A 72,089-nucleotide genomic window follows, 5' to 3' on the forward strand; every position below is an offset into this window, starting at 1 on the left:
GCTTGTCAGGAGCTGAACAAGAAAGAGTCATTTTGCTGAACAAGAAAGTTTGCAATTAAAGATGCCCAAGTTAAGGACATAAGTCACATACTGAGAGTATAAGGATTTGCCTGGATTCTGGAAAGGTCGGAGCGGTCGCAGTGATGTGGTGACTGACAGATGTGAAAACAGTGGAAGGGTTTGTTGGATTCATCAAATATGAAGTGCCAATTTCTAATTAGAGTGACAGTCACGATGCTAGCCAACTTTTCCCATCCCAACTGCTGGTATTATTGGGCAACACAGATCTCAGACTGAACCAAACCCAAAAACTGCTGAAGAAATGCAGTTGGTCTGCAGCATCTGTAGAGCATGAGTACACAATGATTTCGATGTAATAATAATACCGCCTTAGACAAAAGAAATGAAGATGAAACATACTGACAGGAAACACAAATTCAAAAGATTTCAAAACACGGCAAAATAAAATCCTTTCTCTTCTAACATTATTGCTTTATTGTACTTAAATAATAGGGAGAAGAGGTTCATTTCTCTAACGCGTCTTTAGGTTTAACTTAACTGTAGTTTTCATTTCATTGTCTTGAAAGTTTGATTGCCTTTTCCTTGATTAATACTTCACTGGCCACAGGTGAAGTTCCAGAGTGGTGGATTGTCAATGTGGTTTCTTTGTTCAAGAAGGGCAGCAGGGATAGGCCAGGCAATTCCAGACCAGTTAGTCTGATGTCAGTGTGAGGGAAATTATTGGGAAATATCCTGAAATACAGGATTAAGCAATACTTGGAGAGGTAGGGATGCCAGTACTGATTTGTTTGACAAAGACCCCACATGGAAGGCTGGTCCAGATGGTCAGAGCCCATGGGATCCAAGGCAAGTTGACAAGTTGATGGTGAAGGGTTGTCTTAGTAATTGGAAGCCTGTGACCAGTGGTGTATGACAGGCATTGAGGCTGCTACCCTTTCTGTTTGTAAAGTACCTTAATGAATTGACTGTGATTGTATAATTAGAAAGTTTGCAGATGCCATGTAAATTGGTGGTGTTGTTGATAATTGTTTTATTTTATTTTATTGTTACATGGACTCAAGTACAAAAGTATTGGAGTGCAGTGAAAAGTATGTGATGTCACCTTGGAAGGAGCCATCTTAGGCACAAGGACCAAAGTACAGAATCTTAAGAAAAAGGTATAAAGAAAGAATAAATTTAAAAGTTACACATTACAGACTTATTGACCTTTTTAGTTTTAAGAAGAAAATAAATAAATAAGTCTGGAAGTTCAATCATTACAGTCTTTCTTAAGTGCTTAGCTAAAGTGGGATCATACTTTGAGTCACCACTTCGAGACCGGAAGGCAAGCTGAGGCTGTGCTGGGCCGAAAGACCAACTTATACTGCAAAAGACCACCCTGTGGGCCAAGAGACAACCACGCTGGACCACTGAGAGAGTACCATGCTAGGCCGAGAGTCCATCACGCTGGAGTGACAATTGAACATACTGAGCCGAGAGGCCACCACATTAAACTGAGAGCCCAACACGTCAGACCGAGAGTCTGCCTCACCGAGCTGGGAGGTCTCTCTGCCAGGTCAGGACTCTGCCACACCAAGTCAAGAGGCCGCAACACTGGGGCTGCACTTGTCAGAGGCCTGGTGAGTGGGGCTGGGAGTCCGTGGCTGGGAGAGAAAAGAAGAGAGAACGACAAAAGAAAAACACAAAAGAAAATCAAAACCAGTGGAAGAAAAAGCAGAAAAGGAAACAGATGGAGCAGATGAATTTGGTCTGAAGAGTCCTACTCTGCTGCCATCTTGAATTACTGGGTCTCAGGCTACACTCTGATGTTGATCAGCTGGTAATTGGGCAGAACAATTGCAGATAGAATTTAATCCTGACAAGTGTAAGGTGATCCAATTTGGGAGGTCTAATAAGGGAAGGATATACACAATGAAAGGCATGTGCCTTGAGTGTCCTTATGCATGAATCACAGACGGTTGGTCTGCAGGTACAACAAGCAATTCGGAAGGCAAATGGAATTTTGTCCTTCATTGCTAAAGGGATTGAGTTTAAAAAGCAGAGAGGGTATGTTGCAGTGTTACAGGATGCTGGTGAGGCCACACCTGGAGTACTATGTGCAGTTTTGGTCTCCTTACTTGAGAAAGGATGAGGGGTGCAGAGAAGGTTAATTCCAGGGTTGAGGGGGTTGGCTTATGAGGAGAGACTGAGTAGACTGGCATATATTCATTGGAACTTAGAAGACTGATGTGGATCTTATAGAAACATATACAATTATGAAGAGAATAGATAAGACAGAAGTAGAGAGAATAATTCCACTGGCAGGTGAAACTTGGACAAGAGAGCATCGCCTCAAGATTAAGGGGAGCAGATTTAGGATTGAATTGAGAAAGAACTTCTTCACCCAGAGGGTCGTAAATCTATGAAATTCCCTGCCCAGCGAAGTCGTTGACGCTACTTCAGTGAACATTTTTAAACATTTAAAGGAATTAAGAGATAAGATGAGAGCGCAGGTAAGTGGAGGAGATTCACCAGGATGTTGCTTGGGATGGAAAGTGATAGTTATGAGGAGAGAGACTGGATCAACTGGGTTTGTTTCCTGTGGAGCAGAGGAATCATGGCGGGGGTGGGGTGGGGTGGGGTGGGGTGGGGGCGGGGTGGGGGCGGGGTGGAAGGGGGTGATGAATCTGATTAAGGTACACAAAATTCTGAGAGACACAGACAAAGTCAATCGTGATCATCTTTTCCCCACGACAGACATGTCCATGACCGGAGGGAATAAGCTTAATGTGATGAAAAGGTGGTTTAGAGGGGAATTGAGGATTGTTTTCTTTCCCCAGAGGGTGGTAGAAATATGTAATGTGCTGCCTGAGATGGTGGTGGAGGCAGCTCCTCTCACAATATTTAAGACACATCCAGATGAGCACATAAAATGCCAGGACATGGAAGGCTATGGACCATGTGCAAGTAAATGGGATTAGTGCAGTTTGGTGTTTACTGATTGGCATTGACATGATGGGCATAAGGGGCTGTTTGTTTGCTGTATGACTCTATGATTATGAAGAGAAGGAAGTGGAGGCACTTTTGATGTCTTTTGAGAAGATATTTAAACAAGTGAGGTGAGGAACAACACTGGAGCTTGCCCATGCAAAATGAACTTGGGAAGCACAAGATGTTTCTCTATCCCTGCCAGAGGAACATTCTCAGGATCACGAGGAACTTACAAGGTGAAAAGCAGATATGCATTGATCCCAGAAACATACAGACAGATGTTTCAGAACTTACAGAAACAGTCTCCACAAACTTCTACTGAGTTTGAGAGAATTCAACAAAATAATGTTGACAGGTGGATAAGACCATTAAAGGCTGAGAATACTTGCCATGCTGTCAGAGAAATTATTCTTTGAGAAGGATTTAAAACTTCCTTCCATTCTAGAAACAGAATTCATGTAGAACACTGAAGAGGAACAACAGTAAAACAAGCAGCTAGAATGGCTAATGATTATAGACTTTATTAAAGCCAAAACCCTGCAGATGCTGGAATCCGAAGTAGACAAACAGGAGGCTGGAAGAGCACAACAAGCCAAGCAGCATCAGGAGGTGGAGAAGTCACCTGATGGGAGACTGATCCAGAAACCTTATTCCCATCAGGCCCAGAAATGGGAGTAAAATAAAAATTGGGAGAGTGTGTGGAAGGCAGGTAGCCAGGGGAGAGAATGGACAGAAGGGAACAGCCCAAGGACTCCTCCTCAGATTAAGAAAGAAATTGCTGACGGTGGAAGTGATGCTCAGAAACTGAATGTTTCTCTGGGAATAAGGTGGGCCATGTGCCTATGGAATGTTGAAAGCTGTGAGGTAGACCCAGTGGATTTATGGGAGTTAATAAAATTGAGTCAGAGGAGGGAACACAAACAGATAGTCACATGGAGCAGGTTGTAGCTGTAACTATAACAAAAAGGCTGGAGGTGAATTCTGTCATTAGTAAAGGAAGTTGTAAGATAGATGAGAGGTGGACACGACTTTTATCAAAAGGAATGGTGACTCCTTTTTCTTCAGCTAAACCCAGAACCAAACTGAGAGATACAGGGGCAACATAATCACTTTTACTGGAGAAAGAATTGATCTTCCCTCCACAGAGCTCGATGGGAGCTAAGGTATTAATCAATCGGATTGATGGAGAACATATTGCACTTCTACTATATAACGTACAACTGGAATGTGATTTTTTATCAGGAGAAGTAATTGACGGAATGGGGAAAACATTCCCTGTTGAAGGAGTTGATTTCCTTCTGGGGAATGATTTGTCAGGACTAAAGGCAGTAACTTCCCCGATAATTACAGAATGTCGAAAGGAGAGCCAAGAAACAGAACAATGACAGGAACAAGTTCCTGGTCCCTCTCTCTCCTTCGTGTGAGGTAACCAGGGCAATGGTTAAACAATATCCATCAGTAAGGGTTGATGTGACACCATAGCAAGTGAAAGGATCGCTGAAACTTTCCAAAAGGGTGAAGATAATCCAGGTGGAGTGTTTGCTATGATGTCACTAATTACAGCAGATCCAAAAAGCAGATCCTGAGTGAAATAAATGAGCACAGTCAGCTCATACTGAGGTCGAGGCTGGAGGAGTTTCAGAGTGTTATTACCTTCAGAATGGAGCGCTGATGAGGAAGTGGAGACCCCCCCTCATGGGCTCCCAGATGAAGGATGGTCAGTTAGACATTGGCTAGTGGTCCCACCCAGCTATCATAGGGAGATATTGTGAGGAGCACATCAGAGTTCCATGACAGGACCATAGGGATTTGGAAAACACAGGCATCCAGAATCAGGTGTTTTATTGAGCCAAAATTATATAAAGATGTGGCGCAGTTTTATAAATGCATCATACTTGAACTCATCTTTACCAATCTGCCTACTGCAGAAGCATCTGTCCATGACAGTATCAGTAAGGGTGACCACCGCACAGTCCTAGTGAAGACCAACACCCACCTTCACATTGAGAATAGCCTCCATCGTGTTGTGTGGGACTATCACCGTGCTAACTGGGACAGACTTACAACTGATCTCACAACCCATGACTGAGCATCCATGAGGTACTGTGGGCCATCAACAGCAGTAGAATTGTGCGTCAGCCCCGAGTCGACCATTATCATCAAACCAGGGGATCAACACTGGTTCAATGGAGAATTCAGGAGGGCATACCAGGAGCAGCACCAGTCATTCACCAAGATGAGGTATTTACCTGGTGAAACCACCAAACAGAACTACTTGCATGCCAAGCAGCAAGTGACAGACAGTATTCGACAACCCACAACCAATGGATCAGGTCTAAGCTCTGCAGTCCTGTCACGTCCAGTCATGAGTGCTGGTGGATGATTAAACATCTCACTGGATGAGCAGGCTCCACAAATATCCCCATCCTCAATGATGGAAGAGTCCAACACATCAGGGCAAAAGATAAGGCTGAAGCTTTTGCAGAAATCTTCAGCCAAAGTCCTGAGTGGATGATTCATCTTGGCCTCCTCCAGTGGTCCTCAGCATTAAAGACAACCATCTTCACTCAATTTGATTCACTCCACGTGTTATCAAGAAATGGGTGGAGGCACTGGGTACTGCAAAGGCTATCGGCCCTGACAACATTCTGGTAATAATACTGAAGAGTTGAGCCCCAGAACGTGCCACTTCCCTCGTCAAGCTGTTCCAGGAAAGGTATAACACTGGCATCTGCCCGACAATGTGGAAAATTGTCCAACTATGTCCTGTACATAAAAAGCAGGACAAATCCAAGCCAGCCAGTTACCGCCCCATCAGTCTCCTCTCAATCATCAGGAAAGTGATGGAATGTGTCATCAACAGTGCTATCAATCAGCACCTGCTCAGCAATAACCTGCTCAGGTGATGCCCAGTTTGGGTTCCTCCAGGGTCACTCAGCTCCTGGCTTCATTACAGATTGGTTCAAACATGGACAAAAGAGTTGAACTAGGGATTAGCAATAAATGCTGGCCTTGGGCAAATGGGGATAAGCAACAAATGCTGGCAAGCCAGTGATGCTCACATTATTCAAAATGAATAATTTTTTAAAAAACACTTGTCTAGTTATAGGTAAACCTCAACATATGATTGAAACAGCATCCTTAATTCCTCTCCCAGTTTTTGAGGAACCATTAAGTCATGTACAGATGTGTCAAGTCGTGAGTATAATGGAGGAGGGGATGAGAAAAAGCATGAGATCCAAAGACAATTGGACAATTTCCAAAGTGAATTTCCTCCTATGAGGTGAACAAATTCAGAGATATTAGAGAATTCAGACACTGTATTTTTGCATCTGAAGGAAGATCAACCGAGGGGCAGAGTGAGATTGCTCAGAAAATACAAAGAAGTTTATGTGAGGAGTGGTTAGGGCCTGTATTCGGTCTGTACTCGATGGAGTTTGGAAGTATGAGGGGGAATCTCAGTGAAACATACAGTGTCCTGAGAGGCCTGGATAGAGTAGACATGGAGAAGATGTTTCCACTTGGCAGAGAGATTGAGATCTGAGGGCGCAGCCTCAGAGTGAAGGGACCATCCTTTGGAACTGAGATGAGGAGGAGATTTTACATCCAGAGAGTGGTTAATCTGTGGATTAATCATTGCCCCAGAATGCTGTGGAGGCCAAGTCATTGAGTGTATTTAAGACAGAAATCGATGAATTCTTGATTGGTACAGGGATCAAGGGTAATGGAGAAAAGGCAGGAGAATGGGGTTGACAAACAAATCAACTATGATCGAATGGCAGAGCAGAAGTAATGGGCTGAATGGCCTAACTCTGCACTGATACATGGTCTTTAAAAGATACACTTCGGTGTCCCAGATTAATCGAACCTGATGTGGATGTAGGTTATTCAGACACAATACAATAAAATCCATTTTGATTAAGACCAGAGAAACAAGTCAAAGTAACAAATGAAGCTCAATACTTGTTGGAGAATCAATTGATTGAACTGTCAGCGGAATTGGAGTTCTCTTGTGTTGGATTGAGAAAAGTCACTATCATCTAAAACCCTGGATTTTTTGTCAAGAATGGCTGCCTGGAACTATTGTTCTGCCTGGAATTCCAATTCACACCTCAACTCTGAAAGGGACACCAACCAGAACACATTCTCTTGACTGAAACTAACTTTTTACAACCTCGGCCTACTAACACACAGTACCATAAACAGCTTTAGAACAAAGAACCACAGAAGCCGAAGAGAGAAGCTGAATCCAGACATGAAACCAAGAGCATCATCGTAACAAAGGACACCCGAGAGCGGGAACACCAACCAAACGCTCTCTGAACAAGAGCTTCCAGACACGGGCCTGTTCGGAATAAACACAGAGATTCTTTTGCCCTGAAACACCTGTCTATTGCTTTCTTAATTTCACAGTTTTAAATCAGCCCATTTGTGCAACCAGGGAACTGGGGATGATTCAAACCACCTAAAAATCAGCAAATTACAGATCGCAAACAAGAGAGGGTACCCTGATTGAACTGTTAAGAGTAATTGGAGTTCTCTTGTTTGGTGACTCCGCCAGATGTTTCAATTCGATTCTGTGTACACTATAGGAAAGTGAATGTAGTCACAAAGATGGATTTGTATCCTATTCCCAAGTCAGAAGATTGCATTGAAATGTTGGGTGGTGCGTCATTCCTATCAAAGATTGATTTGATGAAAGTTTATTGACAAGTACCGCTGACAAAAACCAAGGAAATTTCTGCCTTTGCTGCATTCTGGATCTTTGTACACAATGGAAAACTCAAATACATTTGAAAAATGTTGGAACGACAGGGTATAGACTGAGAGCAGAAGTGAAGAGAATTAGTTGTATTCGGGAAATGGTTTTGGAAATTTATGTGATTAAAGTTTGATAAATCCGCAGGGACCAATAACCAACATTTCAAATTACTTCAGGAATTGCCCAAAAATTTTGTTAACATTGGTGTTCAAGATTCTATCGATTCTGGAACTTTCCCAGTGCCTGGAGAGTTGCGAATATAACATCACTGTTTAAAATGGGAGGGAGAGAGAAAAGTGGGCAACCTGGACCAGTCAGCCTGACATTGGTATTGGGAAAAATACTCAAGTCCGTTGTGAAAGATTTAATCACTGAGCACGTGTAAAACAGTGACAGGATTAGACAGAGTCAGCATGGTTTGTGAAAGGGAAATCATGCTCAACAAATTGACTGGAATTGTTCGAGGTTATAATGAGTGGATTTTACAAGGGGGAGCCAATGGATGTGTTTTATCTGGAACATTCAGAAGGCTTTTATTCAGTCCCACAGTAGAAATTATTGTATAAAAGTAAGACTCATGTGACTGGGGGCAGTGTACTGACATGAATACAGAACTGGTTGGCAGGCTGGAAACAAAGAGTAAAAAAAAACAGACCTTTTTCTGAAAGGGCACCACAGGCCTGGATCCAGCTAGTCACATATTTGTTCGTGGTCGAGATGAGGGAACTTAAGAGTAATATCTCCAAGTTTGCAGATGACACAAAGCTGGGTGGGAGGGGGAACTGTGAAGAAGATGCAGAGATGCTTGTGTCCGTGTATACCAGTCACTGAAAGTCAGCGTGCAGGTGCAGCAGGCAGTGCAGAAGGTAAATGATATGTTACCTTTATCGTGAGAGGATTTGAGTACAGGATCAGGAATGTCTTGCTGTAATTGTATGGGGCCTTAGTGAGACCACACCTGGAATATTCAAACCAAAACTGGTTCAGTGACAGGGGACAGAGGGTGGAGGCAGAAATTTGTTTATGTGACTGGGCCCAGTGTGCAGTGGGATCCACAGGGATCAGTGCTGGGTCCCTTATTGTTCAGGATGTATTGAAACAATGAAGATGAGAATGTGAGAGGTGAGGGGTGGGGGTGAATGGATGATGACTGAGTTTGGAGATGACACGAGGTTTGGCAGATGGTTGACAGTGAGGAAGAAGTTCTCAGGTTACATTAGGATCTAACTGGATTGGTCAAATGGGCAGATCAGAGTCAGATGGAACTTACCCCTGATAAATGTGAGGTGATGAACTTTGAACGATGTAACAGGTGAAGAAGGTATTTATGAAGGTATATGGGACACTTACCTTTATCATTTCCAGTATAGATGAGAAGAGCAGGGGAGATATGTTAGAGCTGTACAGAACTTTTGTTAGGCCACAGCTGGAGTACTGTGTCCAGTTCTGGTCACCACGCGATCGGAAGGATGGGATTGTACTGGAGGGGGTGCTGAGGATAGTCAACAGGATGTTGCTTTGGATGAAGAGAGGCTGGATAAACTCGGGTTGGTTTCTTTGAAGCAGAGAAGGTTGAGAGGACCTGATAGAGGTGTAAACGGGTATGACGGGAATGGACAGAATGAATAGAAAGCAGTTGTTCCTCTTCTTCGGAGTTGGCACACATTCACTGTGAAAGACAGGAGCTTCAGAGGGGATTTGAAGAGGAGGTTTTCACCCAGAGGGTGGTGGGGGTCTGGTTTGAATTGTCTGGGCTGGTCGTTGAGGAGGACTTTTAAAATTACTTGGATTAACTCTTGAAATATCATAACATTTAAAGCTGTGGGCCTTGTGTTGGAAAGTTGGATGAATGCAGGTTTACTGTAGTTTGGATGGTACAGGTACAATGGGTCGAAGGGCCTCTTCTGTACTGTGTCATGTTATGATTGTATTGTGTGCAGTTTTGGTTTCCTTATCTGAGGAAGGATGTTCTGACTGTAGAGGGAGGGCAATGAAGGTTTACCAGACTGGAGATGACAGCACTTAGATCTGATGAGAAACTGGATCAGTTAGGATAACATTCACTGGAGGTTAGAAGATTGAGGGGAGTCACATAGAAAATTCTAAAATCCTAACTAACAAGGCAGGATGTTCCTGATGACGAGGGAGTCCAGAATCAAGGATTAAAGTTTAAGGCTTTGGGAAAGGACATTTCGGGCTGAGATGGAGAGAAATGTTTTCATTCTACAGGAAGCCTGGAGGAGTTTCTGTCACTGAAAGCAGTTCAGCTCAAACCACTGAATATTTTACAGAAAGGGCACGATACAGTTATTAGAATGAAATGGATCAAAGGTTATGGGGAGGAAGCAGGAACAGGCAACTGAGTTGGATGATCAGCCATGATCATATTGAATGGCAGAACAGGCTCGAAGGGCTGAATGGCCTATTCCTGCTCTGAGTTTCACTGTTTGAGAGACTGTTCATCAATGTGGAAACATATTGAATTAGAGAAAATAACATTTGCCTTGGGTTAGGAATTAGTTTGGAGATAGTAGACAGAGTGAGGGGATAATGTGTGTGTCCTCCAATGAGTAAGAGGTGAATAGTGGAGTGCCCAGGGATCCATCCTGGGACTTTAGCATTTCACAATATTTCTCAATGACTTGGATGAGGGAATAGAGAGCCATATATCCATGATAGCTGACAACACTGAGTGAGGCAGCTCGGAGGAGGTTACAGAGATGGGGAGGGTGGATGGACGAGGAGGGACTTCAGAACAAGGACGAGAATTTGAAAATCGAGGTGTTGTTGGACCGGGAGCCAATGTAGGTCAGTGAGGACAGTGGGGGATGGAGATGGGATTTGTTGCGAGTTCAGATACGACCAGCAGAGTTTGGGATGAGCTGAATAGTACAGAGGGCAGTGGCTGTGATGTGGCCCAGGACAACATTAGAATGATCACGTTTGGAATCCGAAAGAAATGACCGAGATTTTCAGTGAGTGATCTCTGTGATGTGGAGGATTTGGGGCTCAGATCAGCCTCAAAGATGAGGCCAAGTTGTAAGGAATCTTGTACTAAATAAAAGCGGAAAAAGCTGCACATTCTGCAAATGAGAAACAAAAACAGAAATTGCTGGAAAAGCTCAGCAGGTCTGGCACCATCTGTGGAGAGAAAGCAGAGTTAACATTTTGGGACAAGTGAATCTTCTCAGAACTGTTCTGAAGAAGGGTCATTTGACCCAAAAGGTTAACTCTGATTTCTTACCCCAGGTGCGAACACATCTGCTGAGGTATTCTGTTTTTGTCAAGAGTCTGGTTGAGCAGCAGACAGTGCTCGGGGAGAGAGATGGAGTTTGTACCAGGAGCTGAAGAGGATGGTTTTGATCTTCCCAATATGTTTCACAGTGAGCCAGGCTCCTCAGTCCTGACTGCTCTCAGCTGCTGTGATTGTCACTGATTGGACACTTATTATTAGAGATTCTGAACTCAGCAGAAAGCCCCAGTGTAAAAAATAACTGCAAAGACTGTCAGATCGCAAGGTTGAAACTTCACCAAAAGAGGAAGTGAAAGAAGGAGCTCGGAGCAGCTGGACGTTTGTTACTGAGACGGGACAAAACTGTGAACCATCTGCCCTCCCTGGAATCTGACAGCACATAAGAACATTAAAATTAGGAGCGGGAGCAGGCTCTCTGGCCTCTCGGGCTGCTCTGCCATTCAGTAAGATCATGGCTGATCTTTTCATGGCCTCAGCTCCCCCTTACCCACCTTTTCACCAAAACCCTTGATTCATTTACTACTCAAAAAATTACCTGCCTTAGCTTTAGAAACATGTACTGAGGAAACCTCAACCACTTCACTGGGCGGGGAATTCCATCGATTCACAACCCTCTGGGTGAAGAAGTTCCTTCTCAATTCAGTCCTAAATCTGCTCCCCCAGCACAGGAGGAGACCATTTAGCCCATCGTGTCTGTGAGTGATCCAATTAGTCCCACTGCTCCCCTCTCTCCCCATAACCCAGCAAATCTTTCCTTTTCAGCTCGATGTCCAGCTGCCTCTGGTAGACCTGGGTCAGGAGCAGAGACTGCCCCTAACCTGGGCTCCAAACTGGCACCTCATTCATTCATTGGGAGGCAAACTGTCTAGGCTGGGAAATGGCGCTCAGGACCCTGAACATTCTCTCTCCCCTCCTGAGGGACATCTGATGCTGAGGTTTAGTTCTGTGGAGCTGTACAATATATTCCTACCATACACACTTCTCCATTCTGTGTGTAAAAGGCTTGAGCCTGCCAGCAGGATATTCAACTGCAGGAACCGTCATCAATTTGTCCAATTCTGACCACACCCACTCTCCGTAAACTTTCAACTAATTACTAATATCAAATCTGTCCATCTCCTCCTTGGTGTGAGACAGGGAAGGGGCCACTTCATTCCAGTCAATTTGGAATTTATGGAGCACAGATGGAGTTAGCTGAGAGAGGACATCAGAATGATGGAGTTTGGAGGTGGGATGAGCAGGAATAAGAGTTTCTGTGGTCAAGGGGCTGATGCAGAGCAGAGAAGGACAATGTTGTGGAGTTTGAAATAAGAGACCTATGTGATGGAGAGGAAGTGGGATTTGAAGCTCCAATACTGAAGGCTCCGGTGGGAAAGAGGCCCAGGCTTATTGATGTCCATTGGACATTCCAGTGGGATGGAAGCACATGTTTCATGATCTCTGTTGGAGGTTCCAATTGAGTCCCATGGAATTGGAATGTTGGCATTTCTTGCAGCAATTGGAATCTTGGTATTTATTATAAAAGGACTGGATTACAGAAATAAAGAAATATTGTTACAATTCTATGAGGCATTGGTGAGACCACATCTGAAGCATTGTGTTCAGTTGTGGTCTCCTTCCTTAGTGAAGGATATGGTGGCACTGGATGCAGTTCAGAGGATGTTCACCAGATTGATCCCTGGGATGAAAGGGCTGTCATATGAGGAATGGTTGAATAGCTAGCTTTTGTACTCACTGGAATTCAGTCGTATGAAGGGAGAATCTGAGTGAAGTATATAAGATGCTAAAGGGGATTGATAGGGCAGGCATGGAACAGATGTTCCCTCTTGTGGGCCAGTCTTGAACAATAGGTCATAGATATAGAGTGAGAGGAGGTATGTTTAAAACTGGGATGAGGAGAATCTACAGGTGGCACAGTGGTGCCATGGTGAGCACTGCTGCCTCACAGTGCCAGGGACCCAGGTTCGATTCCATCCTCAGCAACTGTATGGAGTTTGTACATTCTTCCTCCGTCTGTGTGGGTTTCATGTGTGTGCTCCGATTTCCTCCCACAGTCTAATGATGTACACATTCGGAGGATTGGCCATGCTAATTTAGCCATAGTGTCCAGGAAAGTGTAGGTTAGATTCATTAGTCATGGGAAATGTAGGGTTACAGGGAAAGGGTTCCGGAATGGCTCTGGGTGGAATGCTCTTTGAAGGTTCAGTGTGGACTTATTGGGCTGAATGGCCTGATTCCATACTGTATGGAATCTGTTCCATTCCAACTAATTTTCTCAGAGGGTTGCGAATCTGTTGAAGTTAGTGCGCAACAGCCACCCCCCAGCTCTCCCATCCCCCTCCCCAATCCACCTCTTCCTCAAGTACAGTTTAGGCAGAATCCATCAACAGATTCAAGAAAGAAACAGATATCTTTCTGATGAAAAACAGGCTAGAGGGCAATTGGGAGCAGTCTGGAAAGTGGAGAGGAGGTTAAGATCAGACATGATCATGTTAAATAGCAAACGTGCTTGAAGTGCTGAATTACCTATTCCTGCTCCTCATTCCGAAGTTCAATCTTGCTAAGGCAATGAGATCCTCCTTGCTTACTGGTCTGTGTTGGAGGATCCAGTCACAAAGAGTCACATGTTTAATGGTCTGTATTGGATGGTCCAATTTGAAGCTGGTCCATATTTACTGATCTGTCCTGGAGAGTTCAAAGAAATGGAGGCCTTTCTCTCCTGGTTTCTATTGGAGGGCCCAACAGGAATAAGGTCTATGTTAACTAGTCTCTTCTGGAGTATTCAGTGGGAAATAGAGCGACTTTTACTGGTCTCCATTGGAGGCTCCAGTGGCAAAGAGGACTATGTTTAATGGTCTCTACTGGAGAGTTCAGTGGGAATAAATTCCATGCTTACTGGTCTCCACTGGACAGTCCAGTGGGACATGATCACCGGAGTGAGTGTGGGGCCCATTTCCTTTCTGAAGTAACTGTGTGATGGTCCAATCCTCATACCAGTACAACTGGAGCTTGACCATGGAAGGGGAAGGAGAGGGGAAAGGATTGGAACATGTTGTGAATGGACAGGATGGGTCAATGGGTCAGAGCCTGTCCTATCCCTCCAGCTCACACTGATGGCCTGAGGATCTCCTGTCTCTGCTGGGCCTTCATGGAATGAGATTTGTGTCTAAACCAGTCCCCAGTAAGAATAGGCCAACAGCACAGAATTGCTCTTCATTTCACAAGAATCTGACCATCTTCCTGAGAGAGGTCAAACCCTGGTCAATGTGGGAAATGGGGCTTTATTCAGGAGTAGACATCCTCCTGGTGTCAAGGGTTAACATCCATTAGTGGGGCAGAGCTGGAGCAGATTTACCGTGTATTTAACTTTTACCATTTGGGACATTGTTAGAAAGGCAGAGAGAGGGAGAGGGAGTGAGTGAGAGGGAGAGAGAGAGATTGTTGGCGAGAGAGACATAGAAGGACAGGGTGTGAAAGTGAGAGAGAGCGGGAAAAAGAGTCTCAGGCAGTGTAAGATGAGTAAAAGGGGGAGAGAGAGTGGTAGAGAGAGGCAGAGATGGTGGGGTTGAAGAATAGAGATAGAGCAAGATAGAGTATGAGACAGTGAGGCTCAGAGAGATGGGACAGAGAGAGAGAGACAGAGAGAGAGAGAGAGTAGGTGTGAGACAAAGAGTAAAGGCAATCCAGTGAAAGAGAGAGACAGACATGCAGACAGGTCCTGGTCACCATATTATGAGAAGGATATGACTGTACTCAAGAGGGTGCAAAGATTTCCCAGGAGGGTGTGAGCTATGAGGAAGGATTGGAAAGGCCAGGATTGTTTTTTCTTGGAGCAGTGAAGGTTGAGAGGGAACCTGCTGAAGGGCAAAAAGATTATGAGGGGCAGGGATAGTGTGGACAGGAAGGCAACTTTTTCAATGAATAGAGGGATCAATATCCAGGGGCAGAGATTAGAGATTACACAGACATACAGAGATAGAAACATAGAGCAGGAGTAGGGTTAGGGTTAGGGTTAGGGTTAGGGCTAGGGATTGGCCCTGTGAGTCTGCTCTGTTATTCAATATGACCATGGCTGATCCTCTCCCTCAATGGCAAGCTGGGATTGATGTTGCTTGAGCATTGATGACCAGTACAGACTTATTAAATGCTGTTCATGTCATTGAACATCTGAATGAGAGAGAGAAAGAATATATATATATATACAGAGAGAGAGAGAGAGAGAGAGATCGCAAGTGTACATTGTGGGACTGAGTGAGAGAGGGCGAGGCATGTAATTGCTGCCACAGGACTCACTGTTCCAATGTCCTGGAATAACGCCTGTTAGCGAGATCAGTTAGAGAGCGACAAAGAGAGAGTGAGGCAATTAGAGATTGAGGGTATAAGGAGAGAATGAGTGAGAAAATAGATAGTAATATAAGTGAAGGAGAAAAATGAATGATAAGAAGAGAGAGAGAGAGAGAGAGAGAGAGAGAGAGAGAGAGAGAGAGAGAGAGAGAGAGACCAACCAACACAGAAGGAAAGGGAGATAAACAGAGTGTCAAACATACATGGAAAAAGGGAAAGATATAAATGGTTATATAACTGGTAGAGGACAGAGTCGGAGACGGAAATAGAAAAAGAGGGAGAAAGCAAACGAATAACAGGAATATATACAAGAGAAAGATGAGAAAGAGAAAAAAGGGAAAAGGGCGAAAGGAAGTATGAAAAGGAAGGACGAGAGAGAGAGAGAGAGAGAGAGAGGTGGTGTGAGGGGCTGACGTGTCTCTCTCTGCCTGATGCCATTTACATACTGGGGAACACCCAGTCAGACTCTCACAGGCTACAGCTTTATAAAGCAGATCCCAGTGAAGGGAGAGTTTATCAGGAACCAGGCCCAGGGACAGGAGCACACACCATGATTTCACACATCCAGATTATTTGGCCCCTGGCATTCTGTGTCGCAGGTACAAAACTCTCTCCTTGTCCTTGAATCTTTAGCTGCTCTCCATTTCACTCCAGTTCCACTGACTTGTGATTGAAGGGAAAATGTTCAAACCAGAGGAATGCTCAGTGTCTCCAACAATCTCTCATTTGACAGGTTCTTTCTGTGACAGTTCTGACTTTACTGTGTTTCTCTCTGACCCCTCAGGTATCAGTGGGGACATCACCCTGACCCAGTCTCCCCCAGTGCTGTCAGTGGGACTGGGCCAGACCGCAACCATCACCTGTACGGCCAGTCAAGACATAAGCAGCTTCCTCAGCTGGTACCAGCAGCGAGAAGGTCAGAAACCCTCTCTCCTGATCTACTATGCAACATCTCGATACACAGGAGTCTCCGACCGATTCACCGGCAGTGGATCAGGGACCAGTTACACCCTGACAATCAATAATGTTCAGAATGAGGATGTCGCTGACTATTATTGTCAGTACAACGACTATAGCAGCGACACTCAACACAGTGATACAAAGCCATACAAAAACCTCAAGACACACAGCACCACCTCGTGCCCTGACACATGAATCAGTTATATAAAATGTATAATAATGGACACACAGTCTGAACTGACACGTCCACAAATAGATACAAATGAAAATGAACAAATTACCCCATGCTGGGATTGTCACTGTCCACGACACACTCCAGTCCCTGTGCTGTCCACCACTCACTTGAAGGCCTCAAGTTTCCCTCTTACACTCCATGGCCACGCGTGAAGATCAGCTTCAAGATTTAATATTGGAAAAACATTTCACAAAGCTCCCAAGCCCAGCTGGACACAGAGAGAGACAGAGACAGAAAGACACATGAATGAGGGAGAGACAGAGAGGTTCAGAAAGAAGCTGAGAGTGAACGAGAGACTGGGAGACAGGGAGAGGTTGAGAGTGACGGGGGGGGAAGCAGAGAGTAGAGGTTTTTGTAAAGCCTCTGCACTGGGAACTCTCACTGTGGTCCACGTTCGGTAAAGGAACCAAGCTCAGACTGAGTAAGTAAACCTCTATCCTCCATTATTACCCTGTCAATACTGAAATACACCTTCTAAAATACAGTTGCTGAATTGTTGAAGGTGTTAGAGGGGAGCTACAGTGAATGAAATGGTTGATTGAGGAGCACTGTGTCTAACAGGGTGTCCAGCTGTATTTCTTTAGTCCCATTGCCCCCTTTGAGCAGCAAGATATAAGTCAGTCAGTTTTACTCACCGTGTGGAGGAGCTCTGTCCATTTGCAGCCTGTGGTCCCATTCCTGCAGCATGGAGTGAAATCAGTGAGTAGCCTCCTGTCAGTCTCAGTGTGACAGACACGGGCAGAGTTTGATGTGAGCTCTGGCTCCCTGTCCCAGTCTCTGATCTCACTGACCTCAGCAGCAGCAGCAGCAGCAGCAGCACAGTGGGACACCGAGCTCCAACCTCCCCCAGCTTTAACTCTGCTCAATCACACAATCACAGAATTGTTACTGTGCACAAGGAGGCCATTCTGCCCATCCTGTCTGTACTGATTCTCTGAATGAGCAATTCACTGAGTGTCATTCTCCTGCCTTCTGTCACCCTGCACATTGTTCCTTTTCAAATAACAGTCTCATTCCCTTTGGAATGTTTCAATTGAAGCTGCCTCCACCACACTCTCAGGCAGTGCATTCCACACCTTAACCACTCACTGGCTGAATATGTTGTTCCCCATCTCACTTTTGTTACTTTCAATAATTACTTCCAATCTGTCGTCTCTCGGTCTCAATCCTTTCTCAATTGGAAACATTTTCCCCCTATTTACTCTGTCCAGGCCCCTCCTGGTTTTAATTCCTCAAACAAATTTCCTCTCAGCCTTCTCCTAAGAAGACAGTTCCAAATTCCCCAATCAATCTGTATAACTGATGTTTCTCATCCCTGGAATGATCTTCAGGAATATTTTTTGCCATTCCTATAAAACCTCACCTCCTTCCTGAGTTATTCACATTTTCTATGGCCCTCATGATTTTATAAACATCTATAAGTTCACTTCTCAGCCTCTTATGAGTCAGCATAAAAAGTCTCAACTTTTTCAGCCTCTCATAGTCATGGAGTCAACAGACCTTTCAGTTCAACTTGTCCATGATAACCAGATATCCTAAACTGACCTCATCCTATTAACCAGCATTTGGCTTACATCCCTCAAAACCCTTCCTATTCATGTACCCATCTCAATGCGTTTTAAATGCTGTAATAGTATCTGCCTCCAAGACTTTCTCTGGCAGCTCGATCCAGACACACACCACCCTCTGTGTGACAAGATACCCCTCAGGTCCCTTTTAAATATTTTGCCTCTCACCGTAAACCTATGCCATTTTTTTTGGAATCCCTTTCCCAAGGAAAAGGCCTTGGATGTAACCCTGTCCATGCCCCTCATGATTGTATAAACATCTATAAAGTCACCCTGAAGCCTTAGATGCTGCAGGAAAAATAGGCCCAGTTTCTTCAGCCTTTCCCTATAGCTCAAACCCTCGAATTCCTGGCCATGTTCTTGTAAGTATTTTCTGCAGCTTTTTAAGTTTAACAGCATCCTTACTATTGCGAGGTGATCAGGATTGTTCACATTATTCCCAAAGTGACCTCACTAATCTCCTGTATAGGTGCAACATGATGTCCAAACTCCTATAGTCAAAGCAATGACCAATAAAGGCAAGTGTACCCAACAACTTCTTCATCACCCTGTCTACCTGTGACCCCACTTTCAAGTCATAATGCATTTGCATCTTCACTCCGAGGTCTCTTTGTTCAGCAACACTCCACAGGGCCCTACCACTGTATAAGTTCTGCCCTGGGTTGCCTTTCCAAAATGCAACATCCCACAGTTATCTAAACTGAACTCCATTTGGCACACCTCTGCCCATTGCCCCATCTGATGAAGGTCCTGCTGTACCCTGAGATGAATTTCTTTACTATCCACGATCTCACCAATTTTGATGTAATCTACAAACTTACTGTAACTCCTATATTCACATCCAAATCATTTCTTTAAATGATAAAAGTAGTGAACCCAGCACCAAAGTTAGTGGCACACAGCTATTCACAGATCTCCAGTCTGAAAAGCAACCTTTTACCACCACTCTCTTTCTCCTCTCTTCGATCTAATATTTTGTATCCCAATGGCTCACTCCCCCTGGATCCCATGTGGTCTAACCTTACTAACCAGTCTATCATGTGGCACCTTGTCAAACACTTTGCTAAAGTCCATATAGACTATGTCTACTGTTCTGTCTTCATCAATCTTCGTTGTCACCTCCTCAATCAAATTCAGGAGACATGATTTCCTATGCATAAAACTACATCGATTATCCAAAGAATGTAAATCCTATCCCACAGAATCCACTCCAACATCTTACCCAGCACTGACATCAGGCTCACTGGTCTATAGTTCCCCTGGCTTTTCCTTACAGTCTTTCTTAAATAATGGCATAACATTAGCCAACCTCTCTGGTTCTCCAGCACCTTACCCATGGTTGTCGGTGATACACATTTCTCAGCAAGGGGCCCAGCAGTCTCTTCCCTAGTTTCCCACAATGTTCTGGGATACACATGATCAGGTCCTAGGGTTTATCTACTACCTTTATGTGTTTTCAGATCTTGAGCATCTCCTCTTTTGTGTGTGATCTCTTTTCAAGACATCACTATTTTTCCAAATTCCCTAGCTTTCTCCACAACAAATACTGACCTGAAATATTTGTTTGGGATCTCACCCATCTCTTGTGTCTTACCAAAATACAGCACTCACATTTATCTGAATTAAACTCCATCTGCCATTCCTCAGCCCACTGGCCCAGTTGGTCAAGATTCCATTGTATTCTTAGACAACCTTCTTCGCTGCCAATAATTAGATTAGAGTCTCTACAGTGTGGAAACAGGCCCTTCGGCCCAACAAGTCCACACCGATCCTCCGAAGAGTAACCCACCCAGACCCAATTCCCTATTAGTAATGCATCTAACACTATGGGCAATTTAACATGGCTAATTCACCTGACCTGCACATCTTTGGACCATGGGAGGAAACCAGAACACCGGAAGGAAACCCATGCAGACACAGGCAGAAAGTGCAAACTCCACACAGAGAGTCATCCAAGGCTGGAATCGAACCTGTGACCCTAGCACTGTGAGACTGCAGTACTAATCACTGAGCCACCGTGCTGCCCCTCCTGAGCCACCACTGAGCCACCGATGCCACCTGAAAATTCACCTGAACACACTCTCCCAACTCTGGGCTCTCCCTGCCCAGTACACTGCTACTATCCCAGTCTACATTCAGAAACTAAAGACCTCCCGCCCATTTATAACAACTCTATCATACTTGCAGGTCTCTGTAAATTCATGCATTTGTATTCCTCCACATCCTTCCCACTGGGAGGTGACTTGTTGACTGCACTGAGGATTCTGTGTTCCTTTGTGTTCCTTTCTGACATTCCCTCCTGGCTCCCACAGCTCTGCCAAGTTAGTTTAAACCCTCTCTAACAGCACTAGTAAACCACCTCACAAGAATCTAATGCACTCCCTCAGGGATCCTCTTTCCAGCCTCACAGTCACCTGTGTTCACCTCCTGATTCTATTCTCACCTGCGTGCGGCACTGGGAGTAATCCGGATATTCCGACTTTTGAGTTCCTGCTGCTTATTCCCTCCAGAGCTCCCGAACATCTGACTGCAGGACCATGTTCCTTTTTCTCCATCCACCACTGGGACCAATGTGGTCTACGACTGCTGCCTGTTCCCCCTCTCCCCTCAGGGTGTTCTGCAGCCGCTCAGTGACATCCTTGACCCTGGCACCAGGGAGACAACACACCATCCTGGATTCCCATCTGCAGCTGCAGAAACACCTATCGATTGTCCTCACTCTCGAATATCCTCTCAGTATCACTCTTCCAGTCTTCCTTGTGCCCTCCTTGACAGCTGAGCACCCCACTGTGTTGCTCGGCACTTGGCTCTGGCTGCACTCCCCAGATGAACCATCATTCTCATCAGGATTTGGAACTGAATCCTGGTTGGAGAGTGGGATACAATCGGGGATTCCGGTATTAGCTGCCTAGTCGTTTTGGACTGTCTGCTGCTCCCCCATTCCCTCTCTCCCTGCATACTCTGAAGCTGCAGAGTGACCACATCTGGAAATGTGCTCTCCACGGAGCTCTCAGCCTCACGGACTCTCCGCACTGACACCAGCTGCTGCTCAAGCTCCGAAACCCGGATCTCCAACTGCTGTCACTGAACACACCTCCTGCTCTCATGGTATTCCAGGAGCTGTGAAGCATTCTGAAGTTCCCACCTAAATGCACACTCTCTCCACTCATTGGTCATCTCTTGGCAATGTTCTGATAGTAAACAGATGCAGCAGGGCTCACAGTCCAGTGGGTTCAATGTTCCAGGGGTTTGGGGAAACTCTCCAGAAGACTTTAAGAAATAGGAGCAGAAATCAGCCATTTAGCCCATTGAATCTGCTCTGCCATTTGATCTTGGCAGATATGCTTCTCACCCCCATTCTACTGCCTGCTCCACAGGAACTTTCCATCCCCTTAACAATCACGAACCTATCTATCTCTGTCTTAAATAAACTCAGTGACTTGGCCTCCACTGTCCTCTGCAGCAATGGGTTCCACAGATTCCCCACCCTCTGGCTGAAGATATTCTTCCTCATCTCAGCTCGAAAGAGTCGGCCTTCATTCTGCGGCTGTGCCTTGGTTACCGAGTCACTCCTGTTTTTGGAAACATCTTCTCCCCATCCACTCTCTCCAGGACTATCAGAATTCAGTAAATTTCAATAAGATCCCTCCTCATCCTTCTAAACTCCATTGATTACGGACCCAGAGTCCTTTCACACGCCTCATATGACAAGCCCTTCATCCCCAGGATCATTCTTGTAAACCCCACCAATGCCAGCACATTGTTTCTTAAAATACGGATCCCAAAAATGCTCACAATATTCCAAATGCAGTTTGACCAGAACCTTACACAGCCTCAGCAGTACATCTCTGCTCTTGTATTCTGGCCATATTCAAATGAATGCTATCTTTTCATTTGCCTTCCCAAGCACAAACTGGACCTGCGAGTTCACCTGAAGAGAAACCTGAATGAGGTTTCTGCTTTAGATTTCCAAAGGCTTTCCTTATTGAGCAAACAGTTTTTGCATTCCTTCTTGTATTCTATCTGCCATTTCTTTGCCCACTCTCAGAGCCTCTCCAGGACCTTTTGCAGCCTTCCCACTTCCTCAACACTACCTGTCCCTCCACCTATCTCATGTCGTCTGCAAACTTAGCAACAATGTCTTCACTTGCTTCATCCAGATTGTTCATGAATAACGTGAATAGTTATGGTCCCAATATTGACACCTGCAGAACTCTACTCGTCACCAGCTGCCATCTTTCCTCACTCTCTGCTTTATAACAACCTGCCAGCCCCAGTCCTCAGTCCATGCCAGTACATTGCCCCTAAAACTATGGGTGCTTATTTTACGTCAAATACCTTCTGGAAATCCAAATACATTACTTCCTCGGACTCTCCTTTGTCTGATTGGCTCATTGCCTCCTCAAAGAATTCTAATAGATTTGCCAGGCATGTCCTCCCCTTGATGAAACCGTGTTGACTCAGCCCTATTTTACCATTGCACTTCCAAGTCCTCTGCAATTTCATCCCTAAATTGAATTCTAAAATCTTACCAACAACTGAATCCAGGCTAATTGGCCTATAATGTACCATCTTCGACCTCCCTCCCTTCTTAAGCAGGGTTGGTATGTGAGCCATTTTTTTATCCCTTACCCCCACCAAATCTCCACCTCCACACCCTGACTCCATTGATTCCTTAAAGATCATCACCAATGCCTCCACACTCTCCTCAGTGATCTCCTTCAGAACACACGGGTGTAGTTCATCCAATCTGGGTGAGTTATCCATATTCAGACCTTTCAGCTTCCTCAGCATCTCCTCCTTAGTAATGGACACTACACTCCCCTCTGCCCCCTGACAGTCTTGAAGTACTGGAACGCGGCTGGTGTTTTTCATGGTGCAGACTGATGCAAAGTACTGATTCAATTCCTCGGCTATTCCATCATTTCCTACTATTCTTTCTCCAACCTCATTTTCCAGTGATCCAATGTCTTTTTATATATCTGCTAAAATTCTTGCAATCTTCTTTTGTATTACTGGCGAGCATACTCCAACATTTCACCTTCTCCACCTGTAATGCTTTTTTAGTTATCCTCTATAGGTTTTTAAAGACTTCCTAATTCTCTGACTTTACTATTCTCCACCACATGGGATGCATTTTCTTTTGCTTTTATGCTGTCCTAGACCTCTCTCATCAGCCGTGGTTGCCTTGTCCTCCCCTGAGTATGTTTTTTTTTCTTTTTTGGGATGAATTCCTACTCTACTTCCTGAATTACTCCAAGAAACTCTGCTGTTTGCTGCCCCACCATCTTACCTGTTCGGCTCCCCTTCCAATCAACTCTGGCCAGCTCCTTCCTCATGTCTTTGTAGTTCCCTTTACTCAATTGAAATACTGTTCCATCTGATTGTAGTTTCTCCCTCTCAAGCGACAGGGAGAATTCAATCATATTATGGTCATTTATCCACAGGGATACTTTCACCTTGAACTCACTAATCAGGTTTGCCTCATTACACATCACTGAATCCAGACCTGCCTGTTCTGTAGTGACTCAACCACAAGCTGCTCCAAAAACCATCTCGTCGATATTCCTTGAAATCCTTTTCTTTAGACGCACTACCCAGTCCACCCATCCATTGAGGTCTACCCTGACATTTACTTTATGCCTTTTCTGTATACTGATTGATTTTATTCCCCACACCCTGATTACTGCTTGGAGACCTGAACATAACCTGCATCAGATTCTTTATTGCGGTTCCTCAACTCTACCCACACAGATTCTACACCTTCTGACTCTCTACCACTTCTTGCTATTGATTGAATTTTATTTCACACTAACAAGGCAACTCTTCCCCCCTGACCATCTGCCTGTCCTTTTGATAGGACATGTATCCTTGGATATTTAGTTCCCAGCAGGGATCCCCTTACAGCCATGTCTCTGTGATACTCACAACATTGTACCTGCCAGTTTCAATCTGCACTACCAGCTCATTGTGTATACTGTGTGTATTTAAGTACAACACCCTCAGCCCTGCATTGACTGCCCTCCTTCCCATCATTGTCCTCTTATCTGCTGTGTTTGATGTTCGACTCTTGTTCCTTTCTGTACACTCTGTCCTCGTACGTCTTCTAGAAACTTGAATAACCTCGCCTGAGCCCTCCTCCACTTTAATTAGTTTAAATTCCTTGTACACTCAATTTACCTTAATTTATGGCATTACTTTATCTACCTTATTCGGAATGATTCTTGCATTTAGATACAAACCCTTTAAGTTTGTTCTGTTATTGATTTTCCCTGCACTTCTTCAGTTCCTTTGATATTGAAAAAATCCGTCCCTATCTTTTATTTTCTGGTAACAATCAATCCCATCACTAACCAGCAATCGTACCTTCTCCTTCACTTTCTGTTTTCTCATTTTCCATCCAAGTGAACCAACTTACTTTATCGTTGTGTTGACTTCAGGCATGGTGGCTCAGTGGGTAGCACTGCTACCTCATAGCACCAAGGACCCGGGTTTAATTCCTGCCTTGGGAAACTGTCTGTGTGGTGTTTGCACATTCTCCCTGTGTCTGTGTGGGTTTCCCCTAACTGCTCTGGTTTACTCCCACTGTCCAAAGATGTGCAGGTCAGGTGAATTGGCCGTTCTCATTTGCCTATAGTGTTCGGTGAAATAGTCAGGAGTAAATGTACGGAAGGTTTCTCATTGGGCTGCTGTTCGGAGGGTTGATGTGGACTTGTCAGGCTGAAATACTATTTCCACACTGTAGGGAATCTAATCAGGCCAATATTTATCATTAATCCAACATCATTAATGCTTTTTGATATCATTGCTTCTCGTTGGATCTTACTGTGTAGAAACTGGCTGCCACGTTCCTGACATTGCAACTGTGACTGCTTTTCAAACAAAACTGTCTGTAAATGTATTTGGAAGACCCTGAAATGTTAAGGGCTGGATTGATGCCCATATCCCTCTAAACTCTTCCTATTTACATATGCATACCTTTTAAATGTTGTAATTGTACCAGCCTTCACCACTTCTTCTGGCAGCTCATTCCACACATTTAACACCCTCTGAATGAAAACGTTGCCCCTTAGGTCCCTTTTAAATCTTTCCCCTGTCACCTTCAGCTTATGCCCTCCAGTTCTGGACTCCCCCACTCTGGAGTAAAAATATTCTCTATTCACCCTATCGATGCCCCTCATGATTTTATAAACCTCTATACGGTCACCCATCAACCTGCAATGATCCAGGGAAAACAGCCTCAGCATATTCAGCCTCTCCCAAGAGCTCAAACCCTCCAACCTTGGCAGCATCCTTGTAAATCTTTTCCAAACCATTTTAAGATTCACAACATTTTCCCTACAGCAGGGAGACCAGAATTGCACACAGTATTCCAAAAGTGCCCTAACCAACGTCCTGTACAGCGGCAACAGCTCCCAACTCCAATACTCAATGCACTGACCAATAAAGGAAAGCAAACCAAATGACTTTGTCACTCCCCGCCAAGTCCCGCACCCCCCTCCTCCCCGCTCCGACCTGCAACTTCACTTTCAGTGAACTATTCTTTTTTTTTGGATGAACTGGGAGTCTTCAGTTGTAAAAGATGCCATTCCATGGCACTGTTGGATGATGAGCAGGCAGTTCCCCCTGGTGTCCCTGATCAATATATATCCCCCAATCAAAATCACTGAAAATCTATTTCTCTGCTATTTATCACACTGTGTTTGGGATCTAGCTGTGCACAGTCTGCTGGAAAGATCCATTTGGACATCTTGAGTTGGGGACAGGTGCGACACAAATGCAAGTCTTTCTTTTAGATTGAAGGCTCCTGATCAGGACATTCACCCATTGTCTGTGCACTCTCACCTTCCAGGGGCATGGGGTCATGAGGAGCAGTGACCCAAAGGACACTGAGACTCTTTGCAGTCTCACCCTTGACCTCAGCCCAGCAGTGTGCAGTAAGGTTTGAAATGTAATCTAGAACATAGAACACAGAATAGAGAAAATAGAAAAATACAGCGCAGTACAGGCTCTTCGGCCCTCGATGTTGCGCCGACCGAAGCCGACCTAACCTACACTAGCCCAATAATCTCCATATGCTTGTCCAATGCCCGCTTAAATGACCATTAAGAGGGAGAGTCCACCACTGCTACTGGCAGGGCATTCCAGGAACTCACAACCCGCTGGGTAAAAGGTCTACCCCTAACATCTGTCCTATACCTAACACCCCTTAATTTAAAGCTGTGTCCCCTAGTAATAGCAGACTCCATATGCGGAAAAAGGTTCTCACTGTCAACCCTATCTAAACCCCTAATCATCTTGTAAACCTCTATCAAATCTCCCCTAAACCTTATTTTCTCCAATGAGAAGAGCCCCAAGTGCCTCAGCCTTTCCTCATACGATCTTCCTACCATGCCAGGCAACATCCTGGTAAACCTCCTCTGCACTCGTTCCAATGCCTCCACATCCTTCCTGTATTATGGCGACCAAACCTGCACACAATACTCCAGATGAGGCTGCACCAGAGTCTCATACAACTGCAACATGACCTCAAGACTCTGGAACTCAATTCCTCTACCAATAAAGCCCAGTATGCCATATGCCTTCTTCACAGCACTATTTACCTGGGTGGCAACTTTCAAAGATCTGTGTTCATGGACACCAAGATCCCTCTGCTCATCCACACTACCAAGTAGTCTACCATTAGCCCAGTAATCCATCTTCTTGTTACTCCTACCAAAGTGAATGACTTCACACTTAGCTACATTGAATTCCATTTGCCACCTTACTGCCCAGCTCTGCAACTTATCTATATCGCGCTGTAACCTACCACATCCTTCTTCACTGTCCACAACTCCACCGACTTTCGTGTCATCCGCAAACTTGCTCACCCAGCCTTCAAGCCCCTCCTCCAGGTCATTTATAAAAATGACAAACAGCAATGGTCCCAAAACAGATCCTTGTGGAACACCGCTAGTAACTGCGCTCCAAGATGAACCTATACCATCAACTACTACCCTCTGTCTCCTTCCAGCCAGCCAATTCCTAATCCAAACCTCTAATGCACCCTCAATGCCATGTCTCCGTACTTTTTCCATTAGCCTGCCATGGGGTACCTTATCGAACGCCTTGCTAAAATCAATATACACCACATCCACTGCTTTACCCTCGTCCACTTCCTTGGTCACCTTCTCAAAGAATTCACTAAGGTTTGTGAGGCACGACCTGCACTTCACAAAACCATGCTGACTATCCTTGATCACATTATTCCTATCTAGATGTTCATAAATCCTATCCCTTACAATTCTCTCTCAGACTATGCCCACAACAGAAGTGAGACTCACTGGCCTATAGTTACTCGGGCTATCCCTGCTCCCCTTCTTGAACAAGGTGACCACATTCGCTATCCTCCAGTCTTCTGGCACTATTCCTGTAGACAACGACGACATAAAAGTCAAGGCCAATGGCTCTGCTATCTCCTCCCTAGCTTCCCAGAGGATCCTAGGATAAATGCCATCAGGCCCAGGGGACTTATCTATTTTCATCCTTTCCAGTATTCCCCAGACCTCTTCTCGACCTACCTCAAGGCCATCCATTCTAATCACTTGTGACTCAATTTTCACATCAGCAACAGTGTCCTGTTCCTGAGTGAATACTGACGAAAAGTATTGATTTAGTGTCTAACCAATCTCCTCCGCCTCCACACACAACTTCCCACTACTATCCTTGACTGGACCGATAACTACCCTAGTCATCCTTTTATTCCTGACATACCTATAGAAAGCCTTTGGCTTTTCCCTAATCCTACAACCCGAGGACTTTTCATGTCCCCTTCTCGCTGACCTTCGACACAGACACCCCAATGTGACTCGTTCCCGAAGTGTGTGGAGCCGATTCTGCTCCAATGTTCTCAGATAAGGCTCTCCTGATCTGTGGGTGATCGGAGGTTTGTTAAAGAGGTATCGAGCTCCATCCCACTTTCCAGCTCTTGCGCCATAACTCCTGAGGTTTCACTGTTTGAAGTGAATATCCAAGTGTTTTCTCAATGTGATGAGTGTTTCTGCCTCTCCCACGCTTTCAGACAGTGAGTCCCATATCCCAGCTTCTGGGTGAAAACAAATACCCTCAACTCCCCTCTAATCCTGCCCCCAACTGATTTCAATCTCTCCCCATGGTTGTTGCCCTCTGTGCTGGTGGAAATCAGTCCTTCCCACCCACTCTGTCCAGGCCCCTCATCATTTTACACACCACAATCAAATCTCCCCTCAGCCACCTCTGTTCCAAAGAAAACACTTCCAGCCAAACCAATCATTCCTCAAAGCTCAAAGTCCCCATTCCAGACAAACTCCTCGCCCGACCCCATCTCTAATGGGATCACATCCTTCCTGTAATGTGGTGACCAGAACCATACACTTTTCCCTCACTGTGCTCTAACTGGCGTTTTATACAGTTCCAGAATAAACAAACTCCTTGGTTTTGCTGTCAACCAATAATGAGATAAGGGAGGTGATGGTCTAATGGTGTTATTGCTGAACTGTTAATCCAGAGATCCAGATAATGTTCTGGGCACCAGGGTAAGAATCCAGCAGATGGTGGCATTCAAATTCAATCAAACAAAATCTGGAATTAAGAGTCTAATGACGACCATGAAACCATCATTGATTGTCAGGAAAAAGCCATCTGATTCCCTGATGTCCTTTAGGGAAGGAAACTGCCATCCTTACCATGTGACTCCAGACCCACAACAATGTGGTTGACTCTAAACTGCCCTCTGGGAGATTTGGGATGGGCAATAAATGCTGCCAATCCAGCAATTGCCTCATTCCATCAAGGGAAAATGAAGAACAGTTTATCCCATGTGTCTCCTTACCACCTTACTGACCCGCATTAATCACCATGGCCACATCTTCCACCTCCACAAACATTTGAGTTGCAGCTTCAAATTGACAAGAGACATTCCTTCATTATCTGAAAAAGAGATAGAAACATCCAAACCTGGAGCAGCATTACGCCATTCGGCCCGTCAAGCATGTTCCACCATTCAATATGATCATGGCTGATCATGCAACACTGTCCCCATTTCCTGCTTTCTCCCCACATTCTTTGATCCCTTTAATCCAAACAAATATATCTAATTCTTTATTGAACACATACTGCATCAAATTCCCTTTTGCTGGTAAAATGGATGAGAATTATTGGGTTGTTGTTTTTTGACCAGTATGAACACAGTGGGCTGATGGGTCTTTTGGGTCTCTCTGACTCGATGATTCTATTATTATACTTTATGAATAACTGAGTACCAAGCACTGACTCCTGTGGCATCCTAAGTTGTAATTACCTGACATTCAGAAAAAGACTCCTTCTTTCTGTCCTGTCTGCCAACCAGTTCCCAATCCATGTCAGTACATGACACCCAATCCTCTTGTTCATTTGGTCTAGATCTGGGAGTCCCACCCTTACTCATTGTGGGAACAGATTCTGAACAATCTCTGTCTCATCCTTCGAGGGCTCCCATTGTCTTGACACTGATTTCCCACAATGCCGCTTGTTCCGATCCACTTTTCCCAAAACACCACACAGTTGAGTAAAATGAAACCTTGAACACTTGCTCCATGGTTCTCTATTTCCATCCCTCCTCTCAATCTCACTGAGTTCTGATCACTGTCACTGAAATGCTCCCCCATTGACAGCCCTTCCAGCTGCCCACATTCATTTTATAAACAATGGTCCAAAACTGTCCATTCTCTCTCTGCTGCTTCACCATCACTTTCTCTGGAGCAGTTAGGGATGGGTCATAAATGCTGGCCCTGCCAGTGACACTCACATCCCAAGAAGCAATTTGAACAATGCCTGGTCGTTTGTTGGGTTTATTCTGTATTGACGACAAATGTTCAAAAAGATTGCATGGACAGTGAAGGGTTGAATTCCCTTCCAGTGGCAGGAATTAAAATTGTTTCTCTTGTCTTTCAGGCCGTGAGAACTCTCAGCCAAAGCTGACCCTGCTGCCCCCCTCCCCGGAGCAGATAGATGCCAAGGGCACTGCCACCCTGGTGTGCCTTGCCAATCACTTCTATCCCGATGAGCTAGAGGTGCAGTGGAAGAAGGACGGTGCAGTCATTTCGGACGGGGTTCAGACCAGCAACTACCTGCGAGCTTCGGACAGCACCTACAGTGTCAGCAGCCTGCTGACCCTCTCTGGGTCTGACTGGGAGTCCAACGCTCGCTTCTCCTGTGCCCTCACCCACGTGACACTCCCCTCTCCCCTCAGCAAGAGCATCAGGAGATCAGAATGTGTGTAGAGTGTTTGAGACAGTCCACAGAGGAGACACAACTTTAAACAGAACAGGGCTGAGCTGGCAGGACAAAGGTCATTGTCAGCACTGAATTTCAACTCTCTTCCTTCTTGGGACTGGCTCAGAGACACTTCTGATGTTTAGATGTTAAAGCAGATCATTGGGGTAGCGGCAAGAGAGCTTTACACTGTGTCAGACCTCATATTGTCCTTGTCCTGGGAGTGTTTGTGGGGACAGGATGGCCTTGTGATGTCAGCCGTACAAACCAATGTGTACCTCAGAAGTCTCTGCTTCAGTAAACCATATCTCCTTCCTGCTCAGCTGCGAGTTACAATTTAAGGTTTTATCACTGATTAAAGGGACAGGATTCTCATGTTATTGAGAAAATCTCTCCAAGTGTTTTCCTCAAGCTCCATTGTGGCTGTGAATTTGAGCAGTTTCCTCTGTCTGGGCTGTTAATTGCAGTTTTTTCTTTCTGTCAATGTGAATGTGGAAAAGGGAATAAAAGTGAAGATTCAGTTTCTGTCTCTGCGTACTTTGGAAATAACTGACCTCCACCTCCACCCCTCCCCCCTCAACTCTGAGTTGATTGGCTGTATTTCAGCAGGTCATTGTCACAATTGGTTACTTGGCCTTTCAATCAATTTCAATTCTCAATCATCAGTCATTTACAAATGATCCCTTTAATCAGGAATTTATGTCGATTTCAAAAAGAACAGAAACTGAAAATTGTTAGGACTCAATAAGTACAATCTGATGTATTCCCTCTTCACTCTGATGGTCCAGGACCAGCTGATGGGATCGAACTGTGCAATCTCCGCTGTATGTCGAATAGCCCCCGAAACAATCTTCAGCCAATCACAGACATTGTTGGCTGAGTGTGTCTCTCTGAGTGTGAGTGTTTAACCTCATACTGCCTGTCGATGTCTCTCTGAGTGTGGGTGTGTTATGCAGAGAGACACCCACAGACAGCATTCAGTAATACACCCACATTCGGCGAGACACCTATCCATAGCATGGAGTGTGAGTGTGTTACTCAGTGAACATAGAACATAGAACATCGAAAAATACAGCGCAGTACAGGCCCTTCGGCCCTCGATGTTGCACCGACCGAAGCCGACCTAACCTACACTAACCCAATAACCTCCATATGCTTGTCCAATGCCCGCTTAAATGACCATAAAGAGGGAGAGTCCACCACTGTTACTGGCAGGGCATTCCATGAACTCACAACCCGCTGAGTAAAAAGTCTACCCCTAACATCTGTCTTATACCGACCACCCCTTAATTTAAAGCTGTGTCCCCTAGTAACAGCTGACTCCATACGCGGAAAAAGATTCTCACTGACAACCCTATCTAAACCCCTAATCATCTTGTACACCTCTATCAAATCTCCCCTAAACCTTCTTTTCTCCAATGAGAACAGCACCAAGTGCCTCAGCCTTTCCTCATACGATCTTCCAACCATGCCAGGCAACATCCTGGTAAACCTCCTCTGCACTCGTTCCAATGCCTCCATATCCTTCCTATAGTATGGCGACCAAAACTGCACACAATACTCCAGATGAGGCTGCACCAGAGTCTTATACAACTGCAACATGACTTCAACACTCTGGAACTCAATTCCTCTACCAATAAAGCCCAACAAGCCATATGCCTTCTTCACAGCACTATTTACCTGGGTGGCAACTTTCAAAGATCTGTGTACATGGACACCAAGATACCTCTGCTCATCCACACTACCAAGTAGTCTACCATTAGCCCAGTAATCCATCTTCTTGTTACTCCTACCAAAGTGAATGACTTCACACTTAGCTACATTGAATTCCATTTGCCACCTTACTGCCCAGCTCTGCAACTTATCTATATCGCGCTGTAACCTACCACATCCTTCTTCACTGTCCACAACTCCACCGACTTTCGTGTCATCCGCAAACTTGCTCACGCAGCCTTCAAGCCCCTCCTCCAGGTCATTTATAAAAATGACAAACAGCAATGGTCCCAAAACAGATCCTTGTGGAACACCGCTAGTAACTGCGCTCCAAGATGAACCTATACCATCAACTACTACCCTCTGTCTCCTTCCAGCCAGCCAATTCCTAATCCAAACCTCTAATGCACCCTCAATGCCATACCTCCGTAGTTTTTCCATTAGCTTGCCATGGGGTACCTTATCGAACGCCTTGCTAAAATCCATGTACACCACATCTACTGCTTTACCCTCGTCCACTTCCTTGGTCACCTTCTCAAAGAATTCAATAAGGTTTGTGAGGCACGACCTGCCCTTCACAAAACCATGCTTACTATCCTTGATCACATTATTCCTGTGCTGCCTGTCTCACAGAGTGCATGTGTTGCTTAGTGCTGCCTGGAGGTGTCTCTTTCAGTTTAAGTGTGTTGCTCTGTTAAAAATCACACAACATCTCAAACATCAAAAACTGTAAGTACAACAAACTTTTATCCACCCACCTCCATAACCAGCGCTCCTCAAACATTCCAGAAGATTCCCCTGGCCTCGGAAACGCCATTAGCCATACGGCTGACGCAGCTACCACCCCCACGCTGAGTGATGATGTCACTTCCGCCCACATCATGGCCACTCCCACAGCCACTTCCGGCCCTCACATCATCGCTGATGCCACACGCTCAGTGACTTCCGCCACCCCTACTGCCATGATCACCACCACTTCCGCCTCCACCAGCGCTACTTACCTGCATTCTGCTGACATGCCCCCCACAGACCCCCCTGTCACTATCCCCACACCCCAGACCCCCGAGGTCAACATTACCCCAGCTCCTGCCTCCACCCCCATTCCCCCCACCATCACACCCACTCCAGGTACTGGCTCCTACCCGACTCCCAGCTCCAGACCCACACCAGATCCCAGCTCCCGGCCCTGCCGAGTTTTGACCATCCCTCCAGACCTCCCACTCACTGAGGACGAACGATCAGTCCTCAGCAAAGGACTCACCTTCATCCCCCTCCGTCCACGCATCAATGAATTTAATACACGACGTGACATCGAACAATTCTTCCGTCGCCTCCGCCTCCGAGCTTACTTTCACAGTCAGGACTCCCGCCCACCTTCCAAGGACCCCTTCGCCCACCTCCAATACACTGCATCCACCTGGACACCCCACGCTGGCCTATTACCTGCCCTCGACCTCTTCATTTCCAACTGCCGCCGGGACATTAACCGCCTCAACCTGTCGTCCCCCCTCCCCCACTCCAAACTCTCACCCTCACAACGCACAGCCCTCCAATCCCTCTACTCCAATCCCAACCTCACCATTAAGCCAGCAGATAAAGGGGGCGCAGTGGTAGTCTGGTGCACTGACCTCTACTCCGTTGAAGCCAAACACCAACTCGAGGACACCTCTTCCTACTGTTCCCTCGACCATGACCTCACCCCCCATCACCAAACCATCATCTCCCAGACCATACAGAACCTCATCAGCTCAGGAGATCTCCCACCCACAGCTTCCAACCTCATAGTCCGGGAACCCCGCACTGCCCGGTTCTACCTCCTTCCCAAGATCCACAAGCCTGACCACCCTAGCCGACCCATTGTCTCAGCATGCTCCTGCCCCACTGAACTCTTCTCTACCTACCTTGACACTGTCCTATCCCCCCTAGTCCAGGAACTCCCCACATACGTTCGAGACACCACCCACGCCCTCTACCTTCTCCAAGACTTCCGTTTCCCTGGCCCCCAACGCCTTATCTTCACCATGGATATCCAATCACTCTACACCTCCATTCGCCATGACCAGAGCCTCCAAGCCCTCCGTTTTTTCCTCTCCGGACGTCCCCAACAGTACCCTTCCACTGACACTCTCATTCGTTTGGCCGAACTGGTCCTCAACCTTACCAATTTCTCCTTTGAATCCTCCCACTTCCTCCAGACCAAAGGCGTAGCCATGGGCAAACGTATGGGCCCCAGCTATGCCTGTCTCTTTGTTGGCTATGTAGAACAGTTGATCTTCCGTAATTACACTGGCACCACTCCCCACCTCTTCCTCCGGTACATTGATGACTGCATTGTTGCCACCTCGTGCTCCCACGAGGAGGTTGAGCAATTCATCAACTTCACCAACACATTCTACCCTGACCTTAAATTTACCTGGACTATCTCTGACACCTTACAACCCTTCCTGGACCTCTCCATCTCCATTAGTGACGACCGACTTGACACTGACATTTTTTACAAACCCACCGACTCCTATAGGTACCTGGATTACACCTCTTCCCACCCTATCTCTTGCAAAAATGCCATCCCGTATTCCCAATTTCTCCGCCTCCGCCGTATCTGCTCCCAGGAGGACCAGTTCCACCATAGAACACACCAGATGGCCTCCTTCTTTAGAGACCGCAATTTCCCTTCCCACGTGGTTAAAGATGCCCTCCAACGCATTTCGTCCACATCCTGCACATCTGCCCTCAGACCCCACCCCTCCAACCGTAACAAGGACAGAATGCCCCTGGTGCTCACCTTCCACCCTACAAACCTTCGCATCAACCAAATCATCCACCGACATTTCCGCCACCTCCAAAAAGACCCCACCACCAGGGATATATTTCCCTCCCCACCCCTTTCCGCCTTCCGCAAAGACCGTTCCTGCCGTGACTACCTAGTCAGGTCCACACCCCCAAACAACCCACCCTCCAATCCTGGCATTTTCTCCTGCCACCACAGGAACTGAAAAACCTGTGCCCACACCTCCTCCCTCACCTCTATCCAAGGCCCTAAAGGAGCTTTCCACATCCATCAAAGTTTCACCTGCAGATCCACCAATATCATTTATTTTATCCGTTGCTCCCGAAGTGATCTCCTCTACATTGGGGAGACTGGGCGCCTCCGAGCAGAGCGCTTTAGGGAACATCTCCGAGACACCCGCACCAATCAACCAACCGCCCCGTGGCCCAACATTTCAACTCCCCCTCCCACTTTGCCGATGACATGGAGGTCCTGGGCCTCCTTCACTGCCGCTCCCCCACCACCAGACGCCTGGAGGAAGAACGCCTCATCTTCCGCCTCGGAACACTTCAACCCCAGGGCATCAATGTGGACTTCAACAGTTTCCTCATTTCCCCTTCCCCCACCTCACCCTAGCTCTCAACTTTCAGCTCAGTAACTGTCTCCTTGACTTGTCCGGACTTGTCCAACCTGCCTAGCTCCTTTTCCACCTATCCACTCCACCCTCTCCTCCTTGACCTATCACCTTCATCTCCTCCCCCACTCACCCATTATACTCCATGCTCCTCTCTCCCCACCCCCACCCACCTCGAGCTTATCTCTCCACGCTTCAGGCTCACTGCCTTTATTCCTGATGAAGGGCTTTTGCCCGAAACGTCGATTTCGCTGCTCGTTGGAGGCTGCCTGAACTGCTGTGCTCTTCCAGCACCACTAATCCAGTACTTGGTTTTCAGCATCTGCAGTCATTGTTTTTACCAGGTTATAGTCCAACAGGTTTAATTGGAAGCACACTAGCTTTCAGAGCACCACTATGGTGATAGTGGAGGGTTCGATTGTAACACAGATTTTGTCACGATCTGTGTTACGAACATAATTCAGTATTACGATCGAGCCCTCCACTATCACCTGATGAAGGAGCGTTGCTCTGAAAGCTAGTGTGCTTCCAATTAAACCTGTTGAACTAAAACCTGGTGTTGTGTGATTTTTAACTTTGTGCACCCCAGTCCAACACAGGCATCTCCAAATCCTGTCTCACAGAGTGCGTGTGTTTCTCTGTGCTGCCTGCAGGTATCTCTCGCAGTGTGCTTTTGTTACTCTGTGCTGCCTGTAGGTGTCTCTCTCAGTGCGAGTGTGTTACTCTGTGCTGCCTGTAGGTGTCTCATCAGTGCGAGTGTGTTACTCTGTGCTTCCTGCAGGTGTCTCTCTCAGTGTGAGTGTGTTCCTCTGTGCTGTGCTGCCTGCAGGTGTCTCTCTCAGTGCGAGTGTGTGACTCTGTGCTGCCTGCAGTTGTCTCTCTGAGGTATGTGTCTCCGAGCGATGGATTGGGAACGGGCTTTGTGCTGGGGATTGAAGATCAGGATTTAATCTTCTCAAATCATGAATGAAAAACAGTTCAGCTGATTCAGTCTGAGATGGCAGTTCATTCAGATGGCCAAAGGTAAAAATCACACAACACCAGGTTATAGTCAAACGGGGTTTATTTGGAAGTAGAAGCTTTCAGAGCGCTGCTCCTTCATTAGGTACCTGGAGGGCAGGATTATTGGACACAGAATTTGCAGTGAAATTGAGATTGCAGTTGAAAAAGGTAAATATTAAGAGTGTTTTCTCAGTAAGGGAGGGATTTCAGAGACAGTGGGCACTGTGTTCCCCAATGCGTTGCTCAATTACAAGTGGATTTTCTGAATCCAGAGTCAGAGCAGTCATGACTGCCTGCCCAGCCAATGCTGGCTCCCTATAGTCATATTTCAGTGGTTAATTAACCCAAATCTAGCTGCAACAATATTACCTTCCAGGGAGGGGAGCTGTCTGAGTGAGGGAGGGAGGTTGAATTCTTGAAACCCCGAGAATTCTCTCCCCCTGCCCCAGCTGTGATGACCATGTGGGACTATGCTCCTCTGGGATGATGGCAAGTTCCTGGGTGATGGAGGGCAGGTCAACTCCTCCCAAAGGCAGCATATGCTGGATCAAAGGGGCATCAAGAGTAAGCATGGGGAGATTGAGGGTGACAAAAGGAGGGGGTTTGTTGGCAGGTTGTCAGTCAGAGTCAGGTACCAGATTATCAGTTCTTCTGACACTCCCCTGTTTATCTGTCAGTTAGGGCTCCCTGATTGGACAAAAGTTAACTGTCCCTGTCAGGGAACTCATATTTTATCAAAAAGAATAAAACATTTATTGAACAAGGAACACAAGAGCTCAATGACACTAGACAAAATGAATGGTTTGAAAGATTTCATTTGGACATCGCAAACGAGATTTGAAAAAGGGCTTTTTCACTCGGGAATCTGGAATGGATGTCATAGAATCCCTACAGTGACGAAACAGGCCATTTGGCCCAACAAGTCCACACTGATCCTTCGAGGAGTTACCCACCCTAGACGTTTTATCGTATTACTCTACTTTTCCCCTGATTAATGAACCTAACCTAACCCATCAGGCCCAAATCAATTGTGGGCAGCACGGTGGCACAGTGGTTAGCACTGCTGCCTCACAGCGCCAGAGACCTGGGGTTCAATTCCCGCCTCAGGAGACTCTCTGTGTGGAGTTTGCAAATTTTCCCCGAGTCTGCGTGGGTTTCCTCCGGGTGCTCTGGTTTCCTCCCACAATCCAAAGCACAGGTTAGATGAATTGGCCTGGCTAAATTGCCCGTAGTGTTAGGTGAATGGGTAAATGTAGGGGAATGGGTCTGGGTGGGTTCCGGGTATGCGTGGACTTGTTGGGCCAAAGCGCATGTTTTCACACTGTAAGTAATCTAATCTACAAATCCCTGATCACTGTGGGCAATTTAGCAAAGGCCAATTCATATAACCTGCATGTCTTCAGATTGTGGGAGGAAAACAAAATACCCAAAGGAAATCCATGCAGACATGGGTAGGACATGCTCACTCCACACAGACAGTTGCCTGAAGCTGGAATCGAACCTGGGTCAAAACACTTGGATTAGCCTTGACTTCACTCCAGCCTCTGCCTCCACTTCTGGCCCCACCCACTTTGCAACCAAGACTCAGACTACGTTTCCAGAGTCACTCTGAGTCCAACTGCCGACCTGCAGCCAGCCAGCACACTCGGTCTCCTTCCTCATCCATCCACCCCAACAGTGCACCCTATCCCTCCACTTTTCCCTCTTCACCTCATCCCCACTTTCCCACTACCCCACCTCACTCCACAACCCATCTCCGCCCCAATCTCCTTTCTCTTCCACACCCATTCCCCGTGCTATACCACACCACATGCCATCAACCTACCCTCCTCCCCACCTTCAACAAACTTGGGCCCACCCGAAAACCTCACGCCTGAGCCTTGCCCCATATTTACTGTCCCGCCCCGAACTCGAACTCACTGAGGACAAAATGTCCATCCTCAGGAAAGGGCTCACAGTCATTCCTGCCCGACCCCACCTCAACGAAACCCGCAACCGCCACGAAGCGGAGCTCTTCTTCCACCACCTCGACTTCCGTGTCGTCTTCTTTAACAAAAACTCCCAACCTCCCTCTGAGGACCCTTACTCCCACCTCCAACCTTCCTCCTCCCCTTGGTCACGCCTCCAGATGTATACACAGACCTAGACCTCTTCATTGCTGACCAGCCACGTCAATTTCTCCACCCTCCCCCCACCCCCCACCCTCTCCAACCACAACCCCGCTGAAAGTGCAGTGCTCCACTCTCTCTGCACCAACCCCTGGTTCAGCATCAAACCCACTGACAAAGGCAGAGCGATGGTAGTCTGGAGAATGGACCTCGATGTGCCTGTGGCCAATCAGCAACTCTCCAACACCACGTCCTACCTCCTCCTTGCCCATGACCACATCGCGTCCCATCAGGCCAAAATCACTCGCACTGTCAGTGCCCTCATTAACTCCAGGGATCTCCCCTCCACTGCCTCTAATCTCATAGTCCCCCATCCCCGCAATGCCCAGTTCTACCTGCTCCCCAAGATCCACAAATCCTACTACCCCGGCTGACCGATCATCCCAGCATGCTCCTGCCCCACCGACCTCCTCTCATCCTACCTGGACTCCACCTTCTCCTCCTTGGTTCAGGCACTTCCCACCTACATCTGCTACATCAACCACACCCTCCATCTCTTCAGAAAACTTCAGTTTTCTGGCCCCGAGTGCTTTATCTTCACGATGGATGTGCAGACCTTATATATGTCCATACCCAATAAGGATGGCCTCCAGGCCTTCCACCTCTTCCTCTCCAACAAACACATCCAGTCCACCTCCACCAATATCCTCCTCTGCCTCGCTGAACTGGTACTCACTATCAATAACGTTCCCTTTAAGTCTTCTTCCTTCCTCCAAATCCAGGGAGTGGCCATGGGCATCCGCCCGCCTCTTTATCAGCTATGTCGAACAGTCCCTCTTTAGTGCCTACACAGGCACAGTGCCCCAACTCTTCTGCCATTACATTGACTGCATGATGGAGTGACCTGCACCCAGGCTGAACTGGAGCAGTTCATCGACTTCGCTCACAACTTTCACCCCACCCTCAAATTGACTTGGTCCATCTCGGACACCTTCCTTCCCTTTCTTGACCTCTCCATTCCCATCTGTGGTGACAGTGTTCAGACAGGCATTTACTACAAACCAACAGACTCCCATTACTACCTGGATTCCACTTCCGCCCACCGAGTATCCTACAAGAACTTCATCCCATTCTCCCAATTCCTCTGCTTCTGCGCAATCTGCTCGGATGAGGAGACATTCCAGTTGTCACAGACGTCCACCTATTTTGAACAACGTGCTTTTCCTCCTTCTGTCATCCACTGCACCATTGCCATTTCCCATTCCATTGGTCTCAAACCACCACCTCCAAACACAATAAAGACAGAGTCCCCAGTGTCCTCACCTGTCACCCCATCAATCTCCGTATCCAACGCATCATCCTTAAACACTTCTGCTAACTCCAACTAGACCACACCACCAAGTACATCTTTCTCTCCCCACCCCTGGCTGCCTTCCACAAGGACCATTCCGTTTGACAATTTTTGGTTTGTTTCACTCTCCCACCAACCCTCCCGAATCCCGAGATACCTTTCCCTGCAACCCATAAAGAAGTAAAGCCTGCTGGTACATCAACACCTCACCTCCATCCAGTACCCCAAACAGTCCTTCCAGGTGAGACAGAGGTTCACCTGCCTCTCCTCCAACCTAGTTTACTGCATTAGGAGCTCCTGATGTGGTCTTCTCTCCATCCGGAAGACCAAACGTAAACTTAAGGAATGGTTCATCAAGCATCTTAGCTGGGCCTGCAGGGGCTGACCAGACCTCCCAGTCACCACCCATTTTAATTCCCCTTCCCATTCCCTTTCTGACATGACGATCCTTGGCCTCCTCCATTGCCACAACGAACCAAACCGCAAATTGGAGACAGAACACCCCATCTTCCACCTGGGCGCCTGACAGCCCGGAGGGCTCAACATTGACTTCTCCAATTTCATATAACCACCCTTCCCATCCCATGTCTCCCTTCCCAACCCCTCTCCCTACATTCCACTCCTTCCTGCCACCTACTAGATTCATTTCTCCCATTGACAAACCAGGTCATAACCTCCACCTGTCTCCACCAATCACCACTTCATCATCCGATCCCTGCCACCCCCTTTATCTTCAGCTCCCCCTACACCCATCTCCATTCCTGAAAAAGGATTACACCCGAAACGTCAACTAGGGTGGCACGGTGGCTCAGTGGTTATCACGGCTGCCTCACAGCACCAGGGACCTGGGTTCAATTCCCGTCGCCTGTGTGAAGTTTGCACATTCTCCCATGTCTGCGTGAGTTTCCTCCAGGTGCTCTGGGTTCCTCACATAATCCAAAAATGTGCAGGCCAGGTGAATTGGCTGTGCTAAATTCGCCCATAGTTTTAGGTGTGTTAGTCAGGGGTAAATATCAGGTAGAGAAATAGGTTTGTGTGGGTTATGCGTCAGAGGGGTTGTGCGGACTTGTTGGGCTGAAGGGCCTGTTTCCACACTGTAGAGAAGGGCGCAGCATGGTGGCTCAGTGGTTAGCACTGCTGCCTCAGCGTGCCAGGGATCCGGGTTTGATTCCATCCTCAGACGACTGTCTGTGTGGAGATTGCACATTCTCCCCGTGTCTGCATGGGTTTCCCCCGCGTGCTCCGGTTTCCGCCCACAGTTCAAAAATGTGCCAGTCAGGTGAATTGTCCATACTAAATTTCCCATAGTGTTAGGTGCATTAGTCAGAGGGGAAATGGGTCTGGGTGGGTTACTCTTTGGGGTCAGTGTGGACTGGTTGGGCTGAATGCCCTGTTTCCATACTTTTGGGAGTCTAATCTAATCTACTCCGCTGCCTGGCTTGCTCTGTTCTTCCAGCCTCCTGTCTGTCTACATTGAATGGAAACAGCAGGAAAGAGTTGACAATCAAGTATCAGGGCCATAAACAAATGGGACATGCAACAGATAGATGCATTGAGGTGGCCTTTCACAAAGAGAAAACCAAACTGGAAATGAAACATTCAGACACAGTGGACTGAAATTGTGAGACCATGCATTTTGGTCAGAATAATCTAAAGGCCGACTAGTATTTAAATTGTGAGAGATTCCAACAAAGTGCAGTACAGAGTGATCTGGGTGTTCTTGTGCATGGGACACTGAAAGTAAGTGCAGGTGCATCAAGTAATTGAGAAGTTGAATGGAATTTTCAACTTTATTCCTGGGGGTTGGAATTTAAAATTAGCGAAAGCCTGTTCAAACTGTACAGTGTGTTACTGAGCCTGCATTTGGATTATTGTGTGCAATTTTGGTCCCTGTTTTTAAGAAAGAATGGACAGCCATTGGATTCTCTCTCCTGCTCCTATTTCCCATGTCCTTGTGTGCTCCAGTGTCCTTCCCTCATAGTGGAGCTGGTTGGAGCCTGCCTGCAGTAACAGCCTCCAGTCTCTGAGTGGTGCTGCCAAAAGATCTGCCTTGCTGTCACAGTTCCCACATTACAACAATGTCTGGACTTCAGAAGTATTCCATTGGCTGTAAAACATTTCCAAACATCCTAAGTTCAAGGATGGTATAACAGAAATATAACTCTCTCTCTTTTTATATTTTATCTCCATGCCTTCCCACCTATTACTGAACAACATTCCACACTTGTGTCAAGTCTGGAATGAATCATGAATCTCTGGGAGAACTTAATCAATGACAACACTTGGATTAATGACCACCTCCTCAGTGGGCTTTGAGGGTGTAGGTCAATAGCAGTCTCCTTGTGACTTGATCTGAGTTGGTCTGAGTCAGTCAGTGTTATTGTTCTGGGTAGAGACGGTACTGACCAACCTCAGACCCTGTGATCTGATTGAGATGAAGGGTTAGCTGTGCAGGGCTTTCACACATGGCTCATAAACATAGTGAAGCAGGGGTTCCCCATTTTGCGTGAATAAATGGAACTAACAAACTGGGTGGGCGTGACACCCGCACACTATCCCCAAGTGAGTGGGGATAGGAACAATAATATTCTCAGACAGAAAGGATGGTAGAAATGGTACCCCACAGAGAGAGAGAGAGAGAGAGAGAGAGAGAGGACAGGAAGCAGGACACTCCCCAGAGACAGGCGAACAGTAACTGTCTGCTCCCCACTTTCTTGTTGTGACATATATCCTTGGGAAATGGGTTTGGTTTATATTTTCTCAATTGTATTTCGGTTTGACGATGTGATTCGGGAACAAGGATTCCAATTCCATATTTTGTGTGGCAGCAGATCCACTGAAGGTCATGCTTTCATTTGGAGTTTGCCCAGGATTCTGTCCAGGCTGATACAGCATGGTCTACCAGTGCTGCTCCTATTGGGCTAATCCATCACAAATGAGGGAATCTGGCAGACACTTTCTCTTTGTGCTAGCAAAGGGAAATTTGTTTACACTGTAATTGCCGCCAAAGAAATTAGTCAGTGGATATATTTCCAGCTGAATATAATGTTCTGTTTTTCATGATGGGATTAACCTCGACTGTTCCCACTTGCCTTGACACCGACAGTGGAACAGGAAGTCACCACACAATGGTCTCCTGGCTCACACTGAGAAACCAAGTTCATGGTATAACTGCAGAGAGCAAGACAATGGCTTGGACTCACCGACCAACCAGAGGTTTCAGCCAACAACTGGGTCACAGGCAAATGGAGTGTTGTGTAAACGCTCAGTATCTCAGGGAACAAACACAACTACTGAGCTATAAAATTGTACAGGATTTTTTATGAAAATTGGCATTCCAAAAATAAAATCCAAACACAATATGTATAAAAACTGAGTACAATCTCATTACAAAGACTCCAGCATTTCCTTTGAAAGCTGGACGATAATGAGATGAGAATTCAAACAACTACCCACTCTATCCCATGGTGTTCTCTTCATAACACGTTTGCAAGCCTCTTAAAAACACGGAAGGAGAGAGAAACATTATAAACTATATTACCACGAGTGAGGACCCATTAAATACTAGGACCGTGATGTTATATGCTCCCAGCCAGAAATAACACAGATGCATTCACATCATTAGTTTGTTAAATGATGTTAAAAAGTCTGCCAACCACTTTCATGAAGACGGAGTATTTAAATCTCAAGACGCGTTGATGACTAATTTCCAGTATCATAGCAAGGAAGCAGCAGCTGACACGTGAACTCCAACAAACTAATGATAACAGGCACTGAATACAGAGCAGGCTCCTGCGAGAGAAAAAAAAATCAACAGCCGAGGTCTGTCCAGTGCTGGGAGAATTTTAGACAAGACACCTTGTTGCCAGCAACTTACTGCAGCTTAAAAATTCCAGTACGATCAGAAAGAGAAAAAAGCACAATGTGCAGATTGTTGAACAGGCCCCTACACCTGGGCCTGAGGCAGGAGCCCAAGCTCCAACACACTGGCCTCACTTCACACCAACCTTCACACAGTGCGGGGTCATGAACTCCGGTCATCAATCCCTCTGGGATCGGGACGGAGTGAGGGAACAGGGACAATTGTAGAAGAGTCAATAAGGAGTAAAGCAAGATGGAGAGGGTGTTTTGGAAAGGGGTTAGAAGAGGAAGTATACTTTGTGTCACTCAGTACTGACATCATCTCCGTGTATCATAGAATGAACATAACAGCACACTGTCAAGACAAGCAAAAGTCACACTGAAGTACTTTTCTTATCATGGGGACATTTTCATTGTGGTGTGATAAGTACCCTACTTCTGAAGCTGTACTCTCTCTCTATGGGTCTGTACAGATTGAGCCTGTTCGCTCCAAGCAGGGCCCCAGTTTATGTTTTACTGATCAGGGACAGTGAAGCAGCTGCCCTGTAGTGGCGAGAGAGCGCTTGCACGGCTGCTGAGGATTATGGGTAAGGTCCCCTTCCATTCGCGCCCAAACAAACCAGCAGCCACTTCAGCTGCTTTATTGAAAATCACAAGATTTGAGGCGCTGATCCTTCAACGGTGGAACTGACCACACGATCATACGAATTCGGGACAAAAATGAAGGAGATTCATCCTCTTTAGCCTGCTCCCCACGTCTGACCTGATTATTCCACATTCTTGCCTCACTCTGATAGATTCTTGATAAGCAATGGCTATCTACTTCTTCACTACAAACATTCAGAGGTTTCATTTCAATGTTTGAAGAAGAGTTCCAAAGACCTATGACCTTAAGCAAGAAAAAAAAACTCTGCTTATCTTGGTCTTAAATGCGGGAACTTGTTTTAGTTTTATATTCTCCCTGAAAAGGAAGCATTCTTTTCACATCCACACTGTATTCTATGTTCATGTTGATATAGCATCTGCTTTAATCAGCTGCTCTCCCATGAGAACAGCTGCCTATCCTGCCACCTTCAATGGCTGATGCACATAAATTCCAGGTCCTACTGCCTCTACACCCACCCATACTTGTACCCTTTAGTTTGTTTTGTCTTTCCACGTTTTCCTTCCAAAATGAATCAGTGACGTCTCTTTCCATTAAATTCTATCTGCGACCATCTGCTGATTCCATTAACTTACCTATATCCTTTTTGAAGTTCGGCACGATCTTCTTCATGAGTGGTAACACATCCAAGTTTCATACCATCAGCAAGTTTTAAAACTATGCCTTGTACACGTAGGGTAACATAGATTTAAATATTTTAAATAATTTTTAAAATAAACAATTTTATAAACTATTGTAAATCAAGCCAAAAATGTATTGCCCATCTCTAGTTCCTCGGACTGAGTTCTGATCCAGATTATGGGGCTGTTAAGTTTGAATCGTGTCACTGTGGGACTGGAGTCACAGACCGGGTGATGACTGGGTTCCCTTGTCCAAACTACATTCATGAACATTACATTGAGTTTCATGGGTTGTTTTGTTCAGATCCCAGCGCCTTCCTTCCCAGATATTACATGGCTCACCACTGCCCTCTCCAGGACAATTAGGGTAGAGCCACTTTTGTGCCCGCTCATCCGAGGAGAAATCAAAATAAATGATACATTTCAAATGATCAAACTGGTGAGGCTTGAATTCATCTCTTTGAAAGACTGGAGCCTAGCCTAGAAATAGAGCCATGACATGGGTGAACCTGGATTTGTCAGACTGAAAGGTGGAGTGTCCTTCAGATTAACACTAGGATCAGGCACAAAATGAATTACACTCAAAGACCGAACAAACGGCTATCAAAGCGGGTCACCAAACTGCAAAGAGCAGCAATTTATCTTGGAGAACACAACAGGTATCAGTGGGTGTAAGAGTATTAGGCAGGCAATGTCAGATATTGTTGAACACACCAGAAACACAGTCACACAGAAAGTGAAGCTATTGGGATAGAGCAGGGAAACAGGAAAAACTGAATTTCTTCACTGAGAGCTGGAAGGGGTTTTCTCAATTGTAACTCCTCTGAGAATGACAAAGGTTGAAGGACTGTTTATATTATAAACAACACTGCAGCGCGCAAGAAAGGATGCCGAGTGACAGATCTCCTTTAAATTGGAAACAATATCAGAAATAAAGGTCAATGTGATTTTGGATTGAATATTGAGAGTGAGGAGATGGAGTGGAGAATGACCATGGCAGCTGCCCTGAAGAATGGTTAGGTCATGGCTAGAATATGGTGTACAGTTAGGGGCTGCTTTGAGGGACAATACAGAATGGGGCAGGGACAGGGGATCAAGGGTCACAAAAAAATGTGCAGGATAGCAAATGGAAAATGCCATGGAAATGCAGGTTTACAGGGATAGGGTAGGGGAGGTGTGGGTCTGGGTGGGATGGTCTTCAAGGGGTCAATATGAGCTTGCTGGGCTGTGTGGCGTCCTTCCACCTGTAGGGATTCCTCAATTCGATGATTCTGTGAAGGGCAGAACAGGATCTCAACATTGGAGGGAGAGAATTCTGATGATCAAAAATTCTGAAACAAATAAACACAGTAAATGTAGATTTACTATCAGTGCAGACAAACTGAAAGGAAAAATGACTTATTCACCAGTCATATACCAGGTACAGAAGAGATCAGGAAAAATATTTTGATGCAGTTATTGGAACTTAATGATGAATGATGATAAACATAGTGCTCCACTCAAAAAAAAGACAGAATTACTTCTTAGAATTTCAACAGCCCTGAAGCAAAAGTGGAAATCAGGATCAAATAGTCATTTGAGAATATAGTACTTGAGTGAGACAAAACCATTGGGCCATTCAGCCCAATGAGCCCACACCAACATTCTGAAGAGCATCCCACCCAGACCTATCCCCCTAGCCCTGAATCTTCCATTGTTAATGCACCTTACCTGCACATCCATGAGCACTATGGGTAATTTTGTATTGCCAATCCACCTTGCTTGCGCTTCTTAGAACTGTGGGAGAAAGCCAGGGCACCTGACAGAACCCCACATAGACATGGGGTTGAACATGCAAAATCCACACAGACACGTTCCCAAGGGTAGAATCAAACTTGGTACCCTGGCACTGCGAGGCAGCAATGCAAAGCACTGAGCCACCATGCCCCTCATTACAGCGGGTCTGGAGTCACACGTGGGTCAGGGCAAGTAAGGCTGACAACATCGTTCTTGAATTCAAATCCCCATGTCGGCTATGGCAGGATTTGAACCCAGGTCGCCAGAACAATAGCTGAGTTTCTGGATGAATAATCCAGCGATAATAACACGAGGCCATTGCCTCCCCCTGTGTGTGCCTATCTAATGGTGCTGGAATTGGCCTTCCCCCCATTTAGATTTCTGCTTAATTGCTGCTCTACTTTTGCTCTACTAATGCTTTTCACATGAAGTGCTTTTCACTTAATGACTTTGATGCTTATAGAGTTCTGGTCAGTTTCGCCAAAATGCTCACGCCACGTTTGCCCATTCTCCCTACAATCCTTTGTATCATTGACACAAGGAATAAGTACCTCATTTCTTTTGGACAAGGAGCTGAGGCTCCTGCAATGCTAAATTCAGGCTGCATCGACCTGCTCACTTTTAGTCACACCCTCCTGTCCCTGACCACTGGCCATAATATGAAGTATTTAATCTACAAGGTGTGACTGCCTCCCCAACCACAGTGTCCAGGTAACTCTCCCCCCCGATGTGTCACAGTGTTTGAAGCTCAGATTCCAGCTCATCAACTCTGAGCTGGAGTGCCTTGAGCAACCAACACATGCTGCAGATGTGGTCACTCTGAGCTACAATGGGCTCCACCAGCTTTGCCATCGTGCAATTACTACACATCGTCTGGCCCTGTATGTGGAAATTGTTTAATGAGTTTTTAATTGCTCCTTGGCGGTTGCTGCAGTTCTAACGGGCTTCTCGGACTTTTGGCTAAGATCAAGTGTCTGTTCTTATCAGGACAGGTGTCGAGTTGCGAGTCATCAGAGCTCGTGAAGAGATCATTGCCGGATCGTGATTGGACGTTGGAGGATCGTTTGGTTGTGCTGACCGGCTCTTGGTGGATCTTGATGCTGGCTTCGGCCTAACGCCAATTCAGGGACCAGCCAACCTCAGAGCTATGGCCTCGACAGCTACCCGCAGCCCTGGGCAGGGGGTTGTAAACACAGTCAGTGTGATTGTGAAGAAGATTGAGGATCATACACTGCTCGACCGCACACTGTTTATCAAGAAGGTACAATTGGGATGCTGTGGGTTTGCTGCTGCTGACATGTGCTGCCTGCAGGTTTTCCCTGGGGCAGGCGACGTTGATGTGAACTTCAGAAGCGTGAAGCAGTTTGAACAGCTCCTGAAGGTCTTCAAGGAGAAGGAAGGGGAGCTGCTGTTTTCCATCTTGTCATCGACCCCATTGTGTGTGCTTCCTGCATAGAGGAATCGGGTTGTTACAATCCATATGTACAACCCTTGTGTTGCAGCGGCTGATGTCCTGATCTTCCTGGGAGGGTATGTCCAAGTTGAGGGAGAAGCCAATGATGTGATCGACCCCTTTGGGATTTGGACCAGTAAGCGGCAGGTCAGGGTAACTCTGAGGGCCGATGGTAGTGGCAACATCCTCCACCCACTCTCGAGCTTCGCAATTGGAGGGAGCAGAGGCTACCTGACATATGCAGGGCAGCCGAAAGTGTGCAAAACCTGCGGAAAGTCGGGACACGTGGCGGCGGATTGCAAAGTTACCATCTGCAGGAACTGCAAACAGGAGGGTCACTTGACGAAGGACCGTCAGGAAGAAAAGAGTTGCAACCTGTGCGGAGAGGCGGGCCACATGTATAAGACCTGCCCAAGATGGGGGGGCCCCACTTACGCACAGATGGCTGGAGTTGGCAATGTGAGCCGTGGACCCCCAAAGACCAGTAAGGTCCACCCAGACAGTAGAGAAAAGGAGTCTGGTGACACCCAGAAAGAAGAACAGGCTGGAGTGGAGGAGGCGGCAGCCAGCGGAGAGACACAGCAGCTGATCCGAGCTCTAGCCGGGCAGATGGAAGAAATGGAGGAGGAGGAGGTAATCAAGCAGGCAGAGTAGTGGATACCTGTTAAAAACAGCAAGAGGAAATCTTGCCAAGCCCCCAAAGCCTCCCAGCAAGAGGGGAAAAGACAGCTGCATGAGGGAGGGACGGCCAGCTCTTCGGAGGGGGAAGATGGACTCAAAGAAGGCCATCACCACCAGAAGAAGAGACAGAGCGCCGTCGGTAAAGAGGAGAGCATTTCCTCCCAACCAGGAAATAACGGACCCTCCGAATTCCACCCTCCACCCAGTGAGAACCAGGGGGTACCCACTGCCACACAACTACAGGCAACCGAGAGCTGTGATCCTCTGACAGTCCCATTGTCAGACACAGAACTGGACAGTGACGACCCTTGCCTTGGCTCAATGACACCAGAGCGGGTAAATGACCCCAGTGAGGAGCTGGATAACTACCTCAGCACAACGAAGGTCCAGCAGTTCGTGCTTACGATGGGGATGTAGACAAGCTACCCCAGAGACAAGACAATCAAATGGACAATGGTAACCCCATAAACTGGGGGTTAAAGAAGCTTCATTTGCTTTCATATAATAGGGCACCCACTGAGGAGCTGGGTTCCGCTGAAGTCACAACCAAATACCAAGAGACAAGGTAGTTAATAAAGGTAACTGTTAATAGGATAACTGTGAATTCGATTAATTCAATATGTTCTTTGTAACGTTAAGACATGCAATGTATATACCTATGAACAACATGGAAAATTGTACAAGTACCAGAGATTTATTTACATGAATAAAGTATATTTTGAAATAATAAAAAAAGTATTTTGAAATTTGCTGCCGGTCTTCAGTTTTTAATATGTAAGGAAACAGGGAAGGCTCCAGCACAGCAGGAGGCTCCTCGTGTCAGTGCTACCTCTTTACTACCTTCATGCACAATGAACATCTCTGTTGAATATTTGTTGTCAGGAAGTGATTGAGTGTGTTTTTAGAGACAGAATAACGGACAAATATGAACTGGTCCGAGAAAGTCAGCATGGATTTACAAAGGTTCAGACATCTTTAACTAACCTGGTTACACTTTGTTAGGAGCTCACTAATGTGGGATATAAGGGAATGTCGATAGATGTCTATAGGGAATTCCAGAAGACATTTAAGAATGTTCCACATAAGAGACATGGAATCAGATGGAAGTTGAGAAATGCATTTACCTTGTGTCAGGAATGGGCCTGGAGCGAGAGACAGAGAGGAGGGAGAATGTGTGTGTTCTCCAATGAGCAAGATGTGAGTAGTGGTGTCCCAGGGACCTGTGGTGGGAGCACAGCTTTTCTTGATATTTCTCAATGACTTGGATGAAGAAATAGAGAACCACACATCCAAGATTGCGAACCACACTGGCAGTGAGGCAGTTTGGAGGAGCTTACAAAGATGGGGAGGGTGGAAGGGCAGAGAGCAGCTTGAGAACAAGGATGTGAATATGAAAATCGAGGTGTTGCTGGACTGGGAGCCAATGTTGGTCCGTGAGGACAGTGGGAGGGAATGGGGGAATGGGACTTGGTGCAAGTTTGGATATCGGTAGCACGGTTTGGAATGAGCTGAAGTTTACGGAAGGCGGTGGCTGTGATGTGGGCCAGGATAAAATTGGAATGGCCATGTTTGTCGTCCCCATGATGAAGCTGAGATTTCAATGGCTGATCTTTTTGATGTGGAGGATGCGGGATCAGATCAACCTCAAAGATAATGCCCACATTGCAAAGTGTCTGGTTGAGCAGCAGACAGTGATCAGGGAGAGAGATGGAGTTTGTACCGGGAGCTGAAGAGGATGGCTTTGATCTTCCCAATGTGTTTCCCAGTGAGCCTGGCTCCTCAGTCCTGACTGCTCTTAGCTGCTGTGATTGTCACTGATTGGACACTTATTATTAGAGATTCTGACCATAGCAGAAAGCCCCAGTGTAAAAAAATAACTGCAAAGACTCTCAGATCGCAAGGTTGCAACTTCACCAATAGAGGAAGTGAAAGAAGGAGCTCGGAGCAGCTGGACGTTTGTTCCTGAGACGGGAGAAAACTGTGAATCGTCTGCACTCCCTGGAATCTGACAGCACAGGGGGATGGCTATTCAGTCCATCATGGCTGTGTGTGACCCAAATAGTCACACTGTTCCTCTCTCTCCTCATCTTTCTTTTTTAGCTGGGCCTCCGATTCCCTCTTGCAGACCTTGGTATATAACACAAGACCGCCCCAAACCTGGGTTCCAAATTGGTGTCTCATTCATTCATTGGGAGACAAACTGCCTGGGCTGGGAAATGAAGCTCTGGACCCTCAACTTTCCCTCTCCCCTCCTGAGGGACACTTCATTCGGTTTTGCATATTCACTTGTGGGAAGTGGGATTCACCGGCTGGTCCATCATTTTTGACCCTGTCCATAGTTGCCCTGAGAGGGTGGTGGGAAGCTGCCGTCTTGAATTGCTATAGTCCACAAGCTGTAAGTTGACCCACATTGCTCTTGGGGAAGGAATGCCAGTAATTTAACCCAACAAGGCTGAGAGAACAGTGACATATTTCCCAGTCAGGATGCTAAGCTTTTCTGAGAGAAACTTGCAGCTCACAGAGTTCCCATGTATCTGCTGCTCTTGTTCTAAATGGAAGTGGACGTGGGTTTGGAAGGAAACCAAAAGAACTTCAGATGCTGTAAATCTGAGACAAAAATAGGAATTGCTGGAAAAACTCAGCAGGTCTGGCAACATCTGTGAAGAGACATCAGAGTTGACTTTCTGGGTCACATGATGCTTCGTGCTCAACCCGAAATGTTAACTCTGATTTCTTTCCACAGATGCTGCCAGATTTGCTGAGCTTTTCGTGCAATTTCTATTTCCCATATGGGTTTGGAAGGTGCTATTTGAGGATGTTTGGAAAGTTTCTGCAGAGCATCTTATCAATAGTACACAAGCTGCTGTGGAGCATTGGACGGAGAGGATGTTTTGAGAATGTGATGCCAATCAAGGAGTTTGTTTTGTTTTGGATGGTATCAAGCTTTTTGAGTGGATAAGAAAGACAGAGGATACGATAGACATAGACAGGAATAGATTAGAGGGATACGGGCCAAATGCAGGCAAATGAGACGAGTTCACTTCAGAAAACCTGGTCAGCATGTGAAAGTTTGGCTTAAGTGTATGTTTCTGTGCTGCATGACTCTGTGACAGCATTATTCTATGAATGTTGTTGGAGCTGCATCCATCCAGGCAAGTGGGGAGTATTCTATCACACTCCTGTCTTGGTCGATGGGCTTTGGGAAATCAGGAGGAGAGATACTCGATACAGTATTCCTCGCCTCTAACCTGCTCTTGTAACCAGTTGACTTTCTGGTCAATGGTACCTCAAGAATGTTGACAGTGGGGATTCAGTGATGGTAATAGTATTGACTGTCAAGGGGCGATGGTTAGATTGTCTCTTATTGGTGATGGTCATTGGCTGGCATTGACATGACACCAAAGTGAAATACTGCTTCTGAGATGAAACCTGGATATTGCCCAGATATTGTTGCATTTGAACGTGGACTGCTTCAGTATCTGAGGAGCTGAGAATAGTGCTGATCATTGTGCAATCTTTGGCAATCATCCCCATTTATGAGCTTGTCTTATGTTGCAATATCTGTTTGGAGTCTGTCCTGTTTAACATGGTGATAGTACCACACAACGCAATGGAGGGGATTCTCAATGTGAAGGTCAGACTTAGTTTCTACAAGGACTGTGTGATGGCCACTCTTACCAATACTGTCAAGGACAGATGCATCTACAGCCACAAGATTGGTGAGGATGGGGTTTTTCCATCTTTTTGGTTCCTTCACCACCAGCTGCAGAGCCAGTCCCTCAGCTACGTCTATTAGGAACCAACCAGCTGGATCAGTCGTGCTACTGCTGAGCCACTCTCAGTTGTGGACATTGAAATCCAACACCCTGAACACACTCTGTGCTGTCACCACCCTCAGTGCTTCCTCCAAGTGCTGTCCAACATGGAGGGGAGACTGATTCATCAGCTGAGGGAGCAAGATATCTTGTAATCACCAGGAGGTTTCCTCGCCCATGTTTAACTTGGTGTCATCAGTCTTCACGGAGTTCAGAGCCAATTTTGAGGCCTTTCAGGGTAACTCCCTCCTGACTGTAGACCATTGTGTCATCAGCTCTGCTGGGTCTGCCTTTCTGTTCGGACAGGACACATGCAGGGACAGTGATGGTGGTGTCTGGGACATTGTCTGGAAGGTATGGTTCTGTGAGTATGACTGTGTCAGGCTGTTGCGTGGCTACTCTGTGAGACAGCTCTCCTGAATTTGGCACTAGCCCCCAGATGTCAGTAAGGAGGATGGAGCAGGGTAGACTGGAGTGTTTATGTCTTTGCCTTTTCGGTGTCTGGATCGATGCCAGGCAGTCCGTCCGGTTTTAATTCTTTGTCGAGTTGTCATGATTGATACAAATGAGAGCCTGGCTCAGCCATTTCAGAGGGCAGTTAAGCGTGAACCACATTGCTGTGGGACAGTGCTGTGGACTGTGACAGTACATTCTGACCTCCCCCACTTCCCAATTTTGTATGTGGAAGGCTGAAGCCTGTCAGCAGGATATTCAACTGAAGGAGCTATCACAGTCCCTGCACAATTCTGTCCCCACATTAATTCAACGCAAATCTTGAATTCACATCACACCTCCAATATCCAAACATTCCAAGAATGTGCACAAAGTTGCAGTAAGAGGAAAGGTGGAGGGGGTGGAGGAACATAAGAACGAGGAGCAGGGGCAGGCAATTCAGCCCCTCGAGCCTGCTCCACCATTTAATACAATCATGGCTGATCCCATCTCAGACTCAACTCCACTTTCCTGCCCACTCTCCATCATCCTTTAACCCATTATTCATTAAAAATCTGTCCATCTCCTCCTTGGTATGAGACAGGGAAGGGACCACTCTATTTCAGAAAAGACTGACAGTAGAAGGGGAAGGAGAGGGGAAAGAATTGGAATATGTTGTGAATGGACAGGATGGGTCAGTGGGTCAGAGCCTGGCCTGTTCTCCAGCTCACACTGATAGCCTCAGGATCTCCTCTCTCTGCTGGGCTTTCATGGAATGAGGTTTATGAACAAACCATTCCCCAGTGAGAATAGGCCAACAGCACAGAACTGTCCTTTGTTTGACAAGAATATGTCCGTCTTCCTCAGAGAGGCCAAACCCTGGTCTATGTGGTAAATAGGGTCTCCCTCCAGGAGAAGACATGCTTCTGGGGTCAAGGGTTAACATCCATTAGTGCGGCAGAGCAGAGGGAGATTTATCCTGCATTCAACTGTCACCACCTGGGACACTGTGAGAAAGGCAGAGAAGCGAGACAGAGAGTGACATGGAGGGTGTGTGTGTGTGTGTGTGAGAGAGAGAGAGAGACAGAGAAAGTGTGTGTGTGTGAGTGAGATAGAGAGAGAGAGAGACAGAGAGAGAGAGAGAGAGATGGAGAGAAGCACCTGAGACAGTGTGAGATATGTGAGGGGACCAAGAGGGAGATAGAGGATAGAGGGAGGTAGAAATGGTGAGGCTCAGGGATACAGAGAGAGATGTAAGTCAGTGTGATTGAGTGGGATGGAGAGAGAGAAAGAGACAAGGAGAGGACAAAGAGACAGGGTGGGTGTGAGACCAAACATGAAGAGAATTGAGAGAGAGGGTAGGGTTGAGTGTGAGAGTGAGAGGGACACATGAGTATGGGTAGATACAGAATAACAGAGGTAGGGAGAGAGACTGTAGACTGGGAGGTAGAGAGGGAAGTAGAGAGGGAGGAATAGAGAGGGACAGATAACAATCGAAGGCTTTTAGTGGAAGTGAGAGAGGGAGTAAGTGACAGAAACAGTGAGAGATGGAGAAACTGAGATTATGAGATGGAGTGAGAAAGCATCAGTGAGTTGGAGAGAGTGGCTATGAGACAGAGTGAGACAGAGTGAGTGAGTGAGAGAGAGAGAGAGAGAGAGAGAGAAAGAGAGAAAACATGAGAGAGATTAATAGTGGGAGAGAGAGGTAGAGAGAAAGAGGTGGCAGATGTGAGACAGAGAGAGAGGGACAGGTCTCTGGTCACCATATTCTAGGAAGGATGTGATTGTACTTGAGAGGGTGCAGGGGAGTTTTCTTAGGATGCTGCCTGCAATGGAGGGGCAGCTATGAGGAAAGATTGGCAAGGTTGAGATTGTTTTCCTGGGAGCAGTGAAGGCCGAGAGGGAACCTGATAGGAAGGTTAGGAAGACACCTTTTACATGAGTAAAGGACTCAATAACCAGGAACAGAGACTGAAGGTAACACAGACATAGAAACATATAAACCGCAGCAGGAGAAGGCCATTCGGCCCTTTGAGCCTGCTCTGTCATTCAGTATGATCATGGCTGATCCTACATCTCAAAGCCATATTCCTGCTTTCTCCCCATTCCCTTCATGCTGTTAAAATGCAAACAATTATCTCTGCCTTTTTCGAGAATATATTCAGTTCCTTGTCCTCCACAGCCTTCTGTGGTAGAGAATTCCACAGGTTGACTGTTCACTGAGTGAAGAAATGTTTCCTCATCTCAACCTAAATGGTCTACCCTGTATCCCCCTGAGAGAGTGAATCCTGGTTCCGGACTCTCCAACCAGGCGAAACCTCCTCCCTGTCCAGCCCTGTTGAATTTTATACATTTCAATCAGATCCCCTCTCATCCTTCTGAGCTCGAGTGAGCCCAGGCCCAGTCGAGTTGGAGAGTGAGAGGAGAATTGAGGAGGAATGTTTTCAGCACAAACTCTCATGACAGTGGAGCAGTGTTTAGGTATTCCCTTGTGTTGCTGTAGCCTCCAGGGTAATGGGCCAAGAGCTGGAGGATGGGATTAATGTCATCAGATCTTTGTTTACAAGCACAAACACAATGGGCCAAATGGCCTCAGTCATGTTCACATCAATGGCTCTCTGAGGTAGACAGTGAAAGAGAGAGAGAAGAGGAAGTGTGAGGGGCTGACGTGGCTCTCTCTGCCTGATGCCATTTACATACTGAGGAACACCCAGTCAGACTCTCACAGGCGGCAGCTTTATAAAGCAGAGCCCAGTGAAGGGAGAGTTTATCAGGAACCAGGCCCAGGGACAGGAGCACAAACCATGATTTCACACATCCAGCTGATCTGGCCCCTGGCATTCTGTGTCGCAGGTACAAATCTCTCTCCTTCCACCTTGAATCTTCAGCTGCTCTTCATTTCACTCCAATTTTACTGACTTGTGATTGAAGGGAAAATGCTGAAACCAGAGGAATGCTCAGTGTCTCCAACAATCTCTCATTTGACAGGCTCTTTCTGTGACAGTTCTGACTTCACTGTGTTTCTCTCTGACCCCTCAGGTATCAGTGGGGACATCATCATGACCCAGTCTCCCCCGGTGCTGTCAGTGGAACTGGGCCAGACTGCAACCATCACCTGTAAATCCAGTCAGAGTGCCAGTGGTCATGTTGAATGGTTCCAGCAGCAAGAAGGTCAGAAACCCTCTCTCCTGATCTACAATGCAGCAACACGATTCACAGGAGTCTCCAGCAGATTCACCGGGACACAAGTATCCAGCACGCACTTCACCCTGACAATCAGCAACGTTCAGAATGAGGATGTCGCTGATTATTACTGTCAGCAAAGTTACAGCTCCCCTTGACACAATGATACATAGCTGTACAAAAACCACAATACACATAGTCCAAGCGCCTGTACTGACAGATCCCACAATTTTATGTAATATTAAACAGAGAACACACATCCACTTCCTGCATTAACACCTCCACAGTTATCGATAAATAAAAATGAACAAATTACCCCATGCTGCTATTGTCACTGTCCACTACACACTACAGTCCCTGTGGTGTCCACCACTCACTGAAGGCCGCAAGTCTCCCTCTTACACTCCATGGCCACATGGGAAGAGCAGCTACAAGATTTAACAATGAAAAGTAAAGTTCACAACTCTCCCGAGGCCAGCTAGACATAATCCAGACAGAGAAAATGGGAGAGAGTGAGAAAGAGAGTGAGAGGGGGAGAGAGAGAGAGAGAGAGAGAGAGGGGGGGGGGGAGAGAGAAACAGAATGAGAAAAACAGAAAAACATGAATGTCAAAGAGAATAAGAGAGTAAGTGAGAGACAGAGAGAGACAGGGAGAGGGTGAAAGTGACAGAGGGAAGGAGAGAGCAGAGGTTTTTGTACACTCTCTGAACTGTGAGCTCTCACTGTGGTGCACGTTCGGTAAAGGAACCAAGCTCAGACTGAGTAAGTAAATCCTTTCAATACAAAACTTGCTAAAACACAAATGCTGAAATGTTGAAGGTGTTAGTGGGGAGCTGCAGTGAATAAAATGGTTGATTGAGGAGCACTGTGTCTAACAGGGTGTCCAGCTGTACCTCTTTAGTTCCGTTGCCCCCTTAAACAGCAAAATATTAGTCAGTCAGTTTTACTCACCGTGTGGAGGAGCTCTGTCCATTTGCAGCCTGTGGTCCCATTCCTGCAGCATGGAGTGAAATCAGTGAGTAGCCTCCTGCCAGTCTCAGTGTGACGGACACGGGCAGAGTTTGATGTGAGCTCTGGCTCCCTGTCCCAGTCTCTGATCTCACTGACCTCAGCACCACCAGCAGCAGCAGCAGCAGCACAGTGAGACACCGAGCTCCCACCTCCCCCAGCTTGAACTCTGCTCAATCACACGATCACAGAATTGTTACAGTGCACAAGGAGGCCATTCTGCCCATCCTGTCTGTACCGGCTCTCTGAATGAGCAATTCACTGAGTGTCATTCTCCTGCCTTCTCCCTGTCACTCTGCACATTGTTCCTTTTCAAATAACAGCCTCATTCCCTTCGGAATGTTTCAATTGAAGCTGCCTCCACCACACTCTCAGGCAGTGCATTCCACACCTTAACCAACTCACTGGCTGAACATGTTTTTCCTCATCTCACTTTTGATTCTCTCACTAATTACTTTAAATCTGTGCCCTGTCCTTCTCAATCCTTTCATTTTTTCCCTATTTACTCTGTCCGAACACCTCCTAATTTTGAATTCCTCAAACAAATTTCCTCTCAGCCTTCACTTCTCCAAGGAAGACAGTCCAAACTTATCCAAAATTTGTTCATAACTGACTTTCCTCTTCCCTGAACCTTTCATGGGAATTTTTTTACCCCATCTGCAAAATATTCACATCCTTCATGAATTATTCCCCTTATCTATTCCTGTAGTCCCATTTTCTTGCATTTAGCTAATTTCCCCCATACCGTTCCTATCCATGAACCTGTTCAAATGCCTTTTAAATGTTGTTATCATACTCACCTCCATGACTTCCTCTGGCAGATCATTCAATGAACGCACCACCCTCTATGTGAACAAGATGCACCTCAGGTCCCTTTTGAATCTTTCCCCTCTTGCTTTAAACCTCTGCTGTTTAGTTTTGGACTCCCTTACCCTGGGGAATAAACCTGAGCTAGTCATCTTATCTATGCCCATTATGCTTTTATAAACCTCTAAAATGTCACCCAGCAGTCCCTGACCTTCCAAGGAAAATAGCCCAGGCCTAACCAGCCTCTCCTTATAACTCAAACCCTCCAGTCTCGATGACATCCTTGTCATCCTTTTAAACCCTTTCCAATTTAATGACATCCTTCCAATAGCAGGGTGACTGGGAATGGGCCTGACCAATACCTTGTAGAGTCGTCACAACTCCCGCATGTAATGCTCTGACCGATAGAAGCAATTGTACCAAATGCTTTCTTTACCACCCTGTCTCCATGTGACACCAGTTTCAATCCTCGATGTGCCTCCACCCCTTGGTCTCCCTGTTTGACAACACTCCCCATGGCCCCACAATTAACTGTGTTAGCCCTGGCCTGGTTTTTGTACCAAAATGCAACACCTCACTATTATCTCAATTTGTAATGTAAATGTACTCCCAAATGACCTTCTTCTCTGTCCATGAATCTACCAATGTTAGTGTCATCTGCAAACTCACAAACCATGCCTCCTACATTCTCATTCAATTTGTTTCTATAAATGACGAACAATGATGAACCCAGAACTAATCCTTTTGCCACATCGCTGGTCACAGGCTTCCAGTCTGAACAACCATTATCTACCACCAATCTCTGTCTCCAACCATTAAGCCAATTTTGTATCAGTTAGCTTGCCCTCCATGGATCCAACTTGAACAAACTTACTAACCAGTCGTCCATGCAGTACCTTGTCAAAGATCTTGCTCAAGTCCATGTAGGCAATATCTACCACTCTGCACTCAGCTATCGTCTTGGTCATGTCTGCAAAAAACTCAATCAAATTTGTGAGACATGATTTCCCACTGACAAAGCAATGTGGACCATCCTTAATCAATCCTTGTCTTTCCAAATGCATTTATATCCTGTATGTCAAAATCCCCTCCAACAACTTGCCACTATCAGACTCACCGGTCTATAATTCCCAGGGTATTCCTTGCAGACCTTCCTAAATATCAGCACAAAATTAGCCATGGTCCAGTCTTCCAGCACATCACCCTTGGCTGTTGATGATACAAACATCTCACCAAGGGGTGTCAAAGTCTCTTTCCAAGCTTCCCGCAAAGTACTGGGATGGAGCTGATCAGGTCCTGGGGATTTATCTACCTTTATGAGTTTAAACAACAGATTACAGCTCATCTTCTTCTGTAATATGGAGTCTTCTCAAGACATGAACATTTATTTCCCGAATTTCCTTCACTTCCATGTCCTTCTCAACTGTAAATACTGCGGCAAAATATTAGATTGGTAACTCATTCATATCCGGTTTTAAAATAAAATATGAAAATTCTAACAGTGAGCCATTTGGAGGTGATCCATAGGATATGATCCATGGTCGTGACTTTACTCTGGATTGCCCTTTTCCACTGTCTCCCTAAACCTTGTGATACAATTATCACTCTTCCCTCAATGTCCTCCCACTGACACTTGATCTACTTGGGCCTCCTCATTCCCAAACTCCAGGTCTGGCAGAGGTTCCTTTCTGATTGGAATGGGAACACACGGCTGGAAAAAATTCACCTGAGAATGGTCTCAAAACTCTGACCCCTCTCTGCCCTTCACACTGCTCTGATTCCATTCTATATTCTGATAATTAAAGTTACCCGAATGTGTGCTGTAAATTTCTTGCAGGTATGTTCCCCTACATCCTTCCCTCGAGTTGGTGATCGACAGACTGCACTGAACAAGCTGATTGCACCTTTTTGTTCCTTATCTCAAAACAAATCGATTCTGTCCTTGACCCCTCTGGGACATCCTCTTTCTCCAGGTCTGCACCGATCTTAACCAATTCCACACCTTCTTCCCCTTTTTCTATCTTGAGTGAACACATTGTATTCAGAAATATTTAACACCCAGTCCTGTCCTCATTTGAGCCTCATCTGTAAGAGCAACAACACCAGATTTCCACTTGGTAATATGCGTCTGTAACTCCCCAATCTTATTCCCCAGACTCCACGCAGGCCCAAACATGCACACAGTCAGTTGGATTTAGAAATTATTACTCACTCCCTCACTGTGACCCGGCCGAATAAGTTACTATTCCTTACTTTGGAGTATCTATCTCTTCCATGATTCTGTTTTCCTTGGTGTTCCTCCCTGATATTTCCTCCTGGTTCCCACAGCCCCCCTTCCATGTTCATTTAAACCATCTCCAACAGCACCAGCAAATCACCCCACAAGTAACCCAGTTCCTGCTCTGTTCAGGAACAACCCATCTTGTCTATAGAGGTCACATCTCCCACAAAGTCATTCCCAATATCCCACGAATCTCAAGCGCTCCCTCTTGGACCACCTTTCCAGCCTCAGGTACACCATGTTCTATCCTGCTGTTCCTATCCTCACTTGCATTGGTCACTGGGAGTAATGCAGAGTTTCACAATTTTGAGCTCCTTTTTGCTAATTGCCTCCAGAGGTCCCTAAATTCTGACTGCAGGACCATGTTCCTTTTTCCCCCTCTGTCACTGGGACCACGACTGCTGCCTGTTCCCCCTCTCCCCTCAGGGTGCTCTGCAGCCGCTCAGTGACATCCTTGACCCTGGCACCAGGGAGACAACACACCATCCTGGATGCCCATCTGCAGCTGCAGAAATACCTATCGCTTGCCCTCACTTACAAATCTCCTCTCACTATCGCTCTTCCAGTCTTCCTTGTGCCCCCCTGTACAGCTGAGTCCCCGTGGTGCCATAGATTTGGCTCCGGCTGCAATCCCCAGATGAACCATCATTCTCATCAGGATTCCTGGTTTGACAGTGGGATGCACTCAGGGGATTCCTCTACTAGCTGCCTGGACCTTTTGGATGGTCTCCTGCTTCCCCATTCACTCTGTCCCTGCATACTCTGAAGCTGCAGAATGACCAGATTAACCACCCTCTCGCAGAAGAAATTCCTGCTCATCTCAATCCTAATGGATTATCCCTAAATTCTGTGGCTGTGCCCTCTGCTACATGTTTCTCTTACTGGTGGAAACATCTCATCCCCGCCCACTCTACCCAGGCTTCTCAGTATTCTGTACGTTTCCCATGTCCTTCTGAACTCCATCAAGTAACATCCAGAGCCCTCAATCTCTCCTCATCAGACCAGGCTGTCACCCCCAAGGTCATTCTTATAAACCTCCTCTGGACCTCCCCCAATGCAAGCACATCCTTCCTTAGATACAGGTCCCAAAACTGTTCACAATGTTCCAAATGCAGTCTGATCAGAGTCTCATACAGCCTCTGCAGTACACACCTGCTTTCGTATTCTAACTCAGTTGAAATTAATGCTAACATTGCATTTGTGTTCCTAATTGCCAACTGAACCTACATATTAATCTTAAGTGAAATCTGAAAGAGGACACTAAGTCCCTTTATGTTTCAGAATTTCAAATTTCACTATTTAGAAGACAGTTTGAGTCTCTAATTTTCCAACATAAGGGCATAACCTCATACTTTCCCACTTTGTATTACATCAGCCACTTCTTTGCCCTCTCACTGTGCCTTTCCAAGTCCTTCTGCAGCCTCCCTGCTTCCTCAACTCTCCCTGTCCCTCCCGTCATCTTTGTGTCATCAGCAAATTTAGGAACAATGCCCTCAGTTCCTTTTTCCAGATCGTTAATATAGAATTAATTGTTACATGAATAGCTGAGGTCCCAACACTGCCCCCTGCTGAACTGCATGAGGCACCATCTGCCATCCTGCAAAAGATCCATTTATTTCCACTCTCTATCCATGTCAGTACCGGGCCCCAAACCCCATGGGCTCTTATGTTATTTAGCAGCCTCCTGTGTGGCAACTTGCCAAAGGCCTTCTGGAAACTCAAATAGATCATGTCCGTTGGCTCTCCTTTGTCTAACTTGCTCATTGACTCCGATTAGTACATCTAATTCCCAGCTTCTCCCTCTCGAACTGCAGGGTGAATTCTATCATATTATGATCACTGTGCCATCAGGGTACATTCACCTTCAGCTTCCCAATCAGGGCTGCCTCATTACACATTATCAAATCTGGAATTACCTGTTTCCGTGTGGGTCTACCACAAATTGGTCCAAAAAAAGCCTCTCACAGACATTCCATGAATTCCTTTCCTTGAGATCCATTCCCAACCTGAATTTCCCAGTCCACCTGCATATTGAAGTCCCCATGATTATTGTTATAAACCCTTTCTTATATGTCTTTTCTATCTCCTGATTTACTTTCTGCCCCACATCCCGACTACTGAGAGGAGACTTGTAAATAATTCCCATCAAGCCCTATGCTATTTCGTGGGTCCTTAAGTTGACTCACACAGATTCTACACTTTCCAACTCCATATTTCCTCTTACTGTCGATGTAATTTCAGTTCTTCCTGACAGGGTAGACCTGCTCCTCCCACACACACCCCCACCACCCTCACACATCTACCCATCATTAGAAACGCAGAAACATAGAAAATAGCTGCAGGAATAGGCCACTCAGCCCTTTGAGTCTGCACCACAGTACAATATGATCATGGCTGATTACGCAGTCTCATTATCCCATTCGCACTCCACCTCCATATCCCTTAATTCCACAAGTTCACAACATCTGAATAAGTTAACCCTTATTCTTCAACAGTGACCGGTGGTTTTGGACTTTCCTCATATCAAGAACATTCTTCCAACATCAAGCCTGTCAAATCCCGTCAGGATTTTATGTTTCTGTGAGATTCCTCTCATTCTTCTAAAACCCAGTGAGGACAAGCCCAGTCGATCCAGTCTTTCCTCATATGTCAGTCCTGCCGTCCTGGGAATCAGTCTGGTGAACCTTCGCTGGACTCCCTCAATAGCAAGAATGTCCTTCCTCAGACTAGGGGACCAAAACTGCACACAATACTCAAGCTGAGGCCTCACCAAAGCCCTGTATAATTCTGCAAGACATCCTTACTCTAACACACAATTCCTCTCACTGTGAAGGCCAACATGCCATTAGCTTTCCTCACTGCCTGCTGCACCTGCATGCCCCCCTTCAGTGACTGTTCCACCATGACACCCAGCTCTCATTGCACCTCACCTTTTCCTAAACTTTCACCATTCATTAATAATCTGACGTCCTATTTTACCACCAAAGTGTATAATCTCATTTTTACCCAAATTATATTGCATTTGCCAAGTATTTGTCCACTCAGCCAGCCTGTCCATGTCACTCTGCAGCCTCTAAGCATTCTCCTCACAGCACACATTGCCACCCAGCTGAGTGTCATCTGCAAGTTTGTAGGGATTGCATCAAATTCCTTTGTCAAAATCATTTATGTATATTGTGAACAGCTAGGGTCCCAGCACTGAACCCTATGGTACCCCACACATCACTGCCTGCCACTCTGAGAAGGACCCATTTATTCCAACTCTCTGATTTCTATCTGGCAACGAGTTCTCTCTCCATGTCAATACCTTATCTCCAAGTCCATGAGTTTTAATGTAACTCATTAATCTCTTGTATGGAACCTTGTCAAAAGCCTTTTGAAAGTTCAGACACACATCATCCACTGGGTCCTGAGGGAGGGGGTCACTCAATCTGAAACGCTAAATTCGATTGGTCTCCACAGATGCTGTCAGACTGGCTGAACATTTCATCAATTTCTGTTGTCCACTGATTCAGCCTTGTCCACTCTCTACTGATCACATCTTCAAAACCTTCCAGAAGATGTGTCAGGCCTGATTTCCCTTAAGTAAATCCATACTGACTTGGACCGATCCTGTCACTGCTTTCCAAATGCTCGGTTATTGTATCTTTAATAACTGACTCCAGCGTTTTTCTCATATATAATTCCTCATTTTCACTCTCACTCCTTTTATTAAGAAGTGGGCTTATATTGGATACTGTCCAGTCCATTGGATCTCTATCAGAGTCGACAGAATGTTGGAAAATGATTCACAATGTGTCCACTATTCCTCCACCCACTTTCTGAAATACTCTGATGAGTTGCTGGCCCTTAGGGACATATTAAGTTTTGATATCATAGGTCTCCCCCAGACCATTTCCTGACTAACAAGGATTACCTTCAGTTCCTCCTTCACAAATGACCCTCTATCTCCTTATATTTCCTTTCAATAGGATTTGTATCCCTGGATATTTAGTTACCAGCCCTGATCCCCTTGCAGCCACGTCCCTGCACTACAGGCTCATTTACCTTGTTTCATATACTCGATGCATCGAAGTACAACACCCTCAGTCATGCATTGACTGTCTCCTTCTCATAGTTATCTACTTCAGAAATCATAGTATCCCTACAGTGTGGAAGCAGCCCATTCAGCCCAGTCTGACCATCCAAAAAGCATCCCACCCATCCTACAATTCCCATGGATGATCCTCCTATCCGAAACATCTTTGTGACAATGGGAGAAAACCCAAGTAGACACGGGGAGAATGTGTAAATCCCACACAGTCAGTTGGAATTGAGTCTGTGTCTCCAGAGCTGTGAGACAGCAGTGCTAACCACTGATCTACCATTCCACCCTGCGGTGCCTCAAGTTCGATTCCTGATCCTTTCCATACTCTCGATCCTATTACTTGGTCTGGATGCTTCTATAAAGTGTCCTGAGCCCCTACCTTATTTAATTAGTTTAAATTCCTCGAAAGTTTGATTTACCTTGGTTTGTGTGGTACCACATTGTCTATATTATTTCGAATGGTTCGTGCATTAAGAGACAAATACTTTAAGTTTGTTCTAGTATTGAGCTTCCCTGTACTTTTAAGTTTCCTCAGTACAATATGACATTCACAATACTCTGTCCCTTTGCTTTTATTTTCTGGTAACAATCAATCCCATCACTAACCAGTAATCCTCCCTTCTCCTTTAACTTTAATTTCCTAATTTTCCATCCAACTGTTCTCGTTACTTTCTCTTTGAATCATATTCAGGCTAATACATATTCCCGAACAATCATCACTCAAAAATGTTCCTTGGTTCATTGTTGCTTGTGGGATCTTCTTCTGTACAATCTGGCTTCCACATTTCCGACATTACAACAGTGAGCACATTTCAAACAAGTCCCACACTGTCTGCAAATGTCTTTGGGAAAGCATGGATCATTCTTTTCTTTGGATGAACTGGGAGTCTTTCAGATGTGAAAGACACTGTTCCAATATTGCAATGTCATCCTCCTGAACTACAGTTACTGCTATATATGTCCCTCTCTTTTGTGAAAACAGACCGAAAGTTTTCCTGAGGAACCGTTGCTCCATCTTCCACCTCCGCACAAGTTCCCTTCCTGCTCTCGAATGGGCCTCATACATTTCTTCATTCACTTGTTCTTTCCGTGATTATAAACATCACTGGAATTTCCCTGACTTCATTTGGACACATTTCATCCTATCAGCACTTTGCTTTCCTCAGGTCCGAGTAAATTTCACCCCTGCATTTTGTCTTTCAGCCCACTTTTAACCAATCCCTGCCCACTTTAGTCAAATGGTTTTGTTCCCAAATGAAAACTTTCACACTTGCTCCATTGTTCTCCACTTCCATCCCTTCTCTCAATCTCACTGAGTTCTGATCACTGTCACTGAAATGCTCCCCCATTGATAGCCCTTCCAGCTGCTCACATCCATTCCATAAACGATGGTCCAAAACTGTCCCTTCTTTTTCACCATCACCTTCTCAGGGGCAATTAGGGATGGGCAATAAATGTTCACCCTGTCAGTGACACTCACATCCCAAGAAGCAATTTTAAAAGTCCCTGTCCTTTTATGGGGTTTGTTAGGAATTGGCTAAAAAATGTTCAAATAGATTGTTTTGCCAGTGAATGTTGAGATTTGAAATCCCTTTGAATGGCAGGGATTAAAATTGTTTCTCTTGTCTTTCAGGCCGCGAAAACTCTCAGCCCAAGCTGACCCTGCTGCCTCCCTCCCCAGAGCAGGTCAATGCCAAGGGCACTGCCACCCTGGTGTGCCTTGCCAATCACTTCTATCCCGATGAGCTGGAGGTGCTGTGGAAGAAGGACGGTGCAGTCATTTCGGACGGGGTTCAGACCAGCAACTACCTGCGAGCTTCGGACAGCACCTACAGTATCAGCAGCCTGCTGACCCTCTCTGGGTCTGACTGGGAGTCCAACGCTCGCTTCTCCTGTGCCCTCACCCACGTGACCCTCCCCTCTCCCCTCAGCAAGAGCATCAGGAGATCAGAATGTGTGTAGAGTGTTTGAGACAGTCCACAGAGGAGACACAGCTTTAAATAGAACAGGGCTGATGGCAAGACAAAGGTAATTGTCAGCACTGAATTTCAACTCTCTTCCTTCTTGCGATTGGCTCGGTGACATTTCTGAGGTTCAAGGGTTAGGACACGTCATTGGGATCATCAAAAGGAAGCTTTACACTGTATCAAACCTCATGCTGACCCTGTTCTGGGAGTGTGTGATAGGGACAGTGATGACTTGTGATGTCAAGTAAAACCTCTCGAAGATGCTGAAGATTGTCAGCTATACAAAACAATGTGAACCTCAGAAATCTCTGCTTCAGTAAACCAGATCTCCTTCCTGCTCAGCCGTCAGTTTGAATTTAAGCTTCTGTCACTACTAAAAGGGACAGGATTCTCAGGTTATTGAGAACATCTACACAAGTGTTTTCCTCAAGCTCCATTGTGGCTGTGATTTTGAGCAGCTTCTTCTGTCTGGGCTGTTAATTGCAGCCTTTTTTCTGTAAATGTCAATCTGGAAAAGGGAATAAAGATGAAGAAGATTCACTCTCTGTCTCGTGTGTGCTTTGGAAATGGCCAGAGCCACTGGGAACCCCGCATTGATTAATATAACCAGCAGCATCTTGTTACTCGGAATAACAATTTCACAGGTTTTGGGAAATAAATATGCCTTAAATTAGACTTGGGTTTTCTTTACTCTTAAAGTGCAATGGAATGGGCCCGTGTGTCCCTGGAGTCAGATTGAGAATGTTAAATCTGGAGAGTCTGGGAGACACGGCTGGGGAGGGCAGTCAATTATAAACTGGTTTCACTTTGTGCTGTCATATTCTGTAACGTCTGGGCCATCTCAGTGAGAGTCATCCAGGGCTCAGGGTGGATTCCAGAGCAGATCATTGACCTGACTGTTGGGTTCCTCAGTCCACATGTGACTCCAATAATCTCAGTCTCGGGCTTTCGTATCAGTGGGAATCAATTGGGTTGAAATCCTATCCAAACAGACCCTCACACAGCGGGGAGGCTGCTGGTGGATCAGAAACCCCTTGGATTCAGTCCCAGATTCCACTGTGGCTCTTTCATTCAAACACAACATTAACACACTGACACCACATTCAGAGGGCAATCCTGAGATGGGGTAAGTTTGGTTCTTGATTGTGGGAAAATGGGGTCAGGGTGTGAAATGTCCAGTCTGAAACTGGTGGGGGTACTTTACAATGAAGAATAGAAACTGTTGTTAGAATAACGTCAGGTGTTGATGGAAGTGAGGAATATCTCAGTGATCTGTCTCCAGAATCCAGACTAAACACATCTGTCTGTCAGACCCTGAAGGCAGAGAAACTGCTCCTTGACATCCTATATTTCTCTACCTTTCCCAGAAAAGGTGAAGTATTCTCTGTCTCAGTGATTCCCTGGGACAGGAAATTTTAAAAAAGGCTGTGGGAAGGGAAATGTTACCTCTCAATGACAAAGCCAATGGAAGGATGTGGAGCTGGCACTGTGAAATGTTAGGGCACAGAGGATGACACCAGAAGTAATTCAACGTTGTCACTCTCTCCTTTGCAATTGCTAAACTGATAACAATTACTTTTTGCTCACAATTTGCTCTCTCGAATTTGATCCACTTGCCTTTCTTGCTTTGCTTCTTTTGACTTCAGTCTGTGGGTAAATTGATCAAAACCCAATCTCCTCACACACATCCTGGCCCCTGAAGAGAATAGACACAAAATAATCTGCAAATGCTGGAATCCAAGGATGACAAGCAAGAGGCTGGCAGAACACAGCAAGCCAGGCAGCATCAGGAGGTGGGGATGTCAACGTTTTGAGTGTAACCCATGTTCAGGAGGTGGGGTGGGTGGGTGTTGCGGGAGCTGCAGATAAAGGGAGTGGCCGGGGCAGGGTGGTTAGCTGGGAATAGATGGATACAGGTAGAGGGTAGGATCTGGTTGGTCGAAGGGAGGAATGATCCTGGATTCATCTCTCCCATCGACCAATCAGTTCAGACTCTCTATCTTTCTCAACCTATCCCCACTTCACCACCTCGCTCCCACCCACCCTTTATCTGCAACTCCCCTGACACCTACTACCCTTCCTGAAGAAGGGTTACACCTGAGACGTCGACCCCTGAAGAGATTATTTCATTGAATCAAATCATTGAGCCCATCAATCCTGAAAACAGATTCCAACATTGAAGTCATATTTCCTGGTTGCAAATGTAAAGTCTCTGTCAGGCTGAAAGAAGGAAACTCTCGACTGAGAAATAAGTGAGCTTAACCCAGATCCTGAACAACAGCACAACAGAATGGAGTGATATAAATCAGAAACAGCATAAATACAGGGCAGCCTATATACTGCAGCTCGCACTGAGTGCAGCCAGCACAGAGGGGAATGCTGGGAAGTTTGGTCATTGTGGAAGTTCGGTGAACTGGGGGAAGGAGTCTTCGTTTGCTTTTCTAAACTGATTTGGAACTGTCACTTCAGCTGCTGGGAGCCTGCACATGCACTTGGTTTGAATGAAACAAAATGATAAACAAGAAAATAGGGGTCTGGTAAGCAAATCAGCTGGGAATCGTTTAGATTGTGGGACTGCGTAAATAGACGGCTTCAGGATGTATCCATTAGGGAAGGTTAATAAATGCAAAGTACGGAAACTTCAAAACAGAGACTGAAGACAACTCCTGCTCTAATGAAGGAATGGATATTTTTCATTTGTAAGTGAGATCAGCATTTCTTTCTTGCTTTGAAATGATTCAGGGTAAATACATCTGCAGTGAATGTCTAAAACTACAGGAACTCCCACTTAGGGAGTTTGGAATGAAGGCTGAATTGAAAAAGCAGTAATACATCAGGGAATGCCAGAGGTACCTGGAGACGTAGTTCCAGAAGGAAGTTATAGGCCTCAGGACTGCACAGTTCAATCCCACGTGTAGTAAGGGGAAGGAGGCTACCACACATGAGGGAGGCAGATAGGGAGTTGGAGAATACTGTGGGACAGGAAAACCCCTCACTCTTCCAAACCCCAGTGAGAACAAGGCCAGCCTTTCCAATCTTTCCTCATCAGACAGACCCCCTCATTCCAGGGATCAATCAGGTAAAACTCCTCTGAACCACCTCCAATGCATTTATATTCTCCCTTCAATAAGGAGACCAAAACTACACACAAAGTTTGAGATGTGATCGCACCCATGTCCAGGAATAACTGAGATATCACAGTCTCACTTTATGGTCCCAAATCACTCCGACTCTTAATTTTCCCAACATTTTTACTGTCCCCATCTTTAATTGTCCTGGACAAGATGGTGCTGAGCTCCCTTCTTCAACCACTGCAGTCTGTCTGCTGTAGGTAGACCCACAATGTCCTCAGGAAGGGGATTCCAGGATTCTGACCCAGTGATGATATTTCCAAATCAAACTGGTGAATGGCTTGGAGAGGAACTAGCTGGGGTGATGCTGCCCTTGTCCTTCTTGATTCAAGTAATCATGGGTTTAGAAGGTGTTGTCTCAGGACCTTTGGTGAATTTCTGCAATGCATCTTGTAGATAGTACACACAAATGTCACTGAATGTTGGTGTGGAGGGAATGGATATGTGTGGAAGTGGTGCCAATCAAGCGGGCTAAAATTTGATGAACAAAATTTAAATAAAATAATATAAAACAACCTAAAATGAAATAAAATAAAATGTTGCTGCTTTCTTGACAAAACATCACTGAACCCCAAAAATTAATTCCTCCCTTTTACATGATAATGAGGAAAGAATTCTTGTTGGTGCAGTTTTTTTTTAATCACCTCAGAATCTTCAAATCTGTGAGCACAGAGCAGTCACGTTCCCGGACAAGATGGTGAGGTCCCGCAGACAGGAAACGAATGACAAGACAAATCTGTTTTGTTGGCATTCGTTGAATAGTGAGCAGATTACCTGAGGGAATTTCTTCAGAATGGGATCTTGTCGAGCCCCCTGAGGTGGGGGTGGTCGGGGTGGTCGGGGTGTGGTGGGGGTGGAGCCTCAAATGATGGAGCCAGCGAATTAGAAATTTTCAACAATGCACCGTGGTCAGCCTGGATTCTGTGTTCTCATTTCTGAGGTGACATTCAATCCGAAAACCATTTTGACGATGAGGCAGTAGCATTGCCCATGGAGCCACGGTCAGTAACAATGTAAACTGTGTGGCTCTGAAAGCCTGAATCTGCATCTCAGCTCAAAAGGATATCAGCTCAATCATCAAATCTGTTTCTGCCCCTCTGCAGGCTGACCAGGCTGCCAGTGCCTTTCCAACACTCCTGCGTTTCCTCTTGTGCCACAGCTCATTCTACTGAGGGATAGTTGTGCTCGGAATCGAGAAGTGTAGGGCTGGGAAAGCACAGCAGGTCCGGCAGTTGGGCTCAGGCCAATGACATGACCTTGTCCCTCTGTCAGATCCACTCCTGGAAACTCTTGTGTCACCACCGCCCTCTGCAGGACAGAGGGGAAGGGCAACAAGCAAGGATGTGGATGGGGACGCTAAGCCTCAAGTTCTGTTCTCTGCAGTTTATGGGCACGCTTTGATAGCTATTTGTGAGATCTTTGAGTATAATTAATTTTTTTTATCCCAGTGATAATCCGAAGGACAATCCACCTTTCAGTCTGACAAACCAGGGTCACCCATGTCATGTCTCTGTTTCTGGCCGAGGCTCTTTCAAAGAGATGAATTCAAGCCTCACCAGTTTGATCATTTGAATTGTATGCCATTTATTTTGATTTCTCCTGGGATGGGTCAGGTATTGACGTGTCAATTATTTGTTACCCTTCCTGAATTGTACAGGAGATAACGGTGGTGAGCCATGTAATACGTGGGAATCAACTGACAGATCATTCCCACTGGAACCGACTGGAATGAATGTTGGTTTATTCATGGTTAATGGAAGGAGTCATTACCCATAATCGTCAGCTGCTGTGCAAGTACTCTATAGTTACTAGAAAGCTGTTGTTGCTCTCTGCCCGAAAAATACAAAGTCAGAAGTCGCACAAAAGCAGGTTCTAGCCACAGGTTCATTTTAAATCACAAGTTTTCGAAGTGCTGCTCCTTCATCAGGTGTACCTCAGTCCACCATCGGCATCCCCACATTTCTGAACAGTACAAATAAACTGGGGCTCTGCCAGGATCCAATCGGCTCCATCTGGTGAATCGGGGGGAGAGAGAGAGAAAAAGAGAGAAGAGCTTTCGGACCAGGATACTTATCGCATCACAATGAAAATGCCCTGCATGCTATGATATATCAAAACGGAGTACCTTGGTGTGATTTTTGATTGTCTCCAGATTGTGCTTTTCTTTTCATTCTGTGATACACGGAGACATTGTCTTTAATGTCGGTTTCACAAAGTTTGTTTCCTCCATTAAACACTTTCCAACACACCCTCTCCATCTTGCTTTAAGCCTTGTTGACTCTTGGACATCCCCCCTGCTCTCTCACTCTGTCCCGGTCCCAGAGGGATTGATGGCCTGAGTTCATGACCCAGCACTGTGCGAAGG

The 72,089-nt window shown here is 46.1% G+C and overlaps 1 long non-coding RNA gene and 1 gene segment (V, D, J or C); both read left to right on the forward strand.

The window, feature by feature from the left end:
* The first annotated feature begins 16,933 nt into the window (after positions 1-16,933).
* On the forward strand, positions 16,934-30,904 carry LOC140479540 (uncharacterized). Its single transcript, XR_011961062.1, has 2 exons — positions 16,934-16,966; positions 30,063-30,904. It is a non-coding gene; the product is annotated as an uncharacterized lncRNA (long non-coding RNA).
* A 17,122-nt stretch (positions 30,905-48,026) lies between these two features.
* LOC140479508 (immunoglobulin kappa variable 3-15-like) lies at positions 48,027-56,601 on the forward strand. The segment is given in 3 exon segments: positions 48,027-48,140; positions 49,896-49,956; positions 56,300-56,601. Coding segments are annotated over 3 exon segments (477 nt in total).
* The last annotated feature ends 15,488 nt before the right edge of the window (positions 56,602-72,089 follow it).

The sequence above is a fragment of the Chiloscyllium punctatum genome, chromosome 7 (genome assembly GCF_047496795.1).
Source record: "Chiloscyllium punctatum isolate Juve2018m chromosome 7, sChiPun1.3, whole genome shotgun sequence".
Lineage (NCBI taxonomy): Eukaryota > Metazoa > Chordata > Chondrichthyes > Orectolobiformes > Hemiscylliidae > Chiloscyllium > Chiloscyllium punctatum.